Genomic DNA, 72,089 nt, shown 5'->3' with positions numbered 1-72,089 from the left:
ATATATTGTTAGTTTGACATTTTATTCAGTCACAAGTAAATTTTAGCAGTGAATAAAGATCTGTGGCAATGATGTCAATATTGATCCTATGAATGGAAAGCCAAAACAAAAAAGAAGGAAATTAAGTGAGAAAGGAAGAGAGAAAGAAAGAGAGAGAGAGAGAGAGAGAGAGAGAAAGATAGAGAGAGAGAAAGAGAGAGAGAGAGAGAGAGAGAGAGAGAAGGAGAGAGAGAGAGAGAGAGAGAGAGAGAAGGAGAGAGAGAGAGAAGGGAAAATCACCTCACCTTTCTTGCGTTGACTAATTTCTTACATCTGTCACACCTATACTGATTACTGCCCTCCATCCGTTCTTCCTCCACATAGTAAGCCCTAAGAGTATCAACGACTCCTATGTATCCTCCTACAGCAAGCGTTAGGTCAACAAAGTCCTCCTAAAGGTTTTTAAAGGGACCTTAACAATGTTTAATCTGAGATGCACGGCCCTACGTGTTATTAGTGTCTGGGATATGGTGTTACAGTGACGCCCTAAAAAATCTGCACTTCAAAATTATGAAGAAGTGCCTCAAAAAAGGTAACCACTTTTGAGTGACCTCTTTTTTCCCAATAGACTGTACTGTTATGAAAAACGTTTGGCAAACGCAAAATTTGATTTCGATTTTCAATCATAAATATCTCGATAATCAGACAGGCGATCCGCTTGTATTTAAAAAGTCATGGGGTTCTCGACTGACTTAAAGGTTTTATAATTATCATTGCAGCATGAGCTAAATCAAGCATTTTTTTTACGGATCTAAGACAAAGTTACCCAATCCCTTTAATAGTGTCAGAGAGACTTTAAAATAACTGGGCATCATATCATAAAACAGTTAAAAGGAGAAATTTACCAACATCCCATTGAAACACATCTTAAATTCAATACACATGTTTCAATGATACATGTAAGTCAGAAAACTTTTACTTATGCGCTTTTTATGTTTATTATGAGCTCTAAAAAATATTGTATCATTATTATTATGACGGTTCTGTGAAATGCTGCCCCACTGACCACAATTACCTAGCTGACAAAGTGAATAATTCTATGAAATCAATATATTCCAATTCCAAATATCATTCATTTATGTCCATAATCAATATAAATTACATTAAAAAGCATACACGAGAGTATAATTATGTGAAAACCTCACATTTGAATACTGCAGAAAACAGATTTACATGGACCATTTTCCATTTAGAACTCAAAACCTTTAGTAACAGATTTTCTATCTCAAGGAAATCTATGAAATAAAAAATAAAATAAATAAATGATTACAAATATCAATTTTAAAAAACTTACCGGTCTCTCACTGATTCTATTGCACTCTTCACAGGTAATCTAAATAGAGGAAAAGAATAGAAGAAGAAAATATTATCTTAATGTCTCTTTAACAAAAATCAAGACATACAACTCTCTTTTTTTTTCATATTGAATTTTCAAAAGATAAAAGAAAAATGATCAACTCTGTGAACAGTGTCAATGGTATCTTTCCAGGGAGGCTCACCCTGACTATATGTTCATGTCTGTGATACATACATTCATATCTTTCTGCAATATTAAAACTACCGCCCTTGGCTAAGACCTTGGCTCAAATTCTCCTTCATGCAGGAGTATAACTAATAAGTTTAGAGCTGCTTTGGGGCTATATTTCCATTGTTGTAATGGGGATAGCTTCAAAAGATGGCAGATGTCTAGGAAAAAATTGTCCCAGTGCTGTAAATTGTGTGGAGGAGGTAGAGGGGGAGGGGGGAGGGGGGGGGGGAGGGTGCTGATACAGTCAAACCTGCTTTAGTGACCACCTGTATAGAAAGACCACATTTTTTGTTTCCCTTGAAAATGGTTTCTTGTTGAAACATGTACTTAAGAAACCTTTTCTTAAAGACCACTTTTCTTGTCTCCCTTGGGTGGTCTTTATAGACAGGTTTCACTGTACATTCCACAAGATCTGATTTGAACGCACCTAGTTAACAATGGATCCTCTATAGAGCCTTGAGATGAGGGGGGGGGGGGGTGAGGGGGTGCTGATACATCCTACCAGATATCTGATTTGAACGCACCTGGTTAACGATGGATCCCCTATAGAGCCTTGAGATGAGGTGCTCTCCAGATGTACCCACCAGACTATCCTCGATGGCACAGAACAGTATCCTGCTCAACTCCTGAACATCATGCTGCTGTAACTCCTAACAAACAAACAAATTTCACATTTAAAAGACTTATTTCACCCTCCAGAATAGACAGTCTAAATGTGATGGGGAATATGGATCGCAACAATGGAATGGGATTTCCATGTTGTGTTGTTACATAATGAAATCTATGAATTTCAGGCTATTCATACCATGCTGAAGATTGATGTCTTACCAATATTACTGAAAATGAAACTATTTCACTTCATAAGCATCTACAGTATACAGATTTTTTCTCTCATCCTTTAAACTAAGGAAGTTTTCTGTATATTGGAGCTACATGTACATGTGAATAACAGTTGAAACTGTCTATGGCACTGAAATTAATATATTGTTTATCAACCAAAATGTTGAGTACAGATGCTAACATTAAAAACCTCACTTTGAAACACCATATCCTAGGCAGGGCCCTATACTAACTTTTTTCGCAGAGGTTCGGGATTGCATTTTTAAGATCTCTGTGTATGCGCCCAAGGTTGTTATTTTGAAATTTTGTAGGTCCAGTGTTGTGGGACCATGTGTACCAGGTGCTATGTCAGTGTTGAGTTCTGCAAGGTAGTACTGGGGGTATTTCACAAAGACTAGCATCAACTTAAGTTGGACTTGAACTACGGCAGGCCATTCATGCCACTAGTTCCTCTAACCATTCATGGCATTGGTGTCTCAAGGGATGTACAAATCGTGGTTACAAATCCACATTTGTTTCTTCAACATTGAACTATCAACAAATATAAATTCTGTAGATTTGTGACATCCCTTGAGAGACCAATGGTTAGAGGAACCAGTGGCATGAATGGCCATAGTTAAGTCCAACTTAAGTCGATCTTAGTCTTTGTGAAACACTCCCCCCCCCCCCCAGGGGTCCGTTTCACAAGGTCTTTTTCAATGACAAATGACAAAAATCAGTGACAAATCTAATGATAACCAATCAGAAGCAAGGATTTCAGTAGCTTATAACAAAAACTGTCATTTGTCACTGATGACAAGTCTTTGTGAAACACCCCCTAGGTCTTACATGTACCTCTCTGTTGGTCCATCCAAAGCTATCCGTCAGCTCTTCAGTGGTTGCACTCCTCTGGTTTAGTAACAGAAGACGAGCAAATAATCGCTGAAGGTGGATGGGAATGACTCGTACCTGCAGGAAGAGGATTCCAAATCAAAAGGATAAATTTCGGTATTAATAAGGCGGTGTCAGACAGAGGCCAATTATTCAGAAAATAGTTAACCACTTAATTGTCCCTTAAAAAATCCTCTGACGAAACAAGAAAATTCTTCCTTGAAAGGATTTTTCACGGGATTTGCCAGATTATGCCAGATTTTTCTGTCTGTCACCAATATTAAAAAAATCCCTTTAACTTAATAATGATTGGCTGGCATATGGTTTTTAACGCACCTGCACACTATATTAGCGCACATTTAACGAGACACATTAATTGCGCATTACTTTTGATTGAACGAGTGATGTCACAATGCTTATCTACCTATACGGTGCATGCGCATTGGCCCATCAATAATCTAGATAATAGTTAGCTACATTATTCGTAACCTGTCTTTCAACAGTCTGTTACCTACGTAAATGAATTATCTAGATATCTAAAATCTAGTTTATTCAAAATGGGTCAGGATTTTTCTGTCTGACACCCCCTATAAATGAATGAGTGTAGTTTGACCTACATTATATGTGCATGTACATTGTATATATCCATATATTCAAATAGGGTGAAGAACTTAAAGACCACATCCGATGAAAATACAACTTGATATAAATGGAAAACTGAATGATTGTAGAATACAAATATAAAGGAATACAAAATATTTTCCTTTCAGTATTGCACAATAGCAAATGAAAAACCGTATTTTTCAGCACCCCTCCAAATAGCAGGTCAACAGGGGTCAAAATTGTCGCAGTAAAGATAGATAGATAGATAGATAAATGGTATTTTATTGCATCTTTCATGAATGGCAGTTTCACAACTGAATTGCACATGAGTTACACGAATTGGATATATACATGGTAAAAAACTTACATAACATTTAGTTAAAAATTATTAAAACGTGACACGTTACTACTGCCTAAATACCATAAACAATTAAAAAACACTTAATGAACATAATTTCTACCAAAGAAAAAAGAAAAAAGGTATAAACATAATTACATGCCAACATAATATGGACTAAGGCAAATCATACAACAGTTCGTCATGTTACAATATTGCAGTAGTGGGTATGGTGGTAAAGTAATCAATGATAGCGGCAAAAGCAGGTGTATGAACATTTAGTAATATTTGAAATAATTATTCAAATTTAAAAGTAAAAAGCAATTCAATATCATTAAAACATACCGGTACGATATAAAAAATTATTACATGAATGTACAGGAATCGAGTCATTTCAATGATAAATCATTACAATAAATATAAACATGAGCAAATTAACTGTTATTATACAGGCGAATCAAATTTGGAATAGGACTATTTTGCATGCGACTGGTTTTACATTTAAAATCCGGAATTTCTAAGTGTTCTAGTACAATGTTTTTGTGGGAGAAATTGTTTAAATTGATCAGTGAGTGATAATGTTTTTTGAAAGAAAGTAGTACATAAATATTGGCGTCTTTCATCTAATCTTTGTAATTGAGATTGTGCGAGTGAAATTGTATAGTTATCATAATCCCTCCGAAAAATTATCCGCAACGCTCTCTTTTGAACTCTCTCCAATCTCTCGTTTTGGTATTGCGTGAGTCCTCCACTCCACACAGGACTGGCATATTCAAGTAAGGGGCGAATATAACCCACAAAAACAGTAATAAGGTCTTCCTTTGGAAGACCATATTTCACCAGAGAACGTAGCATGTATAGTTTGGCACTTGCCCTTTTTTCAATGTCTTTTATGTGAGCATCCCACTTTAAATTATTCTGTATAGTAATTCCTAGCAATTTAACTTCACTCACTGTTTCCAATAAACAATTCTCTAAAATTATACTAGTTTGATTAACGGGTGCCCTAGAGAAACAAATATCCATTTTCAAACATTTTGTAGGATTTAATTTCATGTTATTAACATTAGCCCAGACAGATAGATTGTCAGCAGCTTCCTGCATTTGAGAATCTTGGGCTAGTTTGCGGCACTCAATCATTGTAAGGTCATCAACATATTTAAAAATGTGAATGTTATTATTTAATTTAAAGTCATTAATCATAACTAGGAAAATTAAAGGACCCAGTTTCGTCCCCTGAGGGACACCAGCATTAATAGTACATGAATCAGATAAAACACCATGGTAACGAACACATTGAGTACGACAAGAAAGGAAGTCACATATCCAAGTGATTGCTGAGGATCGGACCCCTATTAGATGTAACTTGCTTATAGCGACAGTGTGGTCAATTCGATCAAAAGCTTTCTTAAAGTCAGTTAAAAGAATTGTTGACGACGTTTTAGAGTTTTCGGCATTTAAATACAAATTATGAAGAATATTAATTAAACAATGAGATGTTGATAAACATTTTCTATTACCAAATTGAAACGGGTCAATTTGTTGTCCAATGTCCTGAGATATCCATTTTGCCATAAAACCTTCAATAACTTTGGCAAAATGATCGGTCAAAGATATCGGCCTTAATTTATCAATACTCGGTGGACTTGTTTTGGGGATTGGAACAACAATTGCATGTTTCCAAACATCAGGAACCTTCCCGCAATTAAAGGAGGTGTTGATTATACGAGCCAATGGCTCTGCAAGTTCAACAGAGAACTGGCGGATGAGCCGCGCAGAGATGCCATCTGGGCCACTTGAAGTTGAACTTTTAATTTGAGAAAGAGCTCTGTTTACTTGCCACGGTTGGACTACCGGAAGACTTTGCGATGACGGCAAGTATGATGGTAGAGCAGCGAGTTCAAGTTTTTTCAGATCAGAAGATACAGATACAAAATGATTATTAATGGCATTAGCGATTATGCCACTCTCTTCAGGGTTCACACCTGCAACTGGGATGTTAGGTGAACCTTTGCGCTGTCCTGTAAGAACGCGTATTTCGCGATACCAGCGAGAAGGGTTACTCTTTTTATGTCTCTGAACACGGGTGGCATGATAGAAAACTTTAGCATTTTCAATAGATGATTTAACTTTATTACGTAATCGCTTCCATAAGATATGATTCCCCTGGTCATGTGCAACTTGTCTCCTAAAAATTAGTGACTTTATTTCTCCTGTCATCCATGGCTTATCATCACAGTGAAGCTTGACTTTACAAATCGGGAAATATTTATCAATTGCATCATTTAAAGTTTTATAAAAAGCATTACATTGTACATTTACATCATCATCAGTTATAATTTCAGGCCATTCATAACACGAGAGCCATTGTCCGAATGCTCTTATAGAGCTATCCGGCATAGGTCTTTGAGATATATAACGTGTTGCCTTTTTTGGCACTTTAATTATTGTAATAGCAGACCACAATACTGAATTATGATCGGACATTCCAACAGGAGAGCAAATCTGAGGTTTGTTATAATGACAATATATATTAGTAATAATTTTATCTAGAATGTTATTCCCTCTGGTTGGAGTTTTAACAACTTGGCGTAGGTTATGATTCGTAAGTAATCCGTCAATATTCATCTGATTAAAATCACCAAGTATTACTAGACCTGCATCTGGGTGATTTGTTGTGAAGTAATCAATGGTCGCTATCAGGTGATCAGTTAGCTGTGCTTCAAGATGAACATCAGGCTGTGGATAATACACGACCGCACAGAAGATACAAGAGATGGATCTCGGCAGTCGAGGGGGGCGGAGTTTGACCCAGGTAACCTCGAGGTTGTCTGGAACCTGGACAGCAACGGGCGAAGGATTGAGGGCTTCTCTCGCGTAGATGGCTACACCTCCACCGGTGCGGCTGGTTCGCGACTTGGAGAAGAGACAGTAGCCTTGGATGGAGAATTGTTCAGGAGAACAGTCGTTCCTGAACCATGTCTCGGTTATGGCTGCAACATCAGTGTGATGGTAGGAGAAGACGGCAGATACAGTAGTTCGTCAAATTTATTGCAAGCTGAGCGCGCGTTGCACATGAAGAAAGTAGGCAGGTTACTTTGTTTCGGCTTAGCATTAATATGTTCTCTCTGGACTGGTGTCAAGCATCTCGGGAGGCGATCTTTGGTCGACCGGTTGTAGACCCGGATGCGATATGGTGATTTGGGGATGGGGCGTTGGAAATGTTTTAGCTTCCGCACTCCAGCTCTGCAACCACGATGAGTGGGGGGATGTTTTCTGATTTGGAGCTCTGAAATTGTTTGCCATGTTGATTTAGAAAGTAGCGAACAAGCATTTGATGGGTTATAACGAATATTCAAACACTCTTCACGACTGTATTGATAGCGTTTGTTTATCACTGTTTTAGTCAATAAGGAGACTGTTGGGCCTGGGTTAGTCTCGACATCACCACAACAAATGATGGGTATATTAAAGGTAGCACTTGAGTTCGAATAGTATAGTGTAGGTGACTTGCAGTAATGTCTTACACGAATCTGTTTATGAGTTTTAGCAATCGACCTGACATAACTGCCATGTTGAAAATGAAACTTGCAGTACAAACGTTCACGCACACAAACACCTATACACAGTGTAAGAAGGAAGAGCACACAAACTTTGTGCATATCCATCAGAGCATATTAAGTCTTTTACTACCTTCGCTACTTGGTATTGTTCAGCCAAAATCGTCCTTTGTTCGCTTGGGTCGTACGGAGCTCGTACGGAGTTAGTACACGGTCAAAGCAATACGGGAACATGTATGTGTCCATGTACTTGTACATACCCATGGTTGATAGCAAAGTCGGATGATTTGGCCTCCAAAATACACCTTAACATCAGTTATTATCACTCAAAAAACGATTCCTCCGAGGTCACTATTGCAATTCACACAAGATCGTAGATAAAAATGACAGCAATCAGATAACTTGTCAGTAAAAATCACGAAAATTGCAGAGAAATCTGAGAACGATGTGGCTGCCGGTTAAGGTGATGACATCGCATGTGAACCTGATCAGGTCGCCTACATGTATGTATATAGCTGAGGCAATGCTTAATCAATGCAAAGTCATTGTGAATATGCATACTCCACATAAAATGATGTCATCAAGTCGATAGCTAGTTTTTTGGTCTACAACTTCTGATTTCAAAAATGTAGATTTTGACTTTTTAGAGAGATCTAACTCCTCTGACAGACACTACAATAGCATTGATATTATTGTAATCTATGGCTTCCATGCTTTTTGTTGATACATAAATCATCAACTTCATTTTTCACTTCCGAAAGGGTTTTATTCATTTTTTGGCATCTGCAATGCTTACCTTACTCCCTGGTTTCTCCTTATCAGCAATGTTACCAAGCTCATCTTGTCCCAGAGCAAAAAGAGATTCTGAGTGACAAAATCATAATTTAAATGAATTAAAACGGTGACGTACAGAAAGAAAAAAACCTGCTAACACAAGTGCTTGTCGGTTATATCACTATACATATCTACCTAATCATTGTTCATTGAGAGCTGTGTCAGTTGAGGCTCATCACATGCACATACTCAAGAACCTGCAAACACAAGTATGTAAAGTTTTATAAAGTATTTTGAACTGCTTTGGCTTTTATTACCTAAAATATATTTGTTTGCTTGAACTGTGAGCTTTTCGTGATGATCTTAATATTGTGGCATTTCTGGGATGTACATGTACATGTAATCAATGTACACAATAATCCAACAATATTATTGACCTCCCTAAACTGCTTTCATGACTCTTGAAAGCAAATATATGACAAATCTTCATATTAAGTTGCACAGGAGGAGTTAAAGTTTAATTTGAATATATATTGGGTTTTCCCCACTCCTACAATGTATGAAGTATGGGATGGGTTTTCCCCACTTGCCCCAAAATGTAGACTTGTATTGTTCCCAATCACTTGACGTTTTGCGTCAGTCCAAATTGAATAACAATAACAAATATAGACAAAAATGTTTGCTGCAAGTTGAAACTGACATAGAGAAAGAAAGAGAGAGAGGGGGACAGGGAGAGAAAGAGAAAGAGAGAGAAAGAGAGAGAGAGAGAGAGAGAGAGGAGAGACAGAGAGAGACAGTGAGAGACAGAGAGATAGACAAAGAGAGCGACAAAGAGAATGAGTGGGAAAAACCCACTGCACCTTTATGAGTACAGTTAACATTATTCCGACAGGTCCTCTTACCACAAATTTTTCTGTTGCCATACAGTCCATCCACTATGCCATGAATGCACAAAACTAATTAGTTCTAGACTCTAGGTTAGAATGAATATGAAAAGTACCAGTTAATGTTTCCAGTTTCCACAGGAAAGTCAGAATAACCTCTTATCTCTAGATTAAGTCTGACTATAATATAAAGTAAACCTAACTAATCCATGTATTGTATTTGTCTACTATTTGTAAGGAAATCTCATTCTCACTGATTGCCGAGTCAGACATACTACATAGGTCTATCTCATATTGATTGTCCGAGGCCGAGAATCTCAGACAATACCACTTAAATATCAGAACATGTCTGACTCGCCAATCAGTCTCGAACTTTAACTTTAAAATGTTGTTAATAATAGTTAGTCTTTCAATATACAAATTAATCTAGATCTACACAATAATGCTGGATATATGGCCATACATACTTTTTATATAATTGGGTTTTAAACATGCACGAGAATACCGGTAGGCCTACCTCTGAATTCCGGTGTGAAGAGCAATGTCTGCAGAAGTGAATTCAAGTAACACGTCGCACCCTGGTTTGCGATACCCGCTAGGCCGGTACTTCCCCGTAACAAGGGAGGTTGTGGAAGCCCATCTTTCTTGCTGGATCGCTGTGCCGAGTTTTGACTTGCAACATCCGACGATGTTTCGCCTTCTTCGCCAAATAAGTCTCCAAACATGACCAAATGAATCTGTAGTCTTCTTTTCTTATGAATATAGGCCTATGCTAAGAATAAACACAATACTCCACCAGCGTCGATCATGTCGATGGGACCCTCATCTCATTCCGTTCCCGAGCCCAAAGTGTGTATAAACTGTCACCACCGAGCTGTACAATGGCATGCGCTCTCTGTATATACTGTACACCGGTCGATTCTTCACAGGCTGGGCTGCCATATTGAAAATCCTAGATTCAATTCAATTCAATTAATTCATTTATTTTTCCTCTTTCAATTGTTCATATTTACAATGATGGTACATTTTTACATAGTCACATATTAATATACATATAGATCAATTTGCACAATACAATACATAACAAAATAAACATGAAATACATAACAAAAATAAACATGAAATACATTAAAATGAAATACATAACAAAGATATACATGAAATACATTACAAAAATAAACATGAAATACATAACAAAAATAAACATGAAATTGAAAGGGAAGGAGGGCCGACAAAAGACTTGTAGGGTGTAGGGCCCCCTGTAAAATAATTATTATGAATTATTATTTTATGAGAAGAAAAAAAACAATGACAATAACTGATTCAGTAATAAAAGATTAAAAAGAAGAAGAATTTGTTTTTTTAATTTTTAAACGCAAAACAATGATAAATACATACTAAAAGAAACAATCTAAGTTACACAAACATCAAGCATAAAGTCACACTACACATTAGATTTGATTGGGGAATGCAATAGCGTAGTCACTATTCAGAAGAAAGCTTTTGAGTCTCCTTTTGATGATTTGCATCGAATTACACTGTATAATATCATTTGAAACTAATCCCATAGTTTTGGACCTGTAAAATCAAATGTCTTTTGTGCAAACGATGTTCTATTAATGTTAGATGAAAAGAGCTCGCCTGGCGAGTGAAGTAACTATAATCGAATCATTTCTTATACGAACATCATCATTAAATGGCAATTGTTACGTGTTGAGCTTGTGGTAGCTTTGAGCAGTCCAATCAATAATAATTGAGAGGAAAGAGATGAGATACGGTTTACATGAATCTTGTAGATAACAATATAAGTGTTGCAGTATACAGTTCAGGTGCGGATCCAATATTTTCCAATAGGGGGGGGGGGCGGAAATTCGAAAATTCTAGATTATGGATGTGAAGCATATGCTGGGTCAGCATCAAACACTCTTTTGAAGATTTTTTTGTTGATTCTATCCGGAACCAAGCGCTTAGGATTACCCACGGCATCACTATAGCAGCGCCAGGTCGAGTGCGGGGAGCCCCCCTTGGAGTTTCGTAGACAGGTCTTTGTTGTTAAATACAAATTTTATTTACAAGAAAGGATAATCATCTACTACACAATTTTTGGCTATACCAATGTAATAAATGGATAGAGGATGAGGGTCCCCTCATGAATCGAGCCTGCACTTTAGAAACACCAAACCTAGAAAAACAGGCAGATTGTATTCCTCGCACTCCTCCTTGGCACGTTGTGAAACCAAATGTCTCTTTCAGTATACATGGTGAAGTGACAAAGAAAGAGTCGCTTCCAATACAGCAGTTAAATTGTGCATTGTAAAATATTTCAATAAAATGGAACGACTACTAGAACATATATACAGATGGATCCAAACTTGGTGATGGTCTTACAGGTGCAGCCTTTTATATTCCAATATTTAAGATAAGTTAAGGTTTTAGAATAACGCCAGTAAATATTATGACTGCGGAACTTACAGCGATCATCCTGGCATTACATTGGATAGAGGACTACATTCCAGTACCTGTAGTAATATCATCAGATTCCATGTCAGCCTTGGAGGCTATTAAACAAATGGACAAATCTAGTTAAATTATAGAAATATCGGAGAAAGTGACACAATTTAAGCGCTTTTGGTGTAGACATACATTTTAAGTGGATACCTGCGCATTGTGACCTACTGGTGGGAAACGAAAGAGCCGACAGTTTGGCTAAAAGAGCAACACAAAAAGAACACATAAATATAACTGTACCACGGAATAGGTCTGAACTAACAAACAACATGCGTCATTTTTATCAGCATTATATGGCAAAATCAATGGGAAACGATTTTAGATAAAGGTAGATTAATATTTCAGATCGATCCATATTATAACGAGACTTATCAACTTATCTGGGTTTTGTTGAAAAATGATATATTAACGCATCAAATGAGAATGGGAAAATGCAAATTAAACTTGTACAAACTCATTATTAATAAACATGAAAATGGCCGTTGTGAATGAAGATCATCGCCACACTTGGCTTTCTTAAAAGCCACAGATAGATACCACGCACTATGAATTATATACAGGTCTAAACGCCAAAGTCTACTTTGTCTTTTTTTCACCTTCTCTCTCTCTTGGAGAGGAAGGGAAGGAAAGTATAGTTTAGCAGTGCACGATCTTCATCTATTATTAATACAAATACTCGTAACCTGTTCATTGGCGGATCCAAGGGGGGGGGGCACCCCCCCCCCCCCCCTCCGACCAAAACAAAAAATGTTGAAATCAGCCCCAAATTCGCCAAAAATGTACTGGCAAACAGGGACGTACACCCCGACCCCCCCCCCCCCAAAAAAAAAAAAAAAAAATTAATAAAAAATGTGCTCTTTACCCCCCCCCCCCCCCCCCCCCCCCCCCCCCGCTTATTCAGCGGCTGGCTGAGTCGTTACGATTTGTCTGGGACCAAAAAATATATATATATAAAAGTCCTCTTACCCCCCCCCCCCCCCCCCCCCCCCGGGAAGAAATTCCCTGATCCGCTACTGCTGTTCATGGTCGACACCTAAATTATTGCCCGCAACATCGAATAAACGGAAGCTGTGATACCCACTGAATCCATATTCGCGCCAGAGGAAAAGAAACAGCGCCATCTAATCTAATCATCAGAAAAACAATATAGCCAGGCGGAAATAATCTTTTCAGATTGGACAGCCTTATAAACCCAACAACATCAACAATCTGTTTCATTCTTGCGTTTTACTCTGATGAGTGCAAGACGAAACATAAGATAGGAATAGAATAAATCTTGCAAACGTATTCGAAACGCAAGATTCATGTAGGCCTAAACTACAATCAAGACTGCTATATCGGGCGGCAATCGGAAGATTCCGATGGCGTTCGAAGTGCATTCAAGTTGGGTACTTTTAGTTCCGAAAGTATCCAAATAGATTCCGACGGCAATCGAGATGCATTCGAGGTGCATTCGGGACATTCTTGCATTCTGGTCGGGACGCGCATATTTTTGTTTACAACTGGTTAGCCAGTTCAGTCAAATATATTGTGCAAACGACTTGAGACAGAGTCTAACATTACCCCAAGCAGTATTTTTGGATTGCTGAATCTGTACATGCGTATAGGCCCTATTCGTTATGTCTTTGCTTCGATCTCGTTAAATCCATCCTCTTCTTTTTACTTTCGTTATGTATTTCTTCGTTTCTCCTTCAATCTATCCTCTTCTTTTTCATCATGTATTTCTTTGTTTTTCTTTCAACCTATACTTTTCTCGGCCTTAATCTTAATGTATTTCTTAGTTTTTCCTTAGTCTATATCCGAATCTATAACCTTCTGAACCTTCTGAAATTGTAGTCAGCAGGGCGGTGTTCCGCATGTCGCTAACTTGTATGGCAGGTAATGCATAATCCTCTTATCCTCTAATCCTCTAAGCTCTAAGCTCTAAGCTCTTCCGTTATGTATTTCTATGTTCTTCCTTTGACTTATTCTCTCACTCTTTCCTAAAGTATTTTCTTGTTTTTCCTTCTCCATATCTCCACTAGTTTTCGCTATAGCTTTTATATCATCTTTCCTTCCATATGGGTGTACGTGCTTGCATAAGAAGTGCGCTGACAACTTAGACTCTTTAACCAGAGCACTTCTGGGATTTTCTTTCTCGCGAAAATGGCTAAACAGTTGAGTAAAAAAAAAATATTCGAGCCGCAATCGAGCGGCAATCGATATATTCCGACGGCATTCGAAGTGCATTCAAGTTGGGTTCTTTAAGCACCGAAATTATCAATATAGATTTTGGCGGCAATCGAGATGCATTCGAGGTGCATTCGGGACATTCTTGCATCCTAGTCGGGACGTTCCAACTGCATTCGAGCCGCATTCGAGCGGCAATCTAAAGATTTCGACGGCAACCGTAATGCATTTGAGGTGCATTCGGGACACTCTTGCATCCTATAGTTGGGACGTTTCAACTGCATTCGAGTCGCATTCGAGTGGCATTCGTAATATTCTGACGGCATTCGAATTGCATTCAAGTTGGTTGTTTTAGTACCGAAAATATCAAAACTGAGATTCTGGGGGCAATCGAGATGCATTCTTGCATAATTATAGTCGGGACGTTCCAACTCTATTCGAGCCGCATTCGAGCGGCGATCTAGAGATTTCGACAGCTTTTGAAGTGCATTCCAGTTGGGTTCTTTTAATACCGAAATATCGAAATAGATTCCGACGGCAATCGAGATGCATTCAAGGTGCATTCCAGTTGGGTTCTTTTAATACCGAAAGTATCGAAATAGGTTCCGACGGCAATCGAGATGCATTCAAGGTGCATTCCAGTTAGATTGTTTTAATACCGAAAATATCGAAATAGATTCCGACGGCAATCGAGATGCATTCGAGGTGCATCCCATTTGGATTGTTTTAGTACCGAAAATATCGAAATAGATTCCGACGGCAATCGAGATGCATTCAAGGTGCATTCCAGTTGGGTTCTTTTAATACTGAAGATATCGAAATAGATTCCGACGGCAATCGAGATGCATTCGAGGTGCATTCTAGTTGGATTGTTTTAGTACCGAAAATATCGAAATAGTTTCCGACGGCAATCGAGATGCATTCAAGGTGCATTCCAGTTGGGTTCTTTTAATACCGAAAATATCGAAATAGATTCCGACGGCAATCGAGATGCATTCGAGGTGGATCCCAGTTGGATCGTTTTAGTACCGAAAATATCGAAATAGATTCCGACGGCAATCGAGATGCATTCGAGGTGCATCCCAGTTGGATTGTTTTAGTACCGAAAATTTCGAAATAGATTCCGACGGCAATCGAGATGCATTCAAGGTGCATTCCAGTTGGGTTCTTTTAATACCGAAAATATCGAAATAGATTCCGACGGCAATCGAGATGCATTCGAGGTGCATCCCAGTTGGATTGTTTTAGTACCGAAAATATCGAAATAGATTCCGACGGCAATCGAGATGCATTCGAGGTGCATCCCAGTTGGATTGTTTTAGTACCGAAAATATCGAAATAGATTCCGGCGTCAATCGAGATGCATTCCGGTCGGATTCTTTTATCCCCAAAACAATCCAAATAACTATAAAAAAATAAGTTCGAATTAGTATTACACTGCCTACATTATCTCTTTTAAAAACGTTGTTTTTAATATTAAATGAGATTGATGTAATATATTAACTTGCAAAAGAATTTACATGTTTCGTTAATTTTTTCACTAATGTTAGTATAATGTTTGATCTTCAGATTTAAGTAATGTTAATTTGTTAGGTTATGCTAATAATATTTTGTTTTCTATGTGATTTAAGTGATGTTAATTTCATTGGTATTATTGATTATTCTTGAAGTAATCTAGATTTGTGTACAGCGCTTTGAAACTTTTATATCACAAGCGCTAAATATATTTTTCGCGTTATTTTTATCATTCCAGTTGGGGCCCGCTGAACACGCAGTTTCATAACTGAAGTGACTACCCTGGGTAAATAAAACGTTATCATTATTATCATTATTATGATTATTATTACCAAAAATATCAAAAAAGATTCCGGCGGCAATCGAGATGCATTCTTGCATCTTGGTCAGGACGTTCCAACTGCATTCGAGGCGCATTTCAAGGGCAATCTAAACATTCCAACGGCAATCGAAATGCATTCGAGGTGCATTCGGGACATTCTTGCATCCTGGTCGGGACGTTCCAACTGCATTCGAGCCGCATTCGAGCGGCAATCTAAAGATTTCGACAAGATTCGAAGCAGGGGCGGCCGAGCGACTTTCAAAGTGGGGGGGGGCACCAACAAAAAAGGGCACTTTCTAGAAAAAGGGCACCTACAGTGGGAAATCTCAAAGCGAAAATATACAACTTTTAGACATTGGTATATACCCCTACATTGTGATTACATTATCAGGGATGATTTCAATATTTGTTTCTCTTCATACATCATACAAGATATCGCTTAAGCTTCAAACTTTACAGTTGGGTGTGATGTCTGAATATGCATTTACGAGCGAGCGAGAAAATTTTTAAAGATCTGTGAGGTCGCAGTGCGAAAAATTACATCTTATAAAGAGAAAAAAAGCCAATCGTGATGGGGTTATAAGCACATTCTCATAACGGAAGACTGAAAAGACCTTTGATAAGTAACATAATTATATAATCTTTAAATGCGAGCGAGCGCAGCGAGCGAACTTTGGGGAAACTGCTCTTAGTCGCTTTAAATAAGGGGCACGTTTAATGATTACACGAAAAGGGGACAATTATCGAAAGGGATAAGACACTTATTAGAAAAGAAAAGGAGCACGTGTATAAGTACAAAGGATAATTATAAGAGGTGAAAATGAGGCATTTTTTCACTTGAAAAGAGGCACTCACCAGTGATGAAAAGGAGGCGTTTACAAAAATGGGAAATAGGCATTTGTTGACGGAAAAGGGGCACCCATCAGATTTTAATAGGGTCATTTATAAGAGGTGAAAAGGGGATAGGTCCCTTATTAGAAGGGAAAAGGGGCACGTATCATTATTAAAAGGGGAATTATCAGAGTTACAAAGGGGCACTGACCAGATATGAAAAGGGGCACTTATGAAAATGTAAAAGGGGCATTTATAATAAAGGAAAATGTGCATTTGTTGAATGAAAAGGGGGCACCGTTCAGATGTTTAAAAGGGGCAGTTATGAGAAGGGGAAGGAGCTCTCTCTTTTACCATAAGGAAAAGGGGCACTTATTAGAAAGGGGAAGTTATGAGAAGGGGAAGGAGCTCTCTCTTTTTAATGGGGGCACTTATCACAAGGAAAAGGGGACACTTATTACAAAATAAGAGGGGCACATGTTAAAATGAAAGGTGCGCTCATCCGAGTTTGAAAAAGGGATAGTTATTAAAAGGAGAAGGGGCACTTCTTACAAAGGAAAAAAGGAGAAGTTGTCAAAGTAAAAAGAGCACCTCTCAGTTTTGAATAGGGCAATCATCAGAGGTGAAGGGGGCACTTATTAAAAGTGAAAAGGGGCACTTCTCGTACCTGAAAAGAGGCACTTACTAAAGATTAAAAAGGGCACTTATTTAAGATAATTTCAAGATTCATGAGAATGGAAAATGAACATTTATTGCAAAGGAAAATGGGAACATGTCGAAGGAAAAGGGGCACGTGTCAAAAATAAAAAGGGCACTCGTCAGAGGTGAAAAGGGGAAAAGGGCACTTTTACTAAGTAATAGGGGCACTTGTCAAAGTAAAAGGGGCAACTTTCCTATGTAAAAGGGGCACTTCTTACAAAATAAAAGGGGCACTTTTCCTATGTAAAAAGGGACATTTTGGGGGTATCTGAAAAAGTGGGGGGGCACTGTGCCCCCCCCCCCCGGGAGGGCCGCCTCTGATTTGAAGTGCGTTCCAGTTGGGTTATTTACCTTCCAACTGCATTCGAGCGGCATTCTAAAGATTCCAACGGCAATCGAAATGTATTCGAGGTGCATTCGAAAGATTCCGATGGCATTCTAAGTGCATTTAAGTTGGGTTCTTTAAGTTCCGAAAATATCAATATAGATTCTGGCGGCAATCGAGATGCATTCGGGTCATTCTTGAATCCTAGTCTGGACGTTCCAACTGCATTCGAGCGGCAATATAAAGAATCCAACGGCAAGCGAAATGCATTCGAGGTGCATTCGAAAGATTCCGATGGCATTCTAAGTGCATTCAAGTTCGGTTCTTTTAGTACCAAAATATCGAAATAGATTCCGACGGCAATCGAGATGCATTCGAGGTGCATTCGGGACATTTTTGTATTCTTGTCGGGACGTTCCAACTGCATTTGAGCCGCATTCGAGTGGCAATCTAAAGATTCTGATGGCATCTGAAGTGCATTCCAGAAATACCCCCAAAACCAACAAACAACTTTTTTCCCATTTTTTCCTATCAAAATATGAAAAATATCTTGATATTACCACTTAATATTAATAATGTTAGTGATAATAGAAATAAATTAAAGCCAACTGTCATATCAAGAGATTTGTATTTTTAGACGAAATGTCATACCTACATGACTGTACATTTATATAATTACCGTAAAATGACACATTGTTTGGTCTTGCCCTGAACTTTAGTCTGCATTGATAAGTCGTCTGTTCAACCTAGGTTTTGGAAATTTATTCACAAGTTTCACAATTTCCACAGGTCATGCCGCCAAGGAAAAAGGGAGCCCGGGTCAAGAAATCCACCAGTTGCCGCGGCCATCGAGGTGATGCAGCCCAAGAAGTCCCCGAAGTGCCAGCTCCTGTTGAAGATGCCCCAGCACCTGCAGAGTTTTATGCTGAGTCCATAGACTCCTCCCCTGCTTCCCACATGGACCAAGTGGCCGGGGTCCAACAGCCATCAGGACAAATCTCCTTTGACAAGGATGATGACCTTCCTCACAGTGAGGCTGCTAAGTCCCAGACAAAGCGCAAGAGGGAGCTGGTGACGGTATAGACTTCACCGAGGAACAGGAGCAGGAGATGGTTGATTGGCTTAAGGCCCCCGAGCAAGATTGCCTCTTCAACAAGAAGCACCCCACCTACATCAATAAAGACCTGAAGGACGCACAGTGGGAGCAGAAGGCCAGGGAGATGGGTAAGACCAGTGCCCAACTGAAGACGTGGTACGTCAACATGAGAACAAGGTTTGGCAAGCTGAAGCAGACTCCTTCAGGTTCTGGCAAAACTGAACTGACTGCAAGGGACCGCTGGATCCAAGACCACTTCGAATTAATTCTGAGGCTCCACCTCATCGCCCAGGTCAACAAAAGGGTCCCTGTCAGTGTAAGTATTTCATAATTTCATCTTTTCATGTTGATGTCTTCTGATGAAACTGCAACTATTGTACACATGTTTTTACAATATTTTATTATCCCCTATAGCTGACAAAGTGGGAGGGGATATAGTAACGCTGCCATCGGTCCTTCCTTCCGTCCTTCCGTCCTTCCGTTCGTAACAAATCTGGTTTCCGTTCGATAACTTTAGTAATGTTTGACGGATTTTAATGAAATTTGATATGAAGGTCAAATTAACGTGAAACGATGTTTACAAGAGAAATAGAAAAGTTTGAACATAATTTTGTTAAACTTTGCAAAGACTTACAGTTTTGAATAATACAGTGTAATTTATTATACAATTTAGCACCTAAAACCGCTTATTTTTTGAAACATTTTTTAAAGTTAACAGTTTGGAATAAATATTGTACTGTTTAGTGCATAACGAGTAGCATACAATATTATCAAGATGCATTTCTGATATTTTATTTTTCCTCTTCTGACTGCCATTTAAATTTACTCATTCAAATAGTTTGGGGTGTGAAATATTCGGCACGAAGAACTAAACGTGCATATCTATTTTGTAATTTTTGCAACTTTGTTAGATTTGTTTCGATTGTTTTTTTACCATATGATATATACTGAATTACAGTGGTTTAAATGCGGTAGCAGCGCTCAAAATACACGGCGGCGATGGGCGATTCGCCCCCGTGGGCTCCATAATTGCCCCCGTCAGGTTGCTCACGGGGGCGATTGAAAAATTAAAAATCGCCCCCGTGGAATTATAAAATAAAGATTATCTTCTCTGATATAACTTTCACACAATATTGAGTATCAATTTTCAAACCTTAAACCAATGAAATGGAACTTAGATGGCGCTTTCTCTCCCATCTTTATGAGTATTACCGATACAAACAACGGAAGCTCGCAGTGCAGCTAGTGCGGCCCTCAGCAGTGGCGGTGTGCACGCTGACGCCCAATATCTGCTGGAGCTGGAGACGATCGCGCAAGGACTGAAAAATGGAGAAGTGTTTCGTTGTGAAAAGTGTGAATCCTCTGAAATCAGATTATTCTAAAAGGTCAGCAAATAATGTAACTCGACCAGTAAATTAATATTGAGAAGAAGATCACCAAAGATGTTGCAGGGGCGGATCTAGGCGGTTTAGGGGGTTTAACCCCCCTCCCCCCTTGGGCTGCCAAGTGAAAATGTGATGTGCATAGAAAATGCTATCATGATTGTGTTCAGACCTACACAGTATTAGTAGATGTTAGTAGATGCCAGGAAAACATCTTTTACGGGGGTTCAAAATAGCAACAACGAAAATCGCCTCGCCACTACGCGGCTCGTGGACGATGTTCCACATCGTATTTGGGTTACCCCCCCCCCCCCCCCCACCCTTAGCAAAAAGTTAGATCCGCCTCTGTGTTTTGAAAGGATATGGTCAAGACTAGGAAGAATGTAAATAAGGTTGCTCCGAATAATTAGTAAGTAAATTTCTAAGAGGGAAATTGTCGACTTAAATAAATGATAATGATAAAATACTAAGGACTTTAGGAGTTTCATGAGTACCAATTTAATGGAAATTTGTATTAAAATAAGAGCCCCCGTCAGCACTAAAAGAACCCCCATGAGAAGGCTCACGGGGGCTCTCTTTTTTTTTGGAAGAGCCCCTGTGGACAACAAATTAATTTGAGCCCTGGTAGTGACGATAATAATAGTAGCATTATTTATTTTAAACTTTCATCAACAATGATAATTATGATAAAGATTATGATAATGATAATGGTAATGGTGACGATACGGATAATGGTGATGATGATAATAATGATAATGATGGTGATAATGATAATGATAACGTAAATGTAAATGTAAATGAAATTACAAATTTAAAAGTAAATGTAAAAGAAAATGTAAATGTAAATGTAAAAGAAAATTTAAATGTAATTGAAAGGTTTAAATGTAAATGTAATTGAAAGGTAAATGTAAATGTAAATGTAAATGATAATGAAAATGATACAAAAAATAAAGAAAGGAATATACAGTGCGTCCCAGAAAAAACGAAACCAAGAATTATCACTGTGTAACGACTTTACACAACATGGGGTGGTTCACTCCTAGCTTACACAGGGGTTGTGTTAAGTTGTGTAAATAAAAATTACACAACTTTACACTGAAATTCGTTGTGTAAAGTTGTGTAATGTTCTATTACACGACTTAACGCAACCCGTGTTTAAGGAGTGAACCACCCAATGTTGTGTAAAATCGTTACACAACGAATTTGCAGTGCACACACATGTAAATCTGAGATTGTTTATTAATATTATGTTATTAAATACAGTTTCCAGAATCATCAGTAAATAACTATGTTTAGCATTTACAGTCTATAAAAAATGGTTCCATAAATTGATATCTCTGTGTTTGGATGAAGCAAAAAAATGCGTTTCCGGAAGCGAGAAAAAAAAAATATGGAAAGAGGGGAAGGTCGAAATCTTTTTACGTGCAATACTTTTAGTGCACCACGAGGACAACTTGTCAAAGTCATGTTAATCCAGATAAGGTTATTCGAGGAATAAACTTTCAGATTCATCTTCATATGTAGTCAAAATTAGATATAGTAAGGTATAATCGACATGTCTACGGGTGCTTCCACTAAACGACATGACTTGAATGGATATATATGTAATGTTATAGATTAATCATAGTAAATTATAAGTTATTACCATGGAAATATAGTTTGTTCTCTTCCTACTTGTATTTCTTCTCTCTTCTCTCTCCCTTTCCCCTTTCCTAATCTTTCGTAAGTAAATCTATATCTACCTAAAATAATAATGATAAGACAGAGTGAAATAATTAAAGGTACATTTTGTTGTTTACAAAAAGATCCCTTTCCCTCTATAAGGCCGATTACATGCTATTTGCTAGATTCCATCTCTCACACGGGTACATGCTAATTTGGAAGTCCTAGTTTATGGCCCATATGGTTCCAATTCATATTCTTAAAATTTGTTATGGAAGTATGAACACAATCGACTTAAAAATATAGTTTTATTTGATGTTTTGTCTGACCCAAACGCTTTTGGGAACAAAATAGCAAAGACTTTCGAAAAAGGCAATTCCAATGGCCTAGCCCTCACCTATTGACATTTTCGAGCATTACAATGATGTATTACGTAATCTGAACATGATTCCTATGGAATTTACAATAAGGTATTGAAATTGCCCTTGAGTTGAATTCTCGAAAGTCCTTTGCGATCATGTTTAGGGCTGTAAACTTCATACAGTCATCAAATAAACAGAAACGTTGATGTGCATGGTCGGTAATATTGTATGGGACAAGATTACTTGGACTTGACATCACCTGTGCGAGGTGATGGGGCCTGCTATTTGTTAGCTTAAAACAATAGGTATAATTAATAAGTAAATAATGAGAGAGGGAGATAGAGAGAGAGAGAGAGAGAGAGAGAGGGGGAGAAGGGGGTGGGGAAAAGAGTCACGGAAAGTTGCGTGAGCAATACGAGGTTATAGTTAATGGTGTCACAGTCTTATAGGTATCAAATATTTTGTCTAGATATCAATTGGCACAAGGTGATAAAACATATATTTGTTTGTCTTGTACAATGATTGCCTGAACGAGCAATACAGCTGCAAGATAACATTGTTGTGTATAATCTCACACGTATAAACGTGCATCACTTCAACCGCACCTCTTCTGAGAGAGCTCCACTGGTTGCCAGTCCGTCAAAGAATCTAATTAAAAATATTGTTAATTGTCTATAAATCATTGAGTGGTCAAGCCCCTAATTACATCACAGAATTACTTCAACTCAAAGTCCAATCACACAGTCGTAACCTCCGCAGTTCCACAGATAAATTATTGTTTCAGATTCCCCATGGCAAAACTAAAGTAACTCTTGGGGACCGTGCTTTTGCTATTGCTGCCCCCAAACTATGGAATAGCTTGCCAATAGAAATACGAAGCACTCCATCTCTCAATGTTTTAAAATCCAATTAAAAAACTTATTTGTTCAACTGAGTGATCTTATTTTGTAGAATTTAGTAAAAAGGAGCTCTTAACCAGCGCAGCTGAATATATTTTGTATGAAAGCTCCGCTATATAAATTTATTATTATTATTATTATTATTATTATTATTATTATTATTATTAGGACTAATGAAAAAGCAACGAGGAAGCTAGTTTACACATAACAAACGGATGTAATTAAATGTACTTCATTAAAAAAGAAACGAAACTAAATCAATCACTGAGAAGAAAAGCACGCACGTGCAACGAGGACAAAATAAGAATAAGATAACAGCCTATATATAGTATATACATCACCCATCTTTCGAAACTAACTACGAGGGTGGTGTTAATTTTCTCTTTCGATTCATAATTAAATAGAGAACAGGATGAGCTCAGAGTTTTTATATTTTCGAGCTCAAGCACTTCCTTATTTCAGCTTTTAACCAACTACAAAGGCGATATGGGTGCGACAAAAAAAAATGAACAAAATAAGTTCAGTCGATTGCAAAGGTTTTTCCCTCTGGCATTCACGAGTGTTCATAAAATTATACTTGTATATGTTTAAGAGAACTAGTCCTAACGACTAAACAAAGAAAACTCCAATTCGACTATACTACATTGCGACGATCATAATTATCCACTATACAGATTGAGTAATGCGTATGCAAATGAAGATTAGATTTATATTTTTAGAGCGAGCACTTTAAGGCAAAATCGCCTACATTGATAAGCGTGGTATCAACGCAATAAAAAAACAGCTCGTTCGAAAAAATACAAGACATGAAGTAATTTGCACCTAGTAGTTAAACATGGTCTTGTTTCTGTATAACATACGTACACAGTGTCTATGTAAGATAGAGTTAAGTGATTGTGACGATTGGTTTATTTTTCTGAAACTTGTCTGTTTCTTTATAAGTTTATGGATTTATGTATTTAACCAGAGAGTGTAACGAAAAAAAATAATCTAATCTGAAGCTATACTTACTTACACATTGCGTCTTACGCTGTCAACTTATAAATATAACATTTTCAAAGAAAGATCGTCAACATCTATAGAAATGTCATAATCGGTTTAATTTCTGAAAAGAAATCAAAGCCTAAGGTTTTGTTTTCAAATCACAAACACGAAGTGAAAATTGTTTACATCACAAGGCAATGTTAAAAGCTATCTTTTAATTTGTCGTTACTTTTCGTAACTTTAATGATCTGCATTGATTTTTATTTGATAGTTTGTATTTTTATATGCTTTTTCAAGTTTATACGTACGCGAATGTGTACGGGCTTGGACACGAAATTTCGTACAAAGGGAAGAGATCTGACCATTAGCTGCATGTTATAACTTGTAAAGTTGTAAGAGAAATAATGCCGACTATTTATGATAATGATGAAATAGCAAATAATTTAGGAGTTTCATGGGTACCACCAATTCAATGGACATTTGTATTAAAAAAGAGCCCTCGTCTGTACTAAAAGAGCCCCCGTGAGAAGGCTCTCGGGGCGCTTTTTATTTTGGAAGAGCCCCTGTGGACAAAAAATTAATTTGAGCCCTGAAAGGGGGCATACAAGAACAAGCCAGCAAAATAATGAACCATACTATTGACCTAGATGAAGTCTGTAAGGAAAGAATGGTATCGAATGCCCTATCCATCATGTCTGATCTATACCCCTTAATGACCAGTATACATCTGAGAAGCGGACGAAGAATGAGATCTGTAAACGCAAGAACTAGTCTCCGCATTAATTCATTCATTCCACTTTCCAAAATAGTTGAAGAGAAGAGTTTTGAACGAAGTCAAGAACGGTAGAGAATGTGAAAACTATGCAAAATACCTTATTGACATGTTACACGAACATAATTTTTCAGTATACTTAATTTACTGTTGTACCACTACTGTTATACCATATCAAGGAACATTTTGTTGTTGTTTAAATACCTACTTCAGATAAGAGCATATAAGAATAAAAGAAAAGGGAGGGTAAGTAAAGAGAGAGATAAGAAGAAGAAGGAGAAGGAGAAGAAGAAAAAGAAGAAGAAGAAGAAGAAGAAGAAGAAGAAGAAGAAGAAGAAGAAGAAGAAGTATTGAAAAGTATATTCATCATGATCATGTATATTATATTAAATGTATACTAAAACAAGGTCTTGAGACTAAATCAGAAACGAGGTTGAACAAAATTCAGACAAACATGAAGTATGTGTTTAAAGCGCTTTGGCACATCGTTGGAGCGATGTATTGAGCGCTATATAAACACGGAATATTATTATTATTATTATTAATTCACATGTATTTAATTAAGTACTTATGATTGTCAATTATAAGTTGTTCCTGTGAAATTACCGTGAAGCAAGAATGTAAATGTAAATATAAACAATATTATCCTATATGGACACAATAAAGAACTGAAATGAAAATAAAATACAAAGAAAAAGAAGCACTCGTCAAAATACAAGGGACACCTCTTAGATTTGCACAGAGGCAATTATACGAGATGACGGGGCACTTATCAGATGTGGTCAGGGGCACTTGTACATGAAAAGGGGAACTCACCTGAGATCCATAGAGAGTTGTGAGAATGGAAAGGGACACACATTAGAGATGAAAAGGGGCACTTATCAGAAGGAGAACGGGCACTTATTAAAAAGGAAAAGGGCACTTAAAGTAAAAGGGCACCTCTCAGATCATATGGGCACTATCTTTGGTGAAGGGGGCACTTATGAGAGGTGGTAAGGGGCACCTAAAAGAAATAAAAAGGGGTACTCAAATAAAATGGGGCACTGTGCATATCTGCACCCCCTCCCTCCCGGGTCAGCCGCCTCTGTTCTGTACATAAACCCGATCGATTCGGAGATGAATCATACCGCTATATGCCAGCCACTCAAAATACCGTGAAATACGTCTGCAGGTAAATATTATCATAAAATTAGACGGACATAATAATTAAATCGTGTATCAATAAACGAGTGAGACAAAAGTAAATTTATTATTTAAAAACCACAGTATCGGTATAGCATATTTTAATTATTTGATTTGATGAGATATTAATTCAGAACAATGACATGAGACTGAAGAATAGGAAGCGATTAATATGTTATGATATATTATTATGTAGCCTACAACTTGATAATTGATATTATATTGATGACCTTTTGAAGGCTGTAATATCATAATAGGCTTATGTTGTTATCAAAGTATTTAAATCTTTATCATTTTTGTGCTTATATTTTTCGATTTTATTGTGATTGTTTTATATCTCAAAAATGAAGAAATAACTAATACTGATTTTGTAGATCTCATTGTATAAGCTTTTCAGCTTCAACGAATCATCCTGTCAAGTTATCTTAATTCAAATCAAATCAAATTTTAAGAAATGTTTGAAATGGAAATTAGAATTCTTCCAAATTCGGATCGTAGTCGAGCAGATCGTGTAGTAATTATTATGCGCATTCCTGTCCATGTCGATATATTTCAGTGGTGTTTGGCGATACATGCAGCACACATGTCGCGTAAAAAAAAATCATTTGGTAGTGAGCCCTCTGCGTGAAACAAAATACAATTTTCTAGATAATTAACCTGCAGTTATTAATTCTGCTGATTAAAGAGCGGCCGATTAAAGTCAAGAGTAAAGTCCTACACCTACAGATACAAACAAGGGAAAGCAGGTAATCATAATTATCTTCAGCTATTTCCACTGCCTTCTCGTGTAATATGTCACTGCGTACATCGCCATGATCGCGTGTATGCCGTGTAATGTCAATGGCAATCATGGCAATGGCCTGGGATTCCGGTATTCCCAGATCCCATACTATAGGAAGTGGAATCTCCCATTGCATTGCCAGTGCAGTGGCATTACACGCAACGCAATGAACCGCAATGTACAAACAAAGCAAATCATCCTAAATGAGCTGTTAGACTTAGAGAATGCAAAGTAGACTTATTTTGTGCCCTTATTTTTTTCAGTTTGTTTTGGGAAATCTGAATTAGAATTTAGGGATTCTGGATAAAAAAATATCTTCAGGGATTAGTCTAATTATCTCGTCGAGGTTTGCTCCCAAATCGTAATGCGCAGCCTCCACTTCGCGCTTTAGTGCTTCGCCTTCGGAGGTGTGTCTCAAAAATTAAAACTAGATCTAGACTCTAGACTAGATCTAGTAGTAGGAGTAGGGTCTCGTTAATGCGGACAATCCTTATTCTCGGACCAGCGACCCTACTGTCAAGTGTCAACAAGACAACGTGATCTAGCTTTTTTTCTTCATTTTTTCATTTTACACACTCACTCACTGACTCAGTCACTGTGTTCCTCCACATGTCCACAGGAGTCAGTCAAGACACTGTAAGTTAGATCTACAGCTCTTGGTCACCACTTGCTCTTGGATTTTCCTTGCAGAAACGTAAACAAACCTATTCTGACTGTTGATGATTCATGTACGTATATCGAGAACTGGAGTAAATTAAAATGGGGAGGGGGAGGGTAAACGGAAAGCCAGCCTTAATTGCAAGTTGCCTTGTTTGTTTCCTTGTTTGTTTCCTGTTTTACAAAGACGATATTTAACTTCTTGATGCAGTGAAAAGAAAAACAAACCTTATTCTCCCTTTCGTTTTTTTTTTTATAGATTCAAGATGGCGTACCCATATCCAGGTCAGGCACCACCTCAGCAGGTAAACACAGTCTCAAAACCTTAATGCAGGAATTATCACCGTAGGGGGGGGGGGGGGGTGTGTGGATGTGGGGGGCTGGGTGATGTTAATTTATAGGCCCCCCCCCCCCCCCACAACAACAACAAGAACACCACAACAAAAATTGGAAAAATGCACCCCAGAAAGGAAGAAAGAAGTGATACTGTAATATACAGTCAAAACTGTACAGAAAGACCATACGAGGGAGATGAGAAAAGCTTTGAGTCCTTTATGTGTCGATGTAATCTTCATTCAAGGGAGACAAATGGTCTTTATAGACAGGTTGCCTTTCTATAGATCTACATGCTATTGCTAAATCAGGTCTGCAATGAATTGAAATGTCATAATGCAATTTTTTGCTTGATTTAAGCAATATAATGCTTCATTTTACATGCTTCACCATAAAAGATTGTCTGGTACCAGCATCCCCCCCCCCCCCCAAAAAAAAATCCTGGCTATGCCACGGGGCAACCAGCTTGAATCATTGTATGGATTTCTTGGACGGATTTCTTGGACTAGGGCCATAAAGGGAATTGATATCCCACGGTTATCCCACCGCTCTCTGTGGGAAACAGGTGGATTTGGTATCACAATGCAATTTAAAAGTGCACTCATGGTTAATACATACTATGCTTCTAGGATGTAGACCATATCTTTATATTGGTAATAAGGGCACCTGGAGGGGGGGGGGGGGGGGGGGGCATTCTTGTAGTTGGGTCACCAGCCAGTAGAACAGGACAAACCAATGTATATGAGGGAGGGCCATTGCAAGTTGTATGAAAGCCAGGCCCAAAGTGCCCATCTTGTGAAGCCCATGAGATTAACTCTACATGTACATGTACGCACTTCAAAGCTTCAATGTGTAAAGCTATAATTTGTCATAAATAAGATACTGGAAAGCGAAGCGTGTAATACTTTACATCATTATAAATAAAAACACTGCAGTTAAGAGCCTCGTAGTTGAAGTAGGCGTACTGTACATGTAATTGTTCCCAGACACGATGTGCATTTGCATCAAGAAATATGTTGCATCATTATTTTATTGGAAATTCTAATGAAATACTGTTCATTATAAATGTAGAATGCTTAGTTTAATCACTCTTGAAGTATTGATATCCGGATTGCTTGGACTAGGGCAATAAGGAAAAAGGATATCCCACCACTCTTTGTGTGAAACCTGTGGATATGATATTACAATGTAAATTTCCTGGTTAGAATATTTCCGTCATTTCCTGATAAGAAGGAGATGGTTCAATTTGAAACCAACTGTGTTAATAAAAAGAGGAGTGGAGTTGGATCCAGAGACACTTTTTAGGTTGACTTCCAAAGGGAGATCATCAGTTGAGATTGAGTGATTAGCAGAGATTGATTGAGACTGAAATTCATCATGGATAGTATGCTCAGCGGAATGAGGAAGACACACAAAGCTATGATGGCTGCTGTCGCTCAACAACCCACAGTAGTGGTCGTTCCCGGGAGTAGTGCTCCACCGGTAGGAGCGCCTGGTTTTGGTGCCTACCCCCCTGTAGGAGCACCGGGCTTTGGTGCTGTGCCACCTGTAGGAGTACCGGCTTTGGTGCCGTGCCACCTGTAGGAGCGCCGGGCTTTGGTGCTTACCCCCCTGCTGTAGGTACTCCTTCTGTGGTAGGGTATTGTTTAATTTTTCGAGCAATTTTGAATACCTATAGGTTTGTGACTTCGTTTCAGATATAACATGGTAAACTGCCACCTACAAATGGTGGGGGCTGGGGGGGGGGGGGGGCTGGGTGGTCTTACTTTATAGGCCCCCGCCCCCCCCCCCCCCCCCCCCACGACAACAACATAAAAAACACCACACACTAAATTGGAAAAATGCACCCCCAGAAAAGAAGAAAGAAGTGAGATTCTGTAATACAGTCAAAACTTTACAGAAAGACCAGTCAAGGGAGACAGAATGGTCTTTATAGACAGGGGGCCTCTCTATACAGGTTGTCGCTAAAGCAGGTCTGCAATTGCATTAAAATGTCAATATGCAATTTTTGTTGTGCTTGATTTAAAGGGAACCAAATCCTTCATACTATGTTACTCTTATAGTAAAGTTTAAAAGATATGAATAAAATCAGTGAAAATTTGAACAAAATCGGGCAAGGAATAAGGAAGTTAGATGGTTGGTTGGTTGGTTCTTCGTTTAGATGGCGCTCTTCAATCTCAAAGATTATTTGCGCCAGTCAATTTCGTGTATAGCTTTGGCGTGGGCTTCGGAAATCAAGCCCACGAGCGACTTTCCTTGGTGAAATGAAATTAATAGTGATATGGTTTTATAAAAAAAAAAAAAAAAAAAGCTTTAGAGCTTTTTGAAATGACTAGTCACTAGAGGGCGATATTCAATTTGATGACATCATCTGTGGACAACTCTCCATGCCTTTTGTACATAAAATTTCACAATTTTTTGTTTTCTTTGTATTTATTTGTGTTCTTGATCCGGCTTCATAACATGTGCAGTAGAATATCATTTTGCATTCTATTCCTTGCTTTCAGGGGAGTAGATTACCTCAATCACAAGAAAGAAGGAAAAACATGAAATTTGATGTACAAAAGGCATGGAGAGTTGTCCACAGATGATGTCATCAAATTGAATATCGCCCTCTAGTGACTAGTCATTTCAAAAAGCTTTAACTTCCTTATTCCTTGCCCGATTTTGTTTAAATTTTCACTGATTTTATTCAAATATCTTCAACTTTACAATAAAAGTAACTTAGTATGAAAGATTTGGTTCCCTTTAAATCAAGCACAACAAAAATTGCATATTGACATTTTAATGCAATTGCAGACCTGCTTTAGCGACAACCTGCATAGAGAGGCCCCCTGTCTATAAAGACCATTCTGTCTCCCTTGACTGGTCTTTCTGTAAAGTTTTGACTGTATTACAGAATCTCACTTCTTTCTTCTTTTCTGGGGGTGCATTTTCTATGCAGTAGGCTTGCAGGTGCACCCGGTGCACCATGTGAGAGAGAGGGAGGATTGAGGAGTCCTGAAAAGGACTCTCGGTAAACTTTCTTGAGGGTGTGTAGTCCTGAGAAGGACTGTTGGTGTAGTCTTGAAAAAGACTGTTGGTTATCTTTCTTTCTTAGCTTATAGTTCTAAGGAGAACTACAGCGCTTGGAGAGGATGGGTGGCGGAAGTGGCTCGACGTTTCGAACAGGTTGACTATCCGTTGTTATGTTTCATTTTGCACTCTTCACCATCAAACTTGTCTGGTCACTATGGTGCCAACACCCCCCCCCCCCCCCCGAAAAAAAATCCTGGCTACGCCATGGGTCAACCAGCTTGAAGCATTGTTGTATGGATTTCTTGGACTAGAGCCATAACAGAAATTGATATCCCACGGTTATCCCACGGTTATCCCACGGTTATCCCACTGCTCTCTGTGGGAAACAGGTGGATATGGTATCACAATGTAAAAGCACACTCATGGTTAATACATAAGGATGTAGACCATACCTTTATTGGTAATAAGGGAACCTGGGAGAGGGGGGGGGGGGGGGGTTGGGCATTCTTGTAGTCTGGTCACTAGCCAATAGAACAGGACAAATCAATGTATGTATACGAAGGAGGGCCATTACAAGTTATTTGAAAGCCAGGCCCAAAATGCCCTTCTTGTAAATCCCATGAGATTATCGGGTCCTTAGAGTTACTTAATCAGTTCCAAGTAATTCACACTGACATGGCTGTCATTCTAACCAGTGTTAGAACATGTCCGCTAGACCAAGCCACCTCCACAATGGAACTAGGATGGTATTTTGATGTTAATAAAAAGTAGAATGTGTTCTCTTTTTGGAAATTTTAATAAGCACTTCTTGGTTCCCGTTGTATGGTAACATTAACTTTACCTTTTTTATACAAAAAATGAAAATGCCCCCCCCCCCCTCCCCCTGGCCAACATTTATTATTATCATTATTACATGTATTTGTTTTGCTAAAGGGAGAGGGATGAGTGTAAAGAAAAAAAACAAATTAATGTTTTACCCCCCCCTCCCCCTCCCTGCTTATTTGACGCTAAAAATTTTCTCAGAAATTGGGTAAAAGAAAAATTAAATCATTTTTACATACTGGTAGCTCATAATAATGAATTCTCTATTCGCTTTACAACAATCAATTATACAATATATTACATGATTGATATAAAGAATTAAATATGCATACCGTAAACAGAAATAGCATATACAATTTTGGAAAAAAAAAAATCAGATATAATACATGTATAAATGGTATAAACTTATGAACACAATTATAATAGTTGAATAGCTAAGATCTTATTGGACATAGTAAAGAAATAACATCATTTGACTTAAACAAGCATACATGTATAATTAACAGACTATTGGATGAACATAAATGTTTTCAGAAGTGATTTGAATGAATCAACGGTGGGGGCATTACGAACATTGAGGGGTAAGTTATTCCATAGGGTGGGTCCATACACCTGTAGCTTAGGGATCTTTCGCCATAGAATTGAGTACCGGTATGGGTGCGTGGAACTTGTAGGAGACTTTGTTGTTGAGATCGGAGAGTGCGGGCAGGAACATATGGATGTAGATAGGAAAGGGCTTTGCCGTGGAGTATTTTTTATGTGAGAAGTAGGACTTTGAAGTCTATTTGTATTTTGACAGGTAACCAGTGAAGACGAAGGAGGATAGGTGATACATGTATGTGCTCTGTGCGTCAGGTTTGTTCAATCATTCTGTTTACGGTATTCTGAATGTGTCGTAGTTTGTTCACTTCTGAGTCTGGGATGCGACTGAGTCCAGTCGGGAAATGACGAATGCATGGACGAGTTTTTTTGTTTTTTTAGTGTCTAGGTACATTTGGTTTTAGAAATGTACAATGCTTAATCATGCTTGAAGCATTGATATCCGTATTGCTTGGACTAGGGCCATAAGGAAAAAGGATATCCCACCGCTTTTTGTGTGAACATGTGGATATGATATTACAATGTAAACTTCCTTGTTAGAATATTTCCGTCATTTCCTGATAAGAAGGAGATGGTTCATTTTGAAACCAACTGTGTTAATAAAAAGAGGAGTGGAGTTGGATCCAGAGACACTTTTTAGGTTGACTTCCAAAGGGAGATCATCAGTTGAGATTGAGTGATTAGCAGAGATTGATTGAGACTGAAATTCATCATGGATAGTATGCTCAGCGGAATGATGAAGACACACAATGCTATGATGGAGGCTGCTGTCGCTCGACAACCCACAGTAGTGGTCGTTCCTGGGAGTAGTGCTCCACCGGTAGGAGCGCCAGGTTTTGGTGCTTACCCCCCTGTAGGAACACCGGGCTTTGGTGCTGTGCCACCTGTAGGAGTACCGGGCTTTGGTGCCGTGCCACCTGTAGGAGCGCCGGGCTTTGGTGCTTACCCCTCTGCTGTAGGTGCTCCTTCTATGGTAGGGTATTGTTTAATTTTTCGAGCAATTTTGAATTCCTATAGGTTTGTGACTTCGTTTCAGATATAACACGGTAAACTGCCACCTAAAAATGGTGCATTTTTTTACTTTGTACTTTAAAAAATGAATGGCAAAAGTTCTACCACAACAAAGCTCCAATGTGTAAAGCTATTTGTTATAAATATGATACAGAAAAGCGAAGAATATTAGTATTACACTTTACATCATTATAAAAAAACACTGCGGCTTACAGCCACCTACATGTAGCTGAAGAAGGCGTACCTGTTCCCAGACACTGTAATCTATTTAATAGAAAATGTGCGTTTACAGCAAGAAATGTTTTGTGTTATTATTTTAATTGGAAATTCTAATGAATTACTGTTCATTAGAAATGTAGAATGATTTAATCATACTTGAAGCATTGATATCCGTATTGCTTGGACTAGGGCCATACAGGAAAATGATATCCTATTGCTCTTTTGGGGGAACATGTGAATGAATGTGATATAACAATGTAAATTTCCTTGTTAAAACAGTTCAGTCATTTCCTGGTAAAAAGGAGATGGCTCATTTTGAAACCAAGTTGCCAACTGTGTTAATAAAAATAGGAGTGGAGGTGGATCCAGAGACACTTTTAAGGTTGACTTCCAAAGGGAGATCATCAGTTGAGATTGAGCGATTAGCAGAGATTGATTGAGACTGACATTCATCATGGATAGTATGCTCAGCGGAATGATGAAGACACACAATGCTATGATGAAGGCTGCTGTCGATATGCATGTAGCTCAGGAATCCACAGTAGTGGTTGTTCCCTTGAGTAGTGCTCCACCTGTTATAGCATCTGCACCTCCACTGGTAGGAGCACCAGGCTTTGGTGCTTACCCCCCTGTAGGAAGACCTGGATTTGCTTACCCCCCTGTAGGAGGACCGGGCTTTGGTGCTTACCCCCCTGTAGGGGGACCAGGATTTGGTGCTTACCCCCCTGTAGGAGGACCTGGCTTTGGTGCTTACCCCCCTGTAGGAGGACCTGGCTTTGGTGCTTACCCCCCTGTAGGGGGACCAGGCTTTGGTGCTTACCCACCTGCTGTGGCTCCTCCTTCTGTGGTAGGGTATTGTTTAACTTTTCAAGCAATTTTGAATTCCTTTAGGTTTGTGACTTAGTTCAGATCCCGGTTCAGATATGACACGGTAAACTGCCATAAAAAATGGTGCATCATTACAAAAAACACCACTGCAATTCAGAGCCTCATAGTTGAAGAAGGCGTAACTGTTCCTAGACACATAATATATTTAATAGAAAATGTGCATTTACATCAAGATATATTTATGATTATTATTGTTTTGGAAATTCTAATAAATTACTGTTCTTTAGAAATGCAGAATGTTTTAATTATGCTTGAAGCATTGATGTCCGTATTGCTTGGACAAGGGCCATACAGGAAAACCATATCCCAACACTCTTTGTGGAGAACATGTGCATATGATATTACAATGTCAATTTCCTTGATAGAATTTTTCAAGAAAATAATGACAGGTCTGTACATGTACCTATTTACCTAATATAGCCTCATCGAGTCAGGCCTAAATAATTATTAGCAATAACTTCCTCTTTTCGAACAAACAATTTTATTTTGATACCATAATTGGACTATGCTAAGGCTTCAAAATCAATTGAGGAAATTAGATTTACAATACTGAGGCTGTATGAAATGACTGACCAATCATGAGTGACTTCATATGTCATCCAGAACCAGTCATTTGTAGATAGCTATTATTAATTGATTACATCATTCAGCTTTAGCCAATCAGCTGCTGTATTCAAGGAAGTTTTCCCTACTAGTTACCAATGTTCATGTACATGTACAAGACTAGGGTCAAGGATGGCAAATATGATTCAAATTGAGATTTAAAATCATTGTTTAACAATGTTTCCAGTTTTACAAATCTGAGATGCTTGGCCCTACGTGTTATCAGTGTCTGTGATATGGTGTAATATTGAAGCCCTAAAAAATTGTGCTTCAAAATGATCATGAAGTGCTTCAAAACAGTAAAATCTTTGAGTGACCTGTTTTACCATACTGGTACTCATTTTCCCCAGTAGACTGTAGTGTTATAACAAAACTGTGTGGCAAACAGTTTTGACATTTTTAATTCCAATTGTAATTATCTTGATAATCAGACAGGCGATCGGCTTACAAGTACAAGTCATGGGATTCCTGACTGACTTAAAAGGTTTATAATTACATGTAGGATTGCAGCATGAGCTAAATGCAGGATTTTGTTTAAAATCTAAGGCAAAGATACCCAATCCCTTTAAGGTCCTGTCGAAGGATAAGTCCGCTAGACCAAGCTACCTCGACAAGGTAAAGAGGATAATATTCTGGTGCTTAATCAAAAGAACTGAAATGATAATATTTGAACTCGTACCAGAAATTAAAAATCACACTTATTGATTCCGGTTGTTGAGGATATTTCTCCTTCATGAATATTGCGGTAATTTCCTGTCATGAACGAGATGTTTCATATCAAAACCAACCATGTTTACTGATGCATTGTAAAAATAGGACGGGAGTTTGACAGAGCCACATTTAAGTTTGACTTTAAAAGAGAGATCATCAGCTGAGATAGACATTCATCAAAGACAGTATGTATATCAAATTGACTGAGGAATTGATGGAGGAATGCTTAGCTGCGTGGGATGTTGGTGTCGATGCAGCTCGGCACCCCAAAGTAGTAGTCGTTCCGGACAGTGGTGCTTCACCTGTAGAAGGACCGGGCTTTGGTGCTTACCCCCCTGTAGAAGGACAGGGCTTTGTTGCTGACCCCCCTATAGGAGCACCGGGCTTTGGTGCTGTGCCACCGGTAGGAGCACCTGGCTTTGGTGTTTACCCACCTGTAGGAGCACCAGACTTTGATGCTTACCAACCTGTAGAAGGACTGGGCTTTGTTGCTGACCCCTTTATAGAAGGACTGGGCTTTGTTGCTGACCCCTCTATAGAAGGACTGGGCTTTGTTGCTGACCCCTCTTTAGAAGGACTGGGCTTTGTTGCTGACCCCTCTATAGAAGGACTGGGCTTTGTTGCTGACCCCTCTATAGAAGGACTGGACTTTGTTGCTGACCCCTCTTTAGAAGGAATGGGCTTTGTTGCTGACCCCTCTATAGAAGGACCTGGCTTTGGTGCTGTGCCACCAGTAGGAGCATCAGGCTTTGGTGTTTACCCACCTGTAGGAGCCCCGGGCTTTGGTGCTTACCCGCCTCCTGTAGCTACTCCTTCTGTGGTAGGGTATTGTTTAACTTAACTTATCAAGCAATTTTTAATTCCTAAAGGTTTGTGACACAGTATGACATGGTAAACTTAACTGTGAAGTCATCTAATGGTTAGCCCAGAATTTTGTTTACAAAATCTAAAGGGTAAAATATGAGAGTGAATTACAGCTCCTCGTTTTTGAGCGTTCGTCGATCGAACGGCAGATCCTGTAATGCGTCAGTAGTGATGAATTCTAGTCTAGTTTACTTTTAATGTCTCATAACTATTTTAAACTATTAATTTTGTTCTCTATCCATCTCTTTTCTTCAGGATCCATTGTATGGCTACTTTGCAGCTGTGGCTGGTGCAGTAAGTTGAAATCTGTTTTTATTACTTTCAAGTGATTTAATATCCTCTCAATATGAAAACATGTAAATGCTGTAAATAAGTATTTGGATTTTAAGTAAGTATTGGTACTTTCATCTTATTATTATCTGTATAGTTCAAAGATTTTTAAGTTTGGTTTGTATAGAAAATTGATAATCATTAAGAACAGCCATGAAACAAAATTCTAAAGATGTGTATTTTTATTCTTTTCTTTTTTATTTGAATTATAATATTACAAAGAACTTCCTTTAGCATGGATACCAAAAGTATGGTTCTCCTAAACTGTATTTTGCAGTTTACATGTATAGCAGATATTTTTGGTACAAACTTAAACATGATTTAACCCATGACCGTGTTAGAGTACACATGTCACAACTATTTCTTTCATTATGGTTGAAAGGATTGCCTGCCCTCATTGCCCTGTCAAGCAAATAGTTAAGCCTGTAATGATGTGCATGCATACTCAGATACATGTACAGGAATAACTAACTTCCTATTATCCTTAAATTAGTTAGATCGCAATATTTATATAATATTGGATGGCTTTGAGTGTGGTGCAAGAGTAGCGAGAGCAATATATTCTTGTATCACACGAAAGCAAAGCCATACAATATTATTATTATTATTATTATCTATATTAGGCTGACTAGCAAAATAACAAAAATTGACTTACAGTACAGGTACCTCAGTAAATATGGCTTTGTTTTTGTGTGATATTGATAGTTGCAGTTCCAGGATGACTGAGCAATACGAAAACAATATTAATCAGTCATCTGGGTACTGCGCTCAAGGTATTAAAGATAAACTCCAGTACTGGTAAAAAATAATTTATTAATTCTCACAGAATCAAACGAAACTTACACTGAATGTTCAAGATTACAAATAAATGACATGTGCCAAACAATTTTGGAAGAAAATGTATACTGGCTGAGTAATGAGCATAGAAAGACAAGGAAATCAAGGTAGTACTAGCCCCGACACCATGTGTGTTGTCCCATATATAGCTTTCTATGTGAGTGCTTGTTACTTAACCAAGACTCGGTCAAATTTATTATGATTTTGATGACTCCAGAACCTTGCAGTGCACACCAATACTTACATGCTACATGATCAACTGTTTCTGATCCTTTCCACATCTTTTCTTTCACAATGCAATCGCATTACCAGTACTAAAGTTTATCTTTAAATACACTGATTTATTGTACCACTTGGAAGCCTAATATAGATAATAATTTATATAGGTGTATGCTTTTAATCCAACTTATTCATTATTGTTAGTGACTCATTAAGATAGTGACATTTACATGTGTGACCTCAAATGGACATAAATGGTGCCATTTTAGCTGGTAATCAACAGGAAATCCTTGATGAATTACAATACAACTTCTATTTCTTTTTCATTAAGAGGAATCTGTACTTTTACGACTGAGATTTCAGTTGAAACTATTGTGAAATCCTTGATTAAACTCTTTGAGTGAACATCAGACCAAGAGTGCTTTGTTCTTCCAGGGCCTTGTGTGTTTTTTTCTCATACAGTGTATGAAATCTTTAGAAAATACTTAATATAATGTTTTTAGCATTTAAAAATTATCATTTAAGTTATTTGTGGGCGACAGTTGATCTTTTGAATATCACTGTACCCTTTTCCCTTCCAAAAATCTCAGATCTTTCCCCTCTACAATATTGTGATATCAGTACTTCAGAAATACAATACCCCCCCCCCCCCCCAAAAAAAGGGGGGGGGGTAACAGAAAAGGGGTTTGATGCTGCAGTGTCTTTCGTTCCAATTGATTAATGTTCAATTGAATAATGTATTGGCATTTATGTGAATAATGTTCAGTATTGATCTAAAATGTACTTGGTCATGATTAAAACATGTTATGGAAGGTGGTATTAAATCTTGATTCTTATGTGACTCTTACAGGATCAACAGATAGATCAGAAGGAGTTACAACACTGTCTTACATCATCTGGATTCGCTGGAACTTATCAACGTAATTATCTTCCTCTTTTTTCTCTTCTATTTTCTTCTTTTCTCTTTTCATCTCTACTTTTTTTCACATCTCATCTCTTCTCATCTCATTTTTTCTCATCTCATTTTTTCTCATCTCATCTTTTCTCTTTTCATCTCTTCTCTTTTCATCTCTTCTCTCCTTTCTCATCTCATTTTTTCTCATCTCATCTTTTCTCTTTTCATCTCTTCTCTTTTCATCTCTTCTCTTCTTTCTCATCTCATTTTTTCTCATCTCATCTTTTCTCTTTTCATCTCTTCTCTTTTCATCTCTTCTCTCCTTTCTCATCTCATTTTTTCTCATCTCATCTTTCTCTTTTCATCTCTTCTCTTCTTTCTCATCTCATTTTTTCTCATCTCATCTTTTCTCTTTTCATCTCTTCTCTTTTCATCACTTCTCTTCTTTCTCATCTCATCTTTTCTCTTTTCATCTCTTCTCTTTTCATCTCTTCTCTTCTTTCTCATCTCATTTTTTCTCATCTCATCTTTTCTCTTTTCATCACTTCTCTTCTTTCTCATCTCATTTTTTCTCATCTCATCTTTTCTCTTTTCATCTCATCTTTTCTCATCTCATCTTTTCTCTTTTCATCTCTTCTCTCCTTTCTCATCTCATCTTTTCTCATCTCATCTTTTCTCTTTTCATCACTTCTCTTCTTTCTCATCTCATTTTTTCTCATCTCATCTTTTCTCTTTTCATCTCTTCTCTCCTTTCTCATCTCATCTTTTCTCATCTCATCTTTTCTCTTTTCATCACTTCTCTTCTTTCTCATCTCATTTTTTCTCATCTCATCTTTTCTCTTTTCATCACTTCTCTTCTTTCTCATCTCTTCTTTCCTTTCTCATCTCTTCTTTTTCTTCTCTACTCTTTTTTCTCGACCTGTCTTCTTTCTGTTCTTATCTCCTCTTTCCTCAGTTAAGGAGCCCCCCCCCATCATTTCCTCCCCTGATCTTCCCCTGACTGAATATTATAATACTGTAGGTATTGGTGTTTTTGCATCAACTTTCAATCTACACTGTAGTGTGCTACACCTAATGAATTACACATAATTCATGAACAGAAAGAGCAAAAATCAATGCCAAATTGAATTCAGATCTGATGCAGAACTTAATGTCATTTATGAAAAGGAATATTGTGAAAATAACCAGTAAAAACTGTAGATTGGAAATGCTTTATGGAACATGTAACACATTTATTGGCTTTTTTTTTAGGAAGGGGGGAGGATGGGATGTTGATTGTATTTTTAATCTCCAGTCAAACAGATTTATGAAATGTACATTTTATTGCCTTCAGAATGTATTGAGTGAGAAAAAATATAATTGATGCCAATTTGAGAAGGCAAAGATGATTCATCCAGAAGTTGGAGAAGTTCTTTGATGCAGTGTTTTATTGTGAATGCTGAATGGTATATTTGATTACAACGTTTGTATCTTGATTGCAGCTTTCAGCATAGAGACATGCACCTTGATGATCAACATGCTGGATGTATCCTTTCTTAATACTTCATCTTCAACATCATTTATTATATACCTTATCGTAAGATTGCTGCATTAGAAGTGTACACAACAAGAAAAAGAATAGTTTTACAATGAAAGACGTTTCCTGCCGACTACATCGGAATACATGTAGTTCATTTTTTATTGCTGACGTCACGCATAGTAACTTTTTTCCCTAGGGAAAAAAGGTACTTTGCGCTGCACGCGCGTCCCCTCCCCCTATATCCAATGCCTGCGCACGGCCAACTGGCGCGATGCCCCGGCACTCAAGCCATGCAATTTACTCTGTGCGATAACTGCACTACACTACATTATTTGCTGTGTAGAGGGCCCAAGTAGCTACATGTAGTGGTTTAAGCTATTACATCTGTGAAGCTTTCTTTGACTAGAGTTCTATGTACAGCGTGACTACTCTGGAAAGATGGGATTCAATGAATTCAAGGAACTCTGGACTGTTCTTAATCAGTGGAAACAGACCTTCATGACCTATGACAGAGATAGGTCAGGTCAAATCGATGGCAACGAGCTTGCAGCAGCTTTTGGTGCTTTCGGTATGTCCTCTTCTTCCACTTCTTGTCCTTCTTCTACTTCTTAAAAAAGAAAACATTGTTTGAGTACAGATTCATTTCAGAGGTTAAAGTCATATAAGAGTACATGTAAATGCAATATCAAATGCTAAATGTGTATCTTGACTACAATGAATGCAGAAATTCAAGGTACAGTGAAACCTGTCTATAGCAACCGCCCAAGGGAAACACAAAAAGTGTTTTTTGTAGACATGTTCCTTAAGTACATGTTTCAATGAGAAACCCTTTTCAAGAGAAACAAAAAAATGTGGTCTTTGTAGACAGGTGGTCTTTCTATACAGGTGGTCACTAAAGCAGGTTTGACTGTACATGATATTCAGATATATTACATTACATATACAAAATGTAGTAGTTGCACGATACATATGGACATATTATTATTATCATTATTTGTCTACTTCTTCTTCCTATGATCATGCAGGGTACAGGTTATCCCCACAGGCCATCGGAGCACTGGTAAGACGTTACGGAGTGGCCAACCAAATCCCCTTTGATGCGTTTGTTGCATGTGCAGTGCGCCTCAGGGGTCTAACAGGTACAGTATAGATAGCTTGTAATCGATGCTAACCATCAAATTAGAAATAGTATTAACGCCCGTCTGTACTAGTTTTGCCAGGGGGGATTAGACCTCCCTGCAAGGTCACAGACAGGTGGTTATCTCATCAAATCAGCTCTCTATTAACATAAGAAATAGAGGATCATGGGGGACCAACAGGCACCGATTAGGCATTGTTTGCTATATAGAGGGCTCATGGAGCTTTAAGTTGTGCAGTGGGGCTTTAAAGAGTAAAAAGGTCTTTACTCCATGTTAACACTGTGTTAAAGACCTTCTGGCTTTCAGCAGACTAAAAGCTCGTTCAGATATGGGGTGGCAAAACCTCAAAATTTTTTTTTAATGAAGCCTAGTAAGTGTAATACATTTCACATTTCTGTATTTAAACACCATAGTCAAACTGAAAAACAAAATGGATGAATTATATATCAATGGAAAGCTTATAAGCCATAAATTACAATAATATCAATTATATGCCATTTTAGTGTCTGTCAGAGGAGCATCAGCTCTCTGAAAACTCAAAATCTAAAGCTTTGAAGATCAGAAGTTGTTGACTTAAAAACTTAAGAACTTAAGAAATTAAATGATAAAAATTTAGATCCATGAGGTCAGATGTTAAAGGTCACAAGATCATTGATCAATGAATTCATATGTAGGAATAGGAATCTTGTTTTTTCTTTTCCTTTTTTCTCTTTTGAGATGGTTAAATATCTTGAGTGACCAAGGCTATATTGTGTTACTTTGGTTGTAGATTTCTTCCGAAGGAAGGACGTCCAGCAGCTTGGCAATGCTACCATGGCGTATGATGATGTGAGTAAAACTCTTCCTCTATACACCGATTCGGTTTGGGGTTTTATGTACCTGCCCGCCGGTGGCGGCGCTATAACTGGGGGCTTCTCCGATCCAGCTGACAGTACAGAGAGCTCGAGAGCGGTTACTAGCTAGCGGAGCAGCGACCCTGGCCGGCCTGGGCGAGGTTCGGTATAGGTATAGCATACCCGTCTGCTGCAATGCAATGTAAGCTAGCTAGCTGCAGTCAGACGCCCCCCAGTTATGGCGTCACCTTATGAGGGCGCACTTCCACCAGAAGTCGCCCGAATCGGTGTATACCCTGATAAACCATAGGCTTGCTTGTAACACACATGCTCCTGCGAAAAAAAATTGTTTGTTTCTTTTTAATTTTTGTTTTCAGAAAAAACAGATATGCAGTGGAATACATACGTATAATGTATTTTTTCATATAATTAATCTATAACTTAACCCAATTCCTATATTCAACCCGAGACCAAATGCTTATACCTGCCCCCGACCTTAAACCTAACGTAAAATCCAATAGGAACTCTATCCCTGAAGTCTTTGGTATATTTTCGGTTTGAGATATCCCTTTGAAAGTGCCCTGTTGTGAGAGCAAATGTTGAGGCAGCTATAGGCTTGAAAACTTGTACTGAGTGACAAGATGGGGTCTGTCTGTAATTGGTCAGTCTTATGGATGACCTGTCAGTTGTAAATTCGAGTTTACCAGTGGTAATCTCTCTATATCTCTCTCTCTCCCTCTCTCTCTCCTTCTCCTCTCTCTGCTTCTCACTATCCCTCCCTCTCTGTTTCGTGTTTGTCTTGTTTAGTGATACATGAATTTATATTGTGAAATACAGTATTTTTAGTATTTTCTATAATTTATAATTTTTACCTTATCCTCATCTTTTCCACAGTTCATCACTGGAACCATGTCCTTCTGAGCAAGGCAGAGGCACTCCACTAGTTTCCTATAGAATCTCATGAATAATTGTACACTGTTAATCATAGCAACTGTACATGTAAAGTACATTTACATGTACATGTATCATGCATGTATTCCAATTGAGAATTGTTAGCTGGCTTTAGATTTAGATTTTCATATTTAAGTGCTTGTATATTACTTTCTTTTAATATTGTGAGCCTGTTTGGAACATTTTATGGTAATTTGGATGAAGGAGTGACAAATATAATCTCACAAATTTGAATGAATTTTTTGGCAGATCAAATGTATACCTCTCCCCCCCCCCCCCCTTTCTCTCTCTCTCTCTCTCTCTCTCTCTTTCTTATTCTCTCTCTTTCTCACTCTCTTTCTCTCTATCTCTCTATCTCTCTATCTCTCTCTCTCTCTCTCTCTTCCTTATTCTCTCTTTCTCACTCTCTCTCTCATCTTTCTGTAGTCCCTCCCCTTCCTCTTCATCCATTTCTCTCTTTGAATTATCCATCTATTCGCAATATCTCTCCTATTTCTCTCTCCGCCTCTATCTAATTATCAATATAAGTTGCAAATTCAGGATGATTCAGATTTTAATTCAAGATTAAATCAACAGATTTCCCACAGAAATGTATGTTATTAATATCTTTTAATGTTTAGCAAAAACCCATATGATTGTCATTTGTGTGTGAAATTGATAAATTCATAATTTTTCTAGATTTAGAATAATCCTCATTGCCTTACAATAATCCTTAGTCTTTCAATGTCAACTGTATTTCTACTTCACTACTTCATTTTCTATTCTTTGCTAACTAAAGAAAATCATCTAGTGATTGCAAAGTTTACATTTAAATTACACAACTGCTACTTGCAAGATTTTCTAACTATTTGTTCTATTTCGAGGCATTATTTTTTAAAATCTTGTTTTGTACATGTAGTATTGTGTAAGAAGGATAACCACTTGTGAAAAAATGATGATGTAAATCTTAACCTGCTCCTCGTTTGGACCCTGTACATGTGTCAAACATATATGTCTTTGCCACTTTGTGTGTAAGTGAACAATATAATATGGTGTGGTTTACTATAGTAGTGCTATAGCCTTCTCATCTTGTCAGTGAGGCTTTATAGGTCTTTAGGAGCTGTTGTATGTGTTTCTTTGTAGTCTTTTGTTTTAAAAATTTATGATTGATAAATAAATGACGATGAAGAAGTGAATAATGATACAGTAAAACCTGTTTATTAAGGTCACCCGAGGGATACAGGAGAAAGGGCCTCTATAGATGGGTGGCCTTTCTAGACAGGTTGAACAACACAGATCTCTCTCTGAGTGAAACAAAATGCATGGCCACTAAAGACACTTTATAGAGAGGTGGCTACTAGGACAGGTTTGAATGTAGAAGTAATGAAGCATTGAATGTAGTATAAGATTAAAGGAAGCATTGTATGTATATCTATTGTATGTATAACTTATGAAATAGAAGCAGCTGTGTGTTTTAATTCAAATGCAATGACTATTCCTTATTTGCTTATGCTCACTGTAAACCCAGAGGTTCAGTAATGTGTAACTTTTGTAACGTTTTAATGGTGGCCATTTTCATCTCAAGAAACTTGTTTGCATATTGCGTTTTACATCATGACTGTGAATCTGAACCTCTCCCAAAATACGCTAAAGGCTTGTTAAGATTTGGCGCGGCAGATCGCCGCAAAAAGGCAACCGCACCATACACGAGCGAAAGTAGTATTTTTAATCACGTTAGTTTCAGAGAAGCGTTTTGACGAAAGATATTCTGCAAGATCAGTGCGTGAATTTATATGGATTTTATTTCGTATCTCCTTGACTGTTAACCAAAGGCAAAACCAAAGGGTACCATGTCCAATTATGCAACGATACAATGAAAAGGGACATCAAGTTTTTAACTAAAGGTTGACAAATTGGAAATTAGAGACCACGTCTGTTACAACCGACAATTTTATTCATAATGCCTTGAATTGAAAGTTACACTTGCTATGGTCATGTTTGTGTTATTCTTTAGCACAATATTTGCCTTTAGCTCTGCAACTCAGGAGATTTAATTTTCAATATCAAACATAACTCAACTGTGAATATATTTGCAGTGGTCTAATTCTATGCATACATACTCTCTTGTTGATGTCAAGAATGATTATTCTAATATGGTTGCTCTTTTCATTCCATATAGTTTCACTGTAAAGTAATATAATAGAAAAAAAAGTCATGTTCATACAGTCGTAAAATATTGATCATTTTGTGCTATAGAGTTGTATGTCTTGTGCTGTAGAAAAATCCCCAGTACTAGTGAAATCCTTTGTCATCTATACTTTCTTTTGCAAAGAAGTCAAGATGTTGCTGAATAGTTTTTGTTTTCATTACCTTTTGTTTTGTAAATGTGGTCATATATCGCAGTATGAAAAACTTATTAAATCTAAACCATAGAAAAGATTTCTGGCTATTATGTATACTTTGGAAAAATTATTTTAGTCATAAAGCATGAAGAATTACAACAAATAGAATACACAGAGGTAAAGATGAGAGAGAGAGACAGAGAGAGACAGAGAGAGAGAGAGTGGGGAGGGGGAGGGAGAGAGAGAGAGAGAGAGAGAGAGAGAGAAGGATTATTGAGGGAGGGAGAGGTTCTAAATTTGGGCATTTACGTCGTGTGTTTGCTTCACGACCCTGGCTACATGAACAGCGAGAAGATGAGCACCAGAGGCGGGGGGGGGGGGGGGGGGGGGTTACAGTGCCCTCCCACTTTATAAATTACCCCCAAAGTGCCCCTTCTTACATAGGAAAAGTACCTCTTTAACTTTGTAAGAAGTACCCCTTTTTACATAGGAAAAGTGCACCCTTCACCTCTGATAATTTCCCTATTCAAATTTGAGAGGTTCCCTTTTTGCTTTGACAGGTTCCCCTTTTCCTTTGTAAAAAGTGCCCCTTCCCCTTTCAATAACTACCCTCTTTTAAACTCGAGTAAGCGCACCTTATATGTTATCATGTGCCCCTTTCCTTATGATAAGGGCCCCCATTTAAGAAGAGCCCTTTCCCCTCCTGATAAGTGCTCTTTTAATCTCTTATAAATGCCCCTTTTATTTTGACACGTCCCCCTTTTCCTTCATAATAAATGCTCTTTTTCCTTCTTATAAGTGCCCCTTCCCCTTTTTCATAATTACCCCTTTTCATCTTTGATAAGTGTCCAGTTTATTTTAACATGTGCCTCTTTATCTTTTTAATAAGAGCCACTTCCCCCTTTTCATAAAAGCCCCCTTTCACCTCCGCTAAAAAAATGCCCCTATTAGAAAATGATCGGTGCCCCTTTTCTTTCAACAAATGCAAATTTCCCTTTATCATTAGTGCCCCTTTTTCATTCTCATAAGTGCCTCTTTTCATGCATGGTCAGTGCCCCTTTTCAGATGCGATAAGTGCCCCTATTCACCTCTGATAATTACCATTTAACAATGATATGTGCCCCTATTCCCTTTCTAATAAGGAACCTATCCCATTTCATTAATGCCCCTTTTCACGTCTTGTAAATGCCCCTATCAAAATCTGATGGGTGTCTCTTTTCCGTCGACGAATGCCCATTTTCCATTCTCATAAAATCCCTTTTTATCCCTGACGCGTGCCTCCTTTTTTAGGTGTAAGAAGTGCCCTATTGTCACCTCTGATAATTAGCCTTTGTACTTTGACACGTGCTCCTTTTCTTTTGTAATAAGTCTCTTAACCCTTTCGATAAGTGTCCCCTTTTCCTCTCATCATTAAACGTACCCTTAATTTCAAGCGACTAAGAGCAATTCCCAACCCCCCCCCCCCAAGCTCGCTCGCTACTCTCGCTCGTAGTTATAGATGTTATAATTATGTAACTTATCAAAGGTCTTTTCAGTCTTCCGATATGAGAATGTGCTTATATTCCCATCAGGATTGGGTTTTTCCTGTTTATAAGATGTAATTTTTCGCACTGCGACCACAAAAACCTCAAAAAAAATTCCTCGCTCGGAATTGAATTTTCAGACCATCACACCTATCTGCAAAGTAAGATGCTTAAGCAATATCGTATATGATGTATAAAGAAAAAAAATATGGAAATCACCCCTCAGGCTGATAATGTAATCACAATATAGGGTATTTATTGTAACAACATTGATACCTTTAAATCTGAACTCAAAACCTATCTTTTCCGGCAACATTGCGAATAATATGTGACATATTGAGGGAGCCAGGCGCCTTTGAATGCTTTTGCAGATAAATGGCGCTATACAAATGCTGTTCATCATCATCATTTATATACCAATGTCTAAAAAAATGGTATATTTTCGGTTAGAGATATCCCTTTGAAGGTGCCCCTTTTCCAGAAAGTGCCCATTTTTGTTGGTCCCCCCCACTTAAGAAGTCGCTCCGCCGCCTCTGAATTAAGCACACTTATATTCTCTGTCAGGATGGTGGGGGGGGGGGGGGTCGATGCGAAGGGTATGTTCACATTCTACAGACACCGATTGATTTAATATGCGTGCAGTGCATATTCTCTAATGCAATGCACTCGCAAACGTGTATTATTTGTATATCAACCAATCAAATTAAGGTTTTCATGGAAGTTAACACTAATGGCAAATGTACCGTTCAATGATACATTTTAAGTGGCTCAGGCTTGGATAAGCCTCTCCAATTTAGTAAATCACGGGGCTTTTTAAATTGCCTCACCACCCAACCTCGATCTATCTCGACTGAACCATGGATCCAATCTTTAGCTCACATTAAGCACCAAGGATTACTCTGAAAGGGATAGGCCTCCACCATATATTAATTCCAGGGTTGTGATTTGATGTTTACGACGACGGAGCAATTACCTATCTAGTCAAAATGAAACAGTTGAAAACTAGTCGAAAATTAGCGGGAGAAAGAACACCACACAGGTGTTTTTTTAAATATTATTTTTGTACACTACTTTCAATTCTGAATATTTGTTTAACTATCTTTTGTTCCAAATCTTCAGCCTAGAATTGTGCGCTTTTTAAGGGGCTATTTTGTAGAAAATACCATAAAGGTGTAGAAAGAAAGAAAGAATAGCCCCCACCCCCCCTTCCCAAAAATATATATAAATTAATAATACATATACAATGTATATTATATTTCTTTCGCATGTGTTTAGTCGTCGGAGCATAATCATGTCGTACAATCATACCACACATTTGCATAATGAGAGGTGTAGAGGTGTTGTGGTCGAGTGGATATGTCGCCGGATCGACTGTCGATCACAAGGTCCGCGGTTCGAGTCCCGCCGCTGCACTAATGTCCTTTGGCAAGACATTGATCTACATTTCATATTTCATTAAAATCTCTGTAAAGAAAATACAATTACCAGCCAGAGCGTTCTCACAGATTTCCCGCATTGTGCCTTCGATTAATGAAGCTGCGACAATTGCTCTGCGGTAATTTCCTAAACTTACCGAATACTTAACTTCAGCCCTAAACCAGTTTACCTGACCCTATATCTTAACCTAAACCTAACTCAAACCCATTTGCAACAGGCTAACCCTAACCCTAACCCTATACTTTTTGCATAATAAAGTCTGGAGCGATTGTCGCCGATAATAGTCGGAGCAACACATTTGGCATCACTCAAGGGACCCGTCTCATATAGAAAGCTGCGAGTGATCCCAATCGTTCGCATTTTTTCTTTCATATTCATTATCTATCATTGCGCAACTCTGTGAGATATATAAGATCGTAAATAAAGTTTTTAATTGATTCAAGGACTTGCTTTCGATTTGAGAAGGGTTCATGAGACCGCCCCCCCCCCCCCATTTACGAGAGGAACATGTAGAAAATGAACGCAAAGAAACCCTAAACACCCCATTCAAAACAGAACAGCTCCTTGTCAAGGTGAGTTCATGAATTTGCCCATACAATTTTCAGCACAAGTGAAGCAGGCTTGTTATAACTTTTTTCTTCTAAAAGTTCATATTGCCGAAGGTTCACTTATCCGAAGTAAGGTCCGAATGCTCAACCCGAAAGTTCGCAGTTCCGATCGAGGGTTCGTCACTACGAAGTTTCGTAATCCGAAATTAAACCATGTACCATTTTCGGAATTACTAACTCTATTTATTTGTTATGAATAACCAAGAATAACCAATCTTTGGAATAATTATTAATCATTATTAAGTATCTGGCTTCACTTGTGCCTGGAAGTGGAAAAGCAACCTGAATCACTGTGACCCACGGGTCTCTTTTTCCGGTATAACTGATTGGGGTTGTGCAGTTTTATTTAAGCAGGGTTTCCTTCTCAGTTTATAAAGTGCTATCCCCGAGGGCCCTGCACAATAAAAACAATGCATACAAAATATTTACACACTATAATAAGTCCAAATATTGAAGACATAAATAACATAGTAACAAAGGTTATGAAAACAAAGATGAATAACTTAAGAAGAAATATGAATACAATATTGTAAAATGTATGTCTATTCTTTTACAATAGAGAAACCAATGCTCTCCGCATCTTTGTCTGTGATTTGAACTGAAAAGAGAGTCTTATTTCACCAAACTCGTCTGTCTTCACTTGCATCTCAAAAAGTGCTTAAAATTCTCCTTGAAGAAGACGTTGGTGAAAGCGTACAAGAATGGATTTATGGCAGAACCCATCCACAGAACGAATGTCACGAGATGGGTAAGCGCTTCATTATGAAGACCAGAGGAATATAAAAATGTATAGCATCCGTTGATATAAAAGGGCAACCAGCATAATGTGAAGGCGATCAGAAGCAATGCCAAGAACCTTGCCGCTTTTTGGTGTTGAGAACCTGATCCGCTTCCATGAATCTGCATGTCATCGTTTTCCAAGGAGGTTGTCCGAGACACAGATGATACTTGGTGGTCTCGACCTTGCCTGGTTTGGAGCTTGTTGGTACGTCTCTTCAAACGAAAATACACTGTGAGATTGAGGGCGGAGACGCATATAGCAGGAACCAGGAACTCGATTAAGAACATTACAATGAGGACGACCAGGTTCTTTCCGTACCCAAGGTCACACGCGGCTATTCTGTTCTCATCATGCAGGAATCCTGTCATTGAGGAGTAGGTGAAGGCAAGAGTCGAATGGGCAGCTAGACAGGTCATCCAGAGGATACTGCAATTGATGGCTACCTTCTTGTGGGATTGTCTCGATAGATGCCGTAGGGAATTGTGCACCATAAGGTACCTGTCGACGCTGATGGCGATGATCGTCATTATAGACATGTCCGTCGCTGTGTAGTCCAGCGCCATCAAGACGATACAAAACGCCCCGCCAAACTTACACTTACCTGTAAGATATATAGGGAAATGAATTGCCATGTCAACACCCACAAGAAGGTCGGCCACAGCAAGGTTGAGGATATAGGCGTTGGTTGTATTTCTCCGGATCCGTTTGTCCCTCTTGTACGCCAACAGGACAAATGTGTTTCCGACAAAAATGACAATGGCACACGGCAGAAAGAAGACACTGACCAACACATAGCGAACATAAGATATATCCTGTTGTACTTCAGGTATACCTGTGGTAAGATTGTAAGGATCCATCATTGTCGAATACGAAATTTGGGCATGTGGCAATTCCAGAGTCTACATCAATGTCCTGTGAACGTTCAGAAGCAACTGGATTCTTGAAGAGAGTGGGGTAAATCGTAAGGTTGTACAATTCTGTGTATATTCTCATCAGTTATGGGATTACATTACCTCAAAAAATCTTGAAGAAATTCATGAAGAAGTTTTGTTACGTTTATGCATATTATAATTATATAGAAAGCGACGACTTGTGAATGTCTCAGGGTAAAAAATCCTGACTTCTCGTAAAGGGTGGACTCTATAACGTGGTGCTGAAGTACAGTTAGAGGAGTGTTGAGGTACATGCGTGTATCCTTGATGAACGTATATAACCAAGGTGCCGCGTCCAGTGGCCTTTGAAAACACACTGAACTTATTTTCTTGAAAAGAGTGAATTCTGATGTGAACACTTGCTGAAGATGTGCAGTTCTCTATCCAAAACAAATTATATGAGCTGCCTCACGGTGATGTTCAAATGTGATGCATTCCTGAGGCTGAGGCACATGTCACCCTTTCCATCCGTCAAACATGAATTATAAGGATAGCAAAATATTAGATCCAATAGTAGAACATCCTTATGGTTAATAATAAGCATCGATGACACTCAGGGAGCAAAAGTGGGAATTGGTGAAGAATTAAAAAAGTCCCCGGCAAAAGATGGTGCTGAAGTATCGAGTAAGTAGTTAAATAATTGTCAATGATTCAATCGTAGATAACAGTTAAATCGTTGGGCTATTCCCCGGCTATTCCTAGTTAAGAATAATAACATTATTTCAGTAACACAGCCAAAACCGATTCCATGCCGACCCCAAAAGGACCGATTCATGGCTCTTCGAGGCAGATCGGTTCTTCAGCCTGTGTTCAAGTGCCTGAATGCGTGTGACAAGTTCAATGAAGCGCCCAGCGTCAGGCTAGTCGGATATCAATCGGCCGTTGCAGACATGAGCTCGAGTTTGACCATGATGACGTTTCACTCCTATCTTCCAATCGTAAAGATGGCTTAACTTGTTCAATAAATTACCCGGATGAAGCGTCCGCAGAGGATCATCTCGAAAAGCCACCCTCAGCTTATTTGATCGCCTTTCTGTCACATCATTCCCTAATTAAATGACCAGGGGTCGTTTCACAAAGCCTTTTTGCACTGACAAATGACAAAAATCATTGATAAAGTATCTACCATTTGTTTACAATAATAAATTGTCATTTTATTTACCGCAACTCGCTTTGCTCTCGATCGCTTTCAAAACCTCGATTGAGTAAATTTGAACTTCGCGCATGAATCGTCACTTTAAAAAAAACCTGGGTGACGAAGTAATTAAAAAGAGACAGACCAATATTTGTAAGCACTTTATCATTTCGCAATTTGCGTCAGAGCATAATCGAGACGACGTTTTACGATTGAAGAGTATTAGCTTCTGGATTACTAGATTACGAACACCGGCGTTTTTATATAGGAGAGGCATTAACCGGGCTGTGTCCTTTATAACCTTAATGGCTTACCTTAGTACTTGTTTTGTCCTACCCCACCCCCGGGTCATGAGACAGGCCATGTTTGGCATGGATTCGGCTGCAACGATCGAATGCTGATCGAGTAAAAAATAAAAACCTTTTTATAAATATTTCCGATGTACATGTAATATTTCGCTAATTTTCTTCCTCGTTTGGTCTTGTAGAGAAAAGTCTGGTATAATGAAGCTATTTTCTGAATCTATAAACTCATGGTCAGTTTCATTCATTCATTCATTCATTCATTCATTCATTCATTCATTCTTTCATTCATTTATTCATTCTTTCATACATTCATTCATTCATTCATTCATTCATGGTCTGTTGTCATTCACAAATCACCTCTGAATTCTATTTCCTTTCCATTTTTAAACGTGGCAGAAAAAATATTTTAACCTGTCAAATGTTGTGTTATATCCCCGAGATGTATTTGATCATAGCGTTAGGGCTTTTCCTTTTTTTATGAAACAACTCAATTTGTCTGAAATAGAGAGTCCTTCATTAATGAATTGGTTAACGGCCGCATATGTCTCTTTGTTCGCTGTTTTTAGTCGGCGTCGTCAACGAACATGATGACAGGTGTGGCATGGTCATTATCCATGCTAGGCCATCCTTTCCTAGTGTTTGCTTTCATCTCATAACCCAAACCACGTGAGGTTGTTCTCCTTCTTGGGGATGAGCGAGTGTCCTCCTGATTTGGTTCTTCGTCTTTCAACGGATCAGTAAGCGTAGTGACCATTGTGATTCGATGATGCTTCGTGCTACCTGAAGGTCGATTAGGGGTGGAGCTCGAGCTCCGTCTCCTGGTGCTCTTACGAGCCGGACTCTTCAAGCTGGATCTCCCTCTCCTTGTCGACGACCGGTCTCGTCGAGGAATTAGGAGACTCCGTGAGGAGAAACCGGGTTGCTGCTCGCGCAGGTCGTCGAGGAGTCGACGAACCCAACTTTGGCAGGCGTGTCTTGCACATTGGTTACTGGTCAGCCGTAGAGGGCGAGCTCCGAATTCTTTGATGAAGCATCTGTAGCAGTGTTTGTCTCGCCAGTATGATGCCGGCCAAAGATGATCTGTGGATTGACGGGAAAAGCAAATTCGATTAAATCAGTTGGTTTAATAGCATTCAGTATCATCATAATCATCCACCATCCTTCTCATAACAATCACCATCCTCATCATTACAATCACCATCCTCATCATTATACAATCACCATCATCGTCACCATCACCATCTTCATCACCATCATCATCATTTTCGTCATCATCCTCATCATCACCCTAATCATTACCATCACCGGTATCATGATCATCCATATTGTTTATCATGTCCATCATCAGCATCGTCATTATCATCATCATCAAACGCATATACCTCGACAACCATGACAACGGTTTATCGCGGCATAACATGGAAGACAATCCCCCCCCCCCTCCCCACTTTCTCTCCCCCCCTCTCTCTCTCTCTCTCTCTCTCTCTCTATCTTTTTCTCTTTTCCATCTGTTCCCTCTCCATGTGACTTACGAGTAGCAAACTTGAGAGCTTTGATGTCTGCTCTGTGAGCTGCTGGTCCGATGCGAGGTGAATCGAGGCTCGGGACAGGATGATTAACTTTATGGAGGAGCCAATCTCCGTACGTATCCCAGAACAGGGTTCCACTCCAGGGCTCAAGCTCACTCAGTAAGCCACATAGCAAGGGATACATATCTACAAATAGATGCAATAGACTCTGACGTCATTTCAATTTATGGTTATTGCCCGTTGAACAATTCGATTACGTAATTGTTACTTATACGCTTAATATTGAGTCTATGAATTGCAAATTGATCAAGATAGTTCGTTCGCGTGGTTGCTAACTTCTGTTAAAATCAATATTAGCCGATTACTAAAAGCACTGCTTGCACTTTCTATTTTGTTTATAATTCTTTTTTTTAAAGGTTGTCACTCTAATTTGAAGAGTCAATGAACACACCCGTCTCTAACGTCAGTATGCGTCAGGCAAATGACGCCTCGTTTGCAATCTAATAAGAGCATTAACTTGTGGGAATGGATACTGATTGACACAAATGCAAGTAATTGAATGATATATAATTATATCATAATCGAAATAATTCGTTTTTTTTTTTACTTGAAGGGATCGTGCATAATTTTTATAATTAGTTGTGCTTTTTTTTTTTATTCGGGGGAAGGGGGTGGGGGTTGATATAAGTATCTTGCAGCTGGGGTAATGAAAATATATTACAGGCCTAAAGGTTGGTTATTTAACCTAATGAACACAATCTTATTTAGTATAACACATATTTTCCCGATTACAACCGGAGTTATCTTGAGCTTAGTATTCAACGAGCTAAATATGATCTCTTTACTTGGTACTTGGTTGTTGTTCCTCCAAAAGATTCCTAGTGGAATTTAAACTGGAGGTCGAGGTGGCAGAGGGTGGACTGATTTCGGAAGGAGTGCTACTTTAAACATTGCTGAGTCAGTCAGGGATACTAATGTCGAATCGAGATCATTCCATGCTCTGGTCTTTAACATTATGTCATGTGTCCGGACAGGTTAATTTCCCATCAGACAGATATGATTTTAAACAGTGAATTGAACTAGACAACATGCAATATTTTCATGAATCTTTCCAAATATACACTTGTATACATTTTGTATATTTTGTAGTGTCCATTATCGTTGGTGCTACTGGATGAAGTTTTAGGTGAAAGTCTACAGCAAACATGTGAATGTTGCTCCTGAGAATGTGCATACATTGTATGCGGGTAAGCCTGAATCCGATGACCGGGGTAATAATGTATAAATATCTGTAAAGCACTTTGAGAGGGCCATCGGTCCTGAAGAGCGTTATAAGAACTAGCTAGTATTATTATTATATGACGTGTCCAGACACACAACCTCCATCATAACAACCCGGCCTGTTCCCTCTTTCTCCAAGATAATTATGTTGCCAAATTAAAGATGTTTTTCTCACCAATTAACTGGAAGAAGGTTTCAATCAGATGAGGTGGATCGAACTGAAGGTGTCTAGATATAGCTACAGTGTCTCTGATCTGCGAAAGCAACGCCTCCGTCTGCCAGTATATACAATAAACGAGGAAAAGAAGGGAGAAAATCACCTTGACAAGCGATGTAAATTAAGTAGATCTGCACTGCACAATCAAAAGAAAAGTTTTGTATACATAATAAAATTAGGTCGGAAATAGGAAAACTCATGAAATCAATAACGAATTCTTTTCCAAGAAAGAGATATGAACTAACAGATGATATTAATTATTAATAAGTCTCTTAACAACCACCCCGAATTTGATAAGTATTCGGATAGTTGATTCAAACCAGCAATTAAAAATAATACATGCAATATTTCATAAAACTTTCAAAAATTATGTTAGACAATATTATACAAAACGAATATGTATGGTTGTTGGGGTACTTTTTGGTCCATGCATTTTGTTAACATTCCAAAGCAAAAAGTGACACAACACCACTAATCATAGATCTACTTGCATAACACTAATGAGTAAACTGCCCATCAGGTTTTTTTTTATTGTGGGTTAGAAAAACATTTGGGCAATAATTGAAAGCCCAACTTGAGCAATGTTTCCTAAATCGCGATAACATTTTATTGTAATTTGAGGATTAAAAAGAAATATGCCCAAGTTGGATTATATTGCCCGCAAAATGTTAAGACTCGTACCGTAGTCAGACTCTCTCATGTTAGGATTTTTTTTTACCGCCCCCCCCCCCCCCCCCTTTTTTTTTTTTACAGTGCTCGGTGACCTAAGGGCCTATAGCATTGTTAGAGAAATGGAAAACAAAACATGATAAGTTGAGTATTTCTTACGTGCATTGGAATCTGTATTCTGGTTAAAAGCCGCCTTTTCCTAGTCGTAAGAAAATCACGAAATCCCATTTTGGCGCCTTTTTTTTTCTCTCCAAACACTGCAATGCAAATAAGCCCCTATTAGTTGCTGCGCTAGCTAGCTTGTAACGCAAGCACTTATTGCGCGCAGTGCGCACAAATTTAAAGCGCTCTAGGCCTACGCTTAATTGCAAGGAACTACTTTATTATCGGCTTATTTTATTAATATTTCTAATTCATGTATGCGAGCATAAAATATGGGTGTATTTTCGTTGGCGGGGAGGGAGGCTGACACCTTTTGGTCGAATATCTTAAGATTCTGAATTTTCCGCGCGCGCAAAAGTGTTGACACTTGTTTTGTAGTGAAAATAAATCCGGGGTGGGGGTGGCTATGCTGCAGCCATAGTAGCCCCCCCCCCCTCCGGCCCCCGTCTGTACATGGTAGTCTAAATGGCAGAAGAGGGAGAGAGGGGGCTACCCTTCCAGCTTCCGCACATAGAAAGAAATCTCCTTTTTCGAAACGTCTACCCCTCAGCACTGCTATAAAGGTCTGTGCAATGAGTTTGCTCATTTTGAGTGATGTTCTTCTTGCATGAACGGAGTCACTGAAGAGCTTCTTCTAATTGGTGATGTAACTGGAAATTAGTTCTTCCTTCCCAATCAGTGGAAAAATTACCTGTACTGATTGTAAAGAAAGTCAGAATGGAGTGTCTATATCAGGTGCAGATCAAAGATTTTGTTTTTAAAAGTGGGAACACAATTCCGAGAGAGAAAAAAAATACAAAAAATATAAGGAGCTTTTCTTTCTGTCGTTGGTATGTCCTTTATTGCAAAGTCATCCAAACAATGCCGTTTCAAATTAACACAGAAATAAATAAACATTTGAATCGATTAACTTAGTCAGTTTGCCTGCCTATGAAAATAATTATGTAGGATGAGGCTGTGAGAAAAAGAGTGTCGGATTATTTACGTAAAAGGGCCCTCATTCAGCGTGCCCCTAACATTGAAAATATGTTGATGGTGTATTAAGAGACTGATAAACAGGATGCGTGGGGAGGAATTATACCTTTGATGGAGTTAGAAAAGAAGCCCCGCGTTTCGTAGACTTGCTAGATGTTTTATAAAGTATTTTCAATCCACTTGACTAAAGGACATGGGCGCGGTAATACCACGAAGTTTTGATGTGTAATGCATACATTAACCTGTTTCATAGACCTACATAAGAATGTATTTTGATATTGGGGAATAAGTTGCTATTTAGTGAGCTTTCGTCCTTCGTTTTAATAGACTTACAATTCCATGAAGTTCAAAGAGTTCCTTTCATTTCAAATATCCTTTACGCCTTCGTAAGTCACGTGAACAGTTTTTTTTTTGTCGTCGTTCTTCAGAAAATTTGACAAAGTAGAGGAAGAACGTCGGAAGCATCGTTATTTTTTTCATCTTTTTTTCTTTTCATTCAGTATTCTTGAGCAGGTTTTTTTCCATTAGCAGAGAAAACCTTTGAAATTTTACTTGAATTGCGTTTTATTGAACACTCACAGACAAAACAGAGCGGATCGAGGATTATTTTCCTCAAAGTTTATCGTTCAAAAGGGCAAGCTGAGCCTATTTGAAAGGAAGTACGATATTTGCTTATATTTCCTTTAAATGACCGAAGGAAAAGAAATATACCGGCTAGCAATATGAGAAAAACAGAATGACGTAAACCCTTTTCAATTCTTCAAGTTAAGATTGTGAATGAATAGCAAATAGTATGAGGATTTGAAGGTGAGCAGACACAAGTCGTGACAGGAAAGGCAGTTCCCAAACTTTTCTTTATTTACGAAATATAGGCCAACCATAATGCACATTTTACAATTTTTGAAAACATGAATTCTCGACTCATTTTCTTGATTATATTGTTGACTTCTTTATTCAAAGTTCTCCATTCCGATTATCCTTCTGCTGGCTGTTACTTTAAAATGATTTTTTTCATTCCATTCAAGTAGTTCGCTAGACCTATTGGAAGCAATGGCTCGTAGGTATTCAATCTTCTCCTTGGAATTTTTTTCTTTATGATAAAATGGAAAGAACTCCTTTCATGGTAACATTTAAAAGATGTTAAAGGGTCTTAAGATCGAAATGAATACTATATTGAGTGGTGGAACTATAGTTACACAGGGGGACTATGGGCACGAGGATCTTTCACCCCTGAAATCGAATAATGATCACAATGATGATGATGCTACTACTGCTAATAACTACTACTACTACTACTACTACTACTACTACTTCTACTACTACTACTACTACTACTACTACTACTTCTACTACTGCTGCTGCTGCTGCTACTACCACTACTACTACTACTACTACTACTACTACTAATACTACTACTACTGCTACTACTACTACTACTACTACTACTACTACTACTACCACTACTTCTAATACTAGTTCTACTACTTCTAGTACTACTACGTATGATAACAATAACAATAATAATAACAAAAATGATAATAATGATAATGATAATAATAATAATAACGATAATAATAATAATAACTAGAATATTAATTTAATGAATAATTGATTATATTATTGATTATAAAAATGATGATGGCATAGATTATATATATATAGAATGTGCAATTCATAAACAGATAGACTCAACTATGAATGCAATTTTATTACAACAACGAGAAAGTAATGATACTTAAAGAGCATAAAGATTAGGATAATCAATAGACGAATATCAAATCATAATGGGTGATAATAACATGTGTCTGATGAAGATTTCGTGAAACAGGTGAATCTGAGATGGAGAAGATTACTGGTGTGCATTGTAGAAATGATAAAAAATTAAAATTGAATTTCAAAACGAGGAAAGTGGAGGAGATCGGACAAAAAATGTAAGAAGAGAAAGAAATGCCTCGACTATTCTCATAATACTACTACGCACGGTCCCATCAATAACTCATTTACAATAAGCACCGTAAATTGTTTGCCGCCTCCCTCCCCCCACCCCCCTTATTAGCCGGAACCACGGTACTCTACTCATCATTCCCCTTTCAGTTTGTTAAAATTTCCTATTTATTTAACTGTAGTCCATATCCAATTGGACGGATAAAATAGATGAGAATGCGCCCCCCCCGCCTCCCTATCGAATCAAAGATTGGCAAAAGCTCTGTATGCTTAATAGAAATAATATACTTGTCAGTTTTCAATCATCCCTCACACCCACAACAATCTGGTGCCGCCTCTGACTTTCATAAATTCATCTTAACACGGTTGCATTTACTTTATACAAAAATATACCAAAGGCATTTTTAATGGCCTTATCTATCCTCATTTATAATATGAGAAAATTACAACGACATTACGTAATCTAACCCTGATTCTTGCAGTCAATCCAATAGGCTATTGATATTGCCATTGATATGAGTTCTTGACAGTCCTTATTGTCATCGCGCTCTTTAGAGCCCCACATTATTTTTAAAACTCATTAACCAAAATGCTGCATCAATTTGTAGATTATATTTGACCCATAAACAATTTTTTTGATTTTTTCAATGATATAGGAAATATTTATTACCTTTCTAGATGCTGCATAATCCCTAATGGAGTGACCAAGCTGGTTCATCTGTTAAAGAAACCTCGTTACACCATGGAATACATGAGATGAAGATGACAACAAATCGAACCATAACGCCAACGCCCTCGCCTTCATCATCCTCAGCAAAACATTTGGTTTATAGTAATACACTTAAATGAGCGATTACCAAAAAAATACCCTCACCATTTGTCGCTGTTTTTTGTTTTGTCTTGTTGTTCTTTTAATGTCATACAAGTATATGAAGCTATCAAATTTTTTTCCAAAGACTATACAAACAAGCTCCCGCTCTTTAATTATGGGAAGCTTTAATAAACGATGATTTTTCTTTTTTAACACCATACAAATTTTACAGACAACATGTTATGCTCAGTATGTTAAAGATGCTATACTCTTGGAGCAATTAAATGAATATTTATTATGTGCGGACACGAACTATGATTGGTTTAAACCCGGTGTCACGTGTTTTGCGTGGCCAGCCAATTAAAATGCTTCATGGATGTGCGCATGTGCAAATGTGAAAATGCTCTGGCAGGCTGGATATAGATGACGTATGGTTACGCAAATTGCAGAAATGCAAATAAGTAAGCCTTCTTTATTGTATTTCAAAATCTTGAATAGGTACACATGAAGAATAGTCGAGTTGTCTTGGTAAACTTGTATAAAATGCCTTTCCTTTTAGCGTGTCTTTTTAAACACATTTTTCAAATATTAAGATATGCTGTCATAGACGGATGTTTATGACTGGCTGTCAAAAATACGTGTGTTGTTGCTGCAACCATTTACTTTACTTAAACAAGTATTAAAAGGACTCATTTTTAATATTGTACCCTGGGCTCCTGATCTGTTTAAGATATTCTCTTAGTGCATAGTAGTGAAGGTCCAGTTTTCGTAAGTCACATGGGAATTGGAGTGGGGGAATCAAGAGAGAGGTGGAGGGAGAGAGAGAAAGAGAGTAAAAGATAATTAAAGAGTAGTGACATTGATAAATCAATATGATATTTTGATTCCCGGAATAATTTTCTCCACTCTTTTTTCTTCAAAGGAGCTGCAGTATGAACTTTTTAACGTTTTGTTTCCCCTCCCTAAAGGCTTGATAAAGGGAATCTATAGGCTATCAAGTCTTTTCAGACGCTTCGTTACCTTGGCCTCTCTGTAAAGAGCAAACGGTTGGATATAATACGTCGGTCACACCGCCAAACCGACTCCACCCCTAGAGTACATTTTAATTCGTACAATTTGTCATATAAGTATTTATTTTCTACATAACTTCGCCTCTATCATTTGTAGTGTGTATAATGTTGATATCGATACCTTATGATAGTGTAACTATTCGCACTACTCTCTGTTTATCCTCTTACTATCTCCACTTGAATCGTTTAGTTTTTCTTCCTCCTTTTCTTCTACTTTTTCGTCTTCTTCTTCCTCTTCTTCCTAATCTTACCATCTTACAATCCTCCTTTCTTTTCTTTCCTTACTCTACACCATCTACATATTCTTCTTCAATTTTCTTTATCTCCTTTTTATATAAAATGAGTTTAGGGAGATCAAATAATAAATATGAATTTTTAAGTTGAATATTGTTTAAAACAATTATTTACTCATTCAAGCGCAGTTCATTAATTTTGATGTTATTTGATATGAATAGTTTTATATATTGTATTTTACATTTGTAAAACATCGCCTAATTCGGCCGTTTAGACCGCGATGCATTGTTGTTCTTTTATTCTCAATAAAACCATCATCAATCATCAACAAAAAAACCTATTCCACACCTACAGGTTCTTTGCCATCGGCAGTAATGTAATGTTCTGTGCGGCCTGTGTAGTCGGTCTGTTGTTAGTCTTGTCGGTGTGACTGAGGTGATAGGTGCGTTTATCGGGTATTGCCACTAGATATGTATATATCAAACCCCACTATACGAAAGTGATTTGCGGGATGTCGCGTTTATCGTCTCTTCACGATTCAAAATAAAGGCCTTGTCTCTGCGCAGCTGCTTTGCGCCGTTTGACCCGGGAAGCAGACAGTTTCTCGGAGGTCAACTACACACACATGCTTGTACACAGCACATGGCGCGCGCTAGCCTCCGAACCGGAAATTAGCCTGGGAAGGTCCGATTTGTATGTGGGGTACAAAACAGCTTTGCTTTTATCATCTCTCAGAAACGTGATTCTTGCTGTATGTCACATTAAAACACACCTTTTTGCGTCTTTAGATATGCCCATACCTAAAGACGTTTAAAAAAGGCTTTGCGTTTATCACCTTCAAAATTTGCCTGTAAGACGTTTGAGAAACCTGATTCTAGGCAAAAAATTGGTCAATAAACGCTTTGAACTAGCTACACATTAAGCATGTCCAATACCCTCTCTTCATTTGGAATCCTCTTAATTGTCAAGGTCAGTTAAATCCCTATAGAAGGGCAGAAGAGTTATTGTACATAACAAGAACAAGTCAAGAGAAGCATTTTACAAAAAATGTTTATAGCCCTAACACGGTCTTCGTCTTTTCATCTATGCTCTATTAATTCCCCCATTTCTTGTTATCGTTTACTCCGAGATTTCACCTATTTCTGTACCACAGATGTAAACCTCTTTTTTATATCAGAAATCAGTTAGCGAGATAAAATAAAGGGGAAATAAAACTTAAAACAATTGAGAAAGGGAAAAGGGAAAAGAAGAAGAAGAAATAGAAGAAGAAAAAAAAATCCCGAAGAAGTAATAGTAGTTGTGGTGGTAGTAGTATGGTAGTAGTAGTAGTAGTAGTAGTAGGTAGTAGTAGTAGTAGTAGTAGTAGTAGTAGTAGTAGTAGTAGTAGTAGGGACAGCAGCAGCATCAGCAGCATTAGTTAATCATTAGTAGTTGTAGTAGTAATATTAGTAGTAGCAGTAGAAGTAGTAGTAGTAGTAGTAGTAGTAGTAGTAGTAGTAGTAGTAGTAGTAGAGACAGCAGCAGCATCAGCAGCATTAGTTAAGCATTAGTAGTTGTAGTAATAGTAGTAGTAGTAGTAGTAGTAGTAGTAGTAGTTGTAGAAGTTGTGGTGGTGGTGGTAGTAGTAGTAGTAGTAGTAGTAGTAGTAGTAGTAGTAGTATTAGTAGTAGTAGTAGTAGTAGTAGTAGTAGTAGAGACAGCAGCAGCATCACCAGCATTAGTTAAGCATTAGTAGTAGTAGTAGTAGTAGTAGTAGTAGTAGTAGTAGTAAGAAGAAGTGCAAGAGAAGAAGGAGAAGGTGAAGGTGACTCAAGCAAACCAGCGTTATTTCCCATATTGAAGCAGCCCCTGCATGCCTGTTGCATTAGAAATCTTTAGACCTTTTATTTCTAGAAACAGAAAACGAGCATCACTCTTCTGAGTTCATGAATGGCTAAGCTAAATGTATTCTCCAGTGATATAAATCCAATTCTATACTAGGGAAATTATCCATTAATAACGCTTTATTTTTAAAGGCGTCATAACTTGGCTTTGAGCCGTGACCGAAGCTTCATGAACTTCCGCTTTTTTATACAGGTATGAAGGTCGAATTCAAAAAGCATGCGACTGGTGTTTTGAAAGAAAAGCTGCAACATTTGAGCTCCATTTACTCTATTGGCTCTTAGAATTATCATTCATTTGTTGGATAAATTGTTTGGGTAGAGAAGGAAGTACCTCTTTCATCAATTAGAGTTTTGGATGATGGATGTTGGGAATGAAAAAAACTGGACTTTTAGAAATGAATCTTCATGAAATAACACTATTGAATAGGTGTATACTTGTGAAGGTGTCAATACTTCAAATTCAAATGGAAATGAGGTGGATATTACGAAATTGCTGAATGATACATGCGCACGCATAATCCGCCTCGTATCTTAAAAAGCCAATCAATTATGACAAATATAAGAAGAGGGATTTCTCTGATATTGATTTTTAGTTATCAGGTGTTAAAATAAGGAATTTCTACTCTCCGATCTTCAAGCATTTTCCAATTTTGTTAACGAAACACTCCTGTTCAAGCAGTTTGCCAAGCAGCGAAAGTGTAAGTGAAGTATACTGATTATTGATTGAAATCATGTTTCTACATCTTGTAGGGTGAATTGAGTTTCGCTTTCTTAAAAAGCATTCCGTTCATGTATTTAAATCTGATTTAAGAACTAACAACTAATATGCATAAGTCGCTGATATTACATATTAACATGTTGTTTTAAACTTGACTTTGTGGATGTAGTATTAAATTATTCTTTTCAGTAACCATTGTAACCAAGATTTTTCGTGTAATGCTTTTACAGATCTTTTTTTTAATCTGTGTGTATGCTTTTTGTAAGGTAATATATAGTATAATATCCTTGGAATATCTACAACTTCATGAGGCTCTTTTCTTTGTAATCAAAAGTCTGTTTGATACTTGAAAATAATCTTAAATGGACGAGGAATTAACATTTTAAAAGAACCCGAACAGAACAAGATTTTTGTTTAAAACAAAAGATCTCCTCTATAACCCTATTTTACCTTTGTGAGCGTTTTCCATCCAACAACTTGAAGACAAAAAAAGGGGAAGAAGAAAGAAAAAGAAAAGGCATAAACTTTCCTGACGATAATCATCTGTCATCATCATCATCGTCTTCAAACATCATTATCTTCATCATTATTATCATGATCAGTTTACCCGTGATTCCCTCCAGGGGTGGACTGGCCTTTGAGAGATTGGAAAGTTTTCCCTAAGGGTCACTCGATATTTTGGCTTGAGGGCCGGTCGATTTGTGGTCTTGGGGTCGGTTGATATAGTTTGAGTGGGCCAGTTGCAACGAAATTCCCTGATCGAATTTTAGTCCAAGTCTACTACTGGTCCATTCGAGGTGGTTCGGATCTTCTTGATCTCCTGTTATCTTGTTATATTTTTTATACTGGCTATATAGGCCCATCATGTTATTATTATTTTATTTTTGTGTAAATTGGTTTTCCATGTACTCATCAAAATTTGTTTGTAGGCTTAAACCTAAATATTGCTTTTTATATCTTCCTATAACAGAATTTCAAAGACTTTAAAGCAAAAAAGTGAAGTGCAATTTGATTGATTTCTTGAAGTCTTTGCGCTCATGCTCATTATATCCTTTAATACGATACATATTATTATATATTGGTTATTCTTGATTACAGGACATGGATACATGGATTCCACGACTCGTTTTGATAACGTTGGTTGGTATCCTTACATTGTGCTATTGCATTAATGGCTCGGACTATGACGACGATTCGACCTCCGAGATATCAATCCTCTTCATACGAGAAGAAGAATTGTTCACTGATACTCTCAACGTCACAGAGGATACGACCGAAGTAGGACGAGCCCACGTTCCTGTCTGGGTGTGGCATCCATTCAAATTCCGTGTTTGGTATAATTATTTTCAATTATTCTTTGGAGCGGTTGGATTTAGCGGTAATCTGCTAGTAATCATAGTGCTTCACGGCAGACGCAAAGCCGAAAGCTCTACAGATACACTCATTGCAGCATTAGCAGCGGCCGACCTGTTGACGTCCATTATCATCTTACCGCGTCCGTATCTGTTAACAACGCCCTATTTATGGGTTACGAAATTCTACTGTTACCTGTTCGGTACCGACGCGCTTCTTCGCACATGTATTACCGCGTCGGTATTCACCTTAACCGCGTTATCTGTGCAGCGTTACACCGCCGTCATTTTTCCAATACGTTACCGCTTCGCCTTTAGCAAGTCCCGCACGGTGATGTATGTCGTTGCCCTGTGGATCCTGTCTGCATCAATCACAACTTATCTGATGTTCTTTGCCTACGTGGACCCCGATCTCTACATGTGCACTTACAAGGCTTTACCTCCAGGAGTTCAGATTCCAAGCGCCGTGGCGTACCTTTCAGTGTCGTTCATTGCTCCTGTCGTGATCATGGTGGTCACCCAATTCATCGTGGTTCGTCGACTTCACAGAGAAGCGGAGAACTTCAACAAAGAGAGCAGCAGGACTGATGAAAGCAATCCAGCGTTTCGCCTTCGAGTCGCTCGTAACCGTGCCATCCATCTGGTTCTGATTATAATCATCACGTTTCTTCTCAGCTGGACACCTGCTCAGCTTGGACTGTTGATAGCTCAGATCATTACTGTCAGAGGAAACCAACTTCTTGGTGAACATACCTACTGGAGCTTCGTGGTGGTGGCTTATGTGAACTCGTGTGCCAATCCTATCATATACACTACCAGGTATAAATATTGTTTGGTGTGTATGTGGGATATGTTTTACGTGCTTGCGGTGTGGGTGTGCGTGTTGGCATGTACGCAGGATTTAAGAAACACAACTCACCTGTCTAATGATAAGCATAATACAATTCTATTCAATTAAAAACAAGTTACCATAAACCAAGTAAATTTCACTCAGAATCGATTTATTGTTATTCTAATCAAAGTTCCTCTTTGCTTCCGGGTAGGGAATCTGAAAACTAGAAAGGCAACAAAAATTGAAAACACAATCGTCCACTAGGTTTTTTGAAGAGGGGATGTTTCACCAAACTATTGACCAAGAAGTGTGTGAACGGATGGTAAATTAGCCGACTGGTGTTCATTTCAAATTTACATCATAGAGCATATTGATTTTGATCTGTCTACGTAGATTGAAAAGAGATGAATGCTGCAAGTGAACAAATCAACAACAAAAACTTTCAATGAAAATATCATTAGTTTTGCTTCTAAATGTTTGATAAGATAGCTTGAAAATGAAACACGAACGAAAAGAACGCGATCGCACAAACGTTTGAGAAACCAAATGAAGGACAATTCCAATGCTCTATTTTTGCTCCTTTAGTAATAATTTTAGAATTATGTATGATGTCGTTGTCATGTTCGCACGTTTCAATAGGTGATTTTTCAAAAGTACTAGCGATGTATTACATGCATTTTCGCACAAGGGGGCAAATGCTGATTACTAGGATACATGTTACAAAATTTCATGAAGTATTGCAAACTAGACCTTTCTGCTTCAATTCACCAGGTATCCCCAGTTCAGGAAGGCTGTCAAGGACATGTTCAAGAGGAAAAGAAGTGAGCAGCGCCCTCTATTTGACCAAGACGAAAGAGATGATGGGGCCAATAGTACGGCGACACTTTCTTCTGCCGTATCGACTGCTGCAAATACAGTTTGAATTTTGTGTTTTGTTTTCGTCGATTCACAAATGACTCTCCTCGTATATTGGTCTTTTAGTAGGGCCTATAATAAATAAGTTGATAGCTTGGATAAAATGATGGTAATAAATATTTACCAGGGACACGTGGACAAAATTTAAAACAAAACAAAACAAAGGATTGTTGACGGTGACCGTCAACGACTCTCCTCGAATTTCTATTTTTTAGTAAGGCCTACAATAAATTAGTTAATAGTTTTTGACAAAATTATGGTAATCAATATCTACCAGGAACACTCAGGCAACAAAAACCAAGGATTTATGACGGTGACCGCAAACGACTGCCCTCGAATTTCCATTTTTTAGTAAGGCCTACAATAAATTAGTTAATAGTTTTTGACAAAATTATGGTAATTAATATTTACCAGGGACACTCGGACAACAAAAACCAAGGATTGTTGATTTATAAAGGCATTTGATATTTACTGTGATTTTTTTAATAAAGAAATGTTACTGCTAAATACACAGTTTGATATAAGTTTTTACTATTTAGACATCAGAATGAACTTTAATGCAAAACAGTGTTTAAATCGTAGGCCTATTCAAATTCTAAAAATACAAAAATTTGTCATTTTCCAGAAATATTATATTGCAGAATACTTTCCAAACTCTGGGAAACTGAAGATAACAACAAAATACCTTAAAATATTATATTTTAGTTTTCATTATAAAAAATATTGATTTTGTCATATAAGACCTATATACTATATGCAGAGTGTTTAAACAGCGAAGTTGTATACTGTTAAAACCTTTGACATTAAGCGCCAAAAATCAGGGTGGAAAATCGGCATAGAAACGAAATGATATTCAAAATTGTGGTTTAATTGGAATATGTAGATGTTTTTGTGACGTGAATATTTATGACTTTCTGTAGGATTTAACAGATTTGTATATTATTTTTGTGTGGTGGTAGTTGAATAGGGGTGTCCTACATTTATTATTGTGTTTTTGTCAGAGTGACAGTTTTATATGTGATACTGGTTACCTTGCTTGTCACCCCCTCTCAACCTCTCAATAGAAGATGATGGACATCACTATTTATGATTTCCTGCTAATGAACCTTCCCCATTTATTATGAAATTTTCAGATTCATCTGATCATGGTTCTCCTCGTCATCAATCTTTATTTTTTTCATGACAGCGGGGCAAATATCTATATGAAAAAGTCATAATAAGTCCTTTATCGTTTTCTGCAATTTACTTTTTTTTTCTCCATGCAGTGTCCCTGGTAAATATTGATTACCATCGTTTTTTGTGTTAACTATTTACTTATTCATCGTAGGCCCTATTAGAAAAAATATATACGAAGAGAGGCGTACGATGACGGCGCGGTTCTTGCTCTCTAGCGAGATTTTGATCAAAAGCTGCCTTTAACGCACTTGATTTAAAAGGCCTTGTAAAAAAAAGTTAGCTATATTACCTCGCAGATTCTTGTCCTGGCACATTACAACGTCCGGAAGCCGGGTAATGATTTTTAAGGTAAGGTTCCTCTTTGTGTTTTATTTGAATATCTGTTACAGATCATGATCATTGCGTCCAGTTATTTTATATCTAGTAGATTTTAGCATTTTAATTGGAGTCAACATCAAAAATGAATATGTGCAGATAAAGTATTTTCTGTTTATTCTCATAATAATATTTATATTAACCATTAATCGTTAATGTTGCATCTGGAAGGAAAAACAACATTATTAGACTTTCTTATTAAAATTCCAACTAGATCTAAAATTATGATCATGAGAAGAAAAAAAAATATTTTGACCCGTGGTCTTTGAACATAGATAACATTATCAGAGAGTGTCAATTCTGTATTGTACAATCATATTACGAAAAATTTTCATTGTATGAAAATGTATTACTCGCGAAACCACGAAAGCAATTTTGTCAGTGACATGTATTCCTACAAGGGCATATTGGCTAAACTCAAAGGAGTATTGATCAAATATCTGACCATTATAATGAGGTAATCGCTGAGCTGGCTAGTGTGGAATCTTAATTTCCCCTCTACATGTAAGTGCGTTCATCAAAATATAACTGTCATGGATGAACAGCTCGGACAAAATTAAGTTTCAGGGTCTTCATCATTCAGACCAATATATGCTATGCGAGTATCCATCTAATTAGAGTTGTCAAGGAAGGATTCTAAAGCCACCCTGAAACTTGCCCGAATTTTTGTTTGCGCATAGATCTTTCTTGGGTCACATCTATAGCAACACATCCTGGTCAAGATACGAGAGTTTGTTGGTCTTAATGAGGAAGGAAACCACTTTGAGTACACACGTACAAATCAATTTGTGTATAAGCCAGGATTATTTTGGTGTCTCTAAATGTTTCGGACGATGTTAAACTGCGATAAAAGAGTAAATCATGACCTTTCTTTTGTATATACTGTCTCCTCACAGGGTATTTGTGAATGGTGAAGAAGTGTTCATATAACGATCCTTCTAAAAGAATACCCGAAAGACTGTTATCTTCGAACTGTTACAACTGTCTGGCCTAATCATCCAAACGGAGACAATGGCTCTCTGGATTAACAACAGCACAACTTTAATGACAGGATTCGTTACTGTCACTACTTTTATGCCATTTTCGATGGTTATGGAAGAAGACACCACTCAAACTACCAATAGTCAAGCATCCGATGCAACCGCAGTTCCTTGGGTCTGGTTACCCATGGAGTGGTCCTGGTGGGTCATTGTCCAACTGTTCTCTGCCATACTAGGAATGTGTGGAAACCTTCTGGTAATGTTGGTGTTGTTCAACAAACGTAGAGCCCGTCGGTCAACTGATACTCTGATCGGAGCCTTGGCTTTCGCTGACTTCTTGACCTCTGTATTCCTCATACCACATCCGCAGATTGCTACTCTACCGAGTGATACTTGGCTGGCTCAGGTCTACTGTCGTATCATTCATCCATCCCTAATCATGTGGGTAGCCGTTGTGGCTTCCGTCTTTACATTAACTGCCATCTCTCTGGAACGTTTCCTTGCCATCGCACATCCTTTCTTCTTCTTAAGAAATGTCAACCCTGCTCGCACCTCCATGTGCATCTTCATTATATGGGTCGCTGCAATTGCAACGAATAGCTACCAGGTTGTTGTAGGGTATGCAGCTGGGAATACATGTGTCGTTATGTTTCCCTCTCCGAGTGCCCAATTTGCGATTGGTATTTTTGTTTTCATCGTGGAATTTGTTCTCCCGGTGATTGTAATGATCTTAGCACAGATCATGACTGCAGTAATCCTTCACCGGCAATCACTTCGATTCCAGGAGGGTAACTCTAACAACGATCGATCAAATGCTAACATGAACCATATCGTCGCTAGGAAACGCGTCATTCAGATGCTTTTCCTGGTCACGACGGTGTTTGTCCTCTGCTGGGGACCGGATCAAATCTTCTTTCTGATGCTCAACCTCAGTCTTCTAGATATTTCGTTTGTATATGGTCTTGTTCATCGGTCCCTTGTCGTTCTCGCGTTTGCCAACTCCTGTGCGAATGTTTTCATATATACAGTTCGTTATCCTCAATTTCGTCGGGCCATGTGCGATATATTTCGGGGTAATTCAAATTCAAAAGCTGCACTCTTTGGAGAAGTCACTGCGAAAGATCCAAGGAGGTCTACAAGGTCTTCATCCAATATTTAAGGTATCCATGTTGGTAATAGGGTGATCACACTGCCTGTGCAAACAGTCTGCTCCGCGAACACACACACACACAACAGCAGTCAGTTGGTAGAAATAGCAATTTTTGTAAATGTATTTAAGAAAGAAAAAAAAAATTAATTTTTATTTCACATATATTTCAAGCATACCTTTAATAACTACAATTCTCTGTAGTTTCATTGTTATAGGCATGTGGAAATTATGTTAATTATTGAATTAGAATATTGTCTTTTCAGCCATGTGTGACATGGCCCGCTGATCGCCCATTGACTCGCGCTGCTATTTAGCGTGGTGAAAATGCACCTCAATGTATAAAACTCCCCTACAAAAATGCAATTTCCTCATGTGTTTCACTTATTGAATCAATTTGTTATTTATATTCAAGGTAGCTACAATTGTATTGGGGTCACCTAACTTTGTTTTTTCTGAAATTCAGTCCTGTGGAATGTTATGGTCTGTTGAATGGTTTCCCGGAAAATCGTCATAAATCCTCAAATCTGACATTCTTTTTAAAAGAAAAATATACTTTCATGTAGCTGAAAGTCTACAAATTCTTATTATGTCATCGGTTTTTCTGAATAATTTGTGAAACATATGAGGAAACGGCTGTGACGGTGATCCAAATAATTTCCATCGCCATATTTTATTGGCATTGTAAAAATATTAGGAATTTAAGGTAAATATTTGGTGTAAATATGATCTATGAATATATGATTTAAAAAATGCCCCCAAAATGAACAGTTTTACTTTCCTAATTTGCATAATGAGTGCGCGAATATATAATTAGCTGAAATGACCTAAATAATAATAATAATAAATTGTTTCTTTTATAGCGCTATATCCAGTTTACAACTGATCAAAGCGCTTTACAAAAACAAATACATCAATGAATTAAAACTCAACAAAAATATGCTAGAAAATGTAATGCAGTGAATTACAATGTAAATAGATGTGTTTTGAGATGTTTCTTAAATACTTCAATTGACATACTATAGCGTAATTCACAAGGTAACCTATTCCATGTAACCGGACCACTGTAGTGAAAACTTCGCTCACCTATCTTCGATTTTAATCTAGGCACATGAAGAGCCGTTGTGTCTGTAGTTGAGCAAAGATTATATGAGGAGTGACGAGAAGATTGTAACAAGGAAGACAAATATTCAGGTGCAACATTATGTGTACATTTGTAAACAAACAGTGCGGTTTTGTATATTATTCTTTTTTCGACCGGTAGCCAATGAAGTTGTCTAAGTAGGGGTGATGCATGACCTACTCTGCATATTTGATGAATATTCATGATTTTATTTTATTTCATATGAAATATATTTCCATACCTGTCTGATATACATAGGTTTCACTGATGTATTATGTTCG

The 72,089-nt window shown here is 37.9% G+C and overlaps 3 protein-coding genes across 5 annotated transcripts in view; 1 reads left to right on the top strand and 2 right to left on the bottom strand.

The window, feature by feature from the left end:
- LOC577573 (ubiquitin carboxyl-terminal hydrolase 40) overlaps nt 1–10,302 on the bottom strand; it is a 46,505-nt gene extending 36,203 nt beyond the window's left edge. For both annotated transcript variants that reach the window (XM_030990015.1, XM_030990014.1), the window contains exons 1-6: nt 9,953–10,302; nt 8,574–8,641; nt 3,242–3,355; nt 2,092–2,217; nt 1,334–1,372; nt 285–431 (exon numbers count right to left, since the gene is read on the bottom strand). In XM_030990015.1, coding sequence (XP_030845875.1) covers nt 285–431; nt 1,334–1,372; nt 2,092–2,217; nt 3,242–3,355; nt 8,574–8,641; nt 9,953–10,160 — 702 coding nt within the window. In that variant the 5' untranslated portion in view covers nt 10,161–10,302. The remainder of the gene's footprint in view (nt 1–284; nt 432–1,333; nt 1,373–2,091; nt 2,218–3,241; nt 3,356–8,573; nt 8,642–9,952) is intronic.
- Nucleotides 10,303–32,960: 22,658 nt separating this feature from the next.
- LOC582258 (sorcin) lies at nt 32,961–43,690 on the top strand. Of its 2 annotated transcripts, none has more exons than XM_003727899.3 (8): nt 32,961–33,327; nt 36,906–36,944; nt 38,887–38,956; nt 40,413–40,456; nt 40,871–41,018; nt 41,476–41,589; nt 42,359–42,417; nt 43,317–43,686. In XM_003727899.3, exons 1-8 carry the CDS (start codon nt 33,067–33,069, stop codon nt 43,341–43,343), a joined length of 762 nt encoding a protein of 253 aa, XP_003727947.2. In that variant the 5' UTR covers nt 32,961–33,066; the 3' UTR covers nt 43,344–43,686. The 2 variants fall into 2 exon arrangements, with proteins under 2 accessions (XP_003727947.2, XP_011683239.2); XM_011684937.2 differs by lacking the exon at nt 32,961–33,327 and adding an exon at nt 35,986–36,606 and having other exon boundaries at nt 43,317–43,690.
- A 6,208-nt stretch (nt 43,691–49,898) lies between these two features.
- LOC582305 (octopamine receptor beta-2R-like) lies at nt 49,899–50,900 on the bottom strand. Its single transcript, XM_782262.2, has one exon. The coding sequence runs from the start codon at nt 50,898–50,900 to the stop codon at nt 49,899–49,901; it is 1,002 nt and encodes a 333-aa protein (XP_787355.2).
- Nucleotides 50,901–72,089: the final 21,189 nt, after the last annotated feature.

The sequence above is a fragment of the Strongylocentrotus purpuratus genome, unplaced genomic scaffold (assembly GCF_000002235.5).
Source record: "Strongylocentrotus purpuratus isolate Spur 01 unplaced genomic scaffold, Spur_5.0 spur5_scaffold_19, whole genome shotgun sequence".
In the NCBI taxonomy this organism is placed as follows: domain Eukaryota; kingdom Metazoa; phylum Echinodermata; class Echinoidea; order Camarodonta; family Strongylocentrotidae; genus Strongylocentrotus; species Strongylocentrotus purpuratus.
This window is presented reverse-complemented; position numbering and strand designations above follow the sequence as displayed.

What these genes read in the sequence shown, in the direction of transcription:
- LOC582305 (XM_782262.2), bottom strand. Translation starts at nt 50,900, where the DNA reads ATGGATCCTTACAATCTTACCACAGGTATACCTGAAGTACAACAGGAT.
- LOC582258 (XM_011684937.2), top strand. Translation starts at nt 36,001, where the DNA reads ATGGAGGAATGCTTAGCTGCGTGGGATGTTGGTGTCGATGCAGCTCGG. An exon ending in TTGCAGCTGTGGCTGGTGCA is followed by an intron (nt 36,945 to 38,886) that starts GTAAGTTGAAAT and finishes TGACTCTTACAG; the next exon opens with GATCAACAGATAGATCAGAA. An exon ending in TGATGATCAACATGCTGGAT is followed by an intron (nt 40,457 to 40,870) that starts GTATCCTTTCTT and finishes TTCTATGTACAG; the next exon opens with CGTGACTACTCTGGAAAGAT.